This window comes from Leptosomus discolor, chromosome 2 (genome assembly GCF_034619465.1).
Source record: "Leptosomus discolor isolate bLepDis1 chromosome 2, bLepDis1.hap2, whole genome shotgun sequence".
Lineage (NCBI taxonomy): Eukaryota > Metazoa > Chordata > Aves > Leptosomiformes > Leptosomidae > Leptosomus > Leptosomus discolor.
The window spans coordinates 46,826,845-46,887,792 of NC_141392.1; the positions used below are offsets into that span (position 1 = coordinate 46,826,845).

Below are 60,948 nucleotides of genomic sequence, written 5' to 3' on the forward strand. Positions count from 1 at the left end.
ACCATTGCCAACAAATTCAGCATCAGTACCCTATTTATTATCACAAATTATTATAATAAATACTATGTCATAATGCAGATGAGGCACTTGTGCAGGGTGCACGCCTAACTCTGTTGATACCTGCTTTGTTACCACAGTAAAGAATAATCCAGTAGCTGGAGAAAGCCAAGAGTCCTCCCTCAGAGCAACCATCTGTGAGTCAACTTCAGACAAACCCTGGATTCAGTGGCATGAAACACCTCTCTTTCTCAGCACCACTCCGTTAGCTCTGGCTTATGTTGGTTACAGAGTACCTGGGGATGTGTTACTTGGCTCCAACCCTGCATAGACACTTTGGGTGATTTCCCAGTCTCCAGAAATTTCTGACACTGGACTAAGCAGAGCCTGGAAATAACGGTGACACCAGTAGGATCCAACCAGAAAGGCCTTTGGGTAAGTGTGAAAGTCAGACTGGGCAGAAAGCTTGTCAGGGCAGGAAAGACTAAACTTTATGAGATGGTTTAAAATCATGGAATCCTAAAATGGTTTGGGTTGGAAGGGACCTTAAAGATCACCCAGTTCCAACCCCCCTGCCATGGGCAGGGACACCTTCCACCAGACCAGGTTGCTCAAAGCCCCATCCAACCCGGCCTTGGACACTGCCAGGGAGGTGGCAGCCACAGCTTCTCTGGGCAACCTGTGCCAGTGCCGCACCATCCTAATGACGCAGTGAGACCACCCTGGTGGCTCACCCTAATGATGTATCACCTTGGCGCTGCACACCTCTGTCACGCAGATGCCTTGCGAGGGACTGAGCAACGATACAGAGGCAGCACACACAGCCTCTGCACAAAGGCACTCATTGAAGCTATGTGACCTTCATAAAGGTCTCAATAAAGCAGAATAAAGCGGGCTGAGACACTAACAGCAGCACCAGGGTAAAAAACAGAAACCTGTCCAAAACCATCAAGAGGTAAGTACAGATGAGAGTGTGGAGACACCACCCATCATGGCCTTTTTTTTTTTTGTTGTTGTTGTCTTGCAAGTGACAACAACTTGGCATCAACTCCTTCATGGCAAAGAGTTTGGCTTGGAAGAAAGATAATCCCATATGGGGATTTAGCATAGGGGGAAACGGGAATAAAGCTGACTGTCATGGGAAAAGGAATGTGAAAGAGAGCAGATAAGGAGAAATCCTTGCATTCTTCCTTTATTTCATTCCTCTATTTGACTGCAGGTAGAGGGCAAAATAAGATGGCCCCTGCTCTCTCTTGCCAATAACCAATTAGTTATTCAGTCAACACTGGCTTTTGTGTATCAGTACATGCTCTAAAATCAGCACAGCTTGCTGCCTGAACGTACACTAACTCTGTTAATTACTCTGTTAATTAATAACACAGCGGTCCAGAGAAACACCAGGTGCGTAACAGGTTCTCAACATGTTTTTTTGCCAGATGTCGGTTGTTGCCATTTTTGTTAATGCATCTAGTAACAAAATAGGACTGAAGGTGCCATGTTTACCTGAGAACCCCATCCTACAAGGATGTAGCATGGCCAGCTCAAATCACCTGGGGGATTTGATGTAAAAAAAGCAACCTACCACCATATAACGGAAACATTTTGTAATGCATACACACCAATGTTAAACAAGTGATAAAATGCAAAATTTTGAAAGCTTTTATTTTCTTTTTTCCCCCAAGCTTTCATGTTCCACTGTCAGCTTGGCTCTTCCATTTTCAACTTTTTCTTTTCAGAACTGAATTTTTTCAAATCTTCGTTAAGAGAGCCTACAAGCTTGAGACCAGGACTGCAAAAATTAGACACTGCATTCTCGCCAAGTTTAACACCTAAAAAGCTTTTGGGAGCTGTGGAGGTGGAAAGTGAACCCTTTCAACTACCAAAGCTGATTGAGGACATATATAATCTCCCACCACACTTTATAAAAGCAAGCTGAACAAAACTTTATCTAGAAGTCAGCAGTGAAAAAATTAGCTCAAGGATTAACCAGGAATTAAAAACTACAAGTTACCCCACAAAATCCAAAGCCCTTCTTTTGCCTCAACAAGTCTTGATGCTCTGTAGTCAATCCTGCTGAGCGATTACACCTTCACGCGCAATCGTGATTTGACATTTCTCTAGGTCTGAACCAGATAGGATTAATTCCAGTTTGAATCTGCAACCAACACTGAATAAGAAGAAATTGAATTACGCAATTATGAAATACGCTAACAGTATTTCGCAACCCAACTCTGCACACTCCTCCTCTTCCCACATGGCTCCAGAAACACTCCCACTTTTTACCCAGCTCTTGTTCTCTCCGGGCCCTCTCCCTCCTCTTAGTCCTCTCTGTGCTGGCAAAACATTTCTTCATGACCTGGAAGTAAGGTGAAAGCTGTGGGGGAAGGAGCACGCCAGAAAGCATCCCTTTGTGCGGTGTGGCTCTCCATACCCCAGAATACTTTCCTATCCTGTGAAGGAGGCAGCCTCTGATGCTGCTGTTAGGGAGAAGACTCTGCTGCTGTTCTCGTTGCTAGCTGCGAGCTGACGCGGACCTTGCTGCTCGCTCAGGGTTACAGATTGCCTTAGTCAGGCCCCCAGGTGGCAGCCAGGAAGCATCCTTCACTGCTCCAGCCACAGGGGTATACTGAATTTTACCAATACACCTGTAAGTTTCCCCAGTAAGGGCCGTTATCCTTCTCGTATACACCTGGTTCACTGCCAGGGCTGTTCGAACAAGCTCCAGATATCTTAGACATAAACGACACAGCATGAACTTTTCCCTCTGTCAGTTAACAGTTAACTTTATTTTTGCCTCCTCCTAAAATATTTGAGTTCCTTTAGCTTGTGGTAGAATGAAGAGGACATTTTGGAAGGTTACTAACCATTGCCATTTCTAGTGGAAACACAACCTTAAAAACAAAAAAATATTTAGCTGCAGAGGACAAAACTGTTCAGAAACACCAAACAGCACTAAAACTTCAGTTTTGACAGGGATTTCACAGAAAAGCCTTATGAGGTATTGGAACAGTGACCAAACCAAATGGATTAACCATGAACAACCAAGTAGGTGTTGAGTGTCTGTGCCTTGTTTGGCTCAGTCTTATGTGATTTTGTTTCCAAAACCAAACCAACGGAGCCACCAAACCACCATTTGAAACAGTGCTTATTTGGACATCTCTGCAGAGATACACAAGTTGAGTCTGTAACTCTCACCTGGGACAAGACTTCACAAAAACTCATTTTCATTCAAAAGCAGGTAATTTTGAAACCTTAAGGGGTTTTGCTGGACAGGAAAGCTGTTGTGCAGTTCCACTATCCACTAACAATTCATAAAGATACAGAAACAGATGTATGCCCGATAAATGTTTGAGAGTATCTGCTTCAGGTTCAGAGCAAGTAAGGTACTGCTTTTTCCATATTCCTTCCAGATGAAAGTGAAGAGCTATATATTTTAATCCATTAATGAATGGATTAAGTGAATATTTTACTTGTAGACAATAAGCTGATTCTAGAAAGTGAAATGCTTTCTTCAGCACGTACTGACTAATAAAAACAGCCCGTGTAACATTCTTAATAAAAAGACTTATTTTTATTTATGAAATAGTAAATTCTCATATTCTTCCCAAGGCAGAATGCAACATAGAAAATCCTGCAACAACAAATAAGGTAATAAAAATTAGGATATGGTGGGCAGGCAAGAGGCTCTGCATGTCTGTGTTGGCAGCAACATGAATTCTATCTTACGTGTACTGTCCATTTTACTCTGTATCGTAAGTTCATTTGATAACTTTAGAGGATTTAATTTTCTTTATGTCATAGCTTTGCAGAATCAAGGTCCCATCTCTGAATTTTCCAACTTGTCCTGCAGGCCAAATGCTAGGTACGGATTTCTTCCTTTTGGCCTTCCTAAAATAGGAAGAGGAAAAAAAATAATTAATAGAAGCAACAGAAACTCATGAATACACTTTATATGGTGAAAAATGTCACTTACTTATGCAATCAGTGTTTAATATTATAGAATATAAAATTACATCAGGTAATGACCCCAGAACATTTATCACATGCGTAGCCATTCAAAATGTGCAGCACATTACAGAATGATTTACATTTTTAAAAGTTTAGAAACACAAAGACTTTTGGATTGAGAAAGATGAAGACTGCATTTCGGTGAACCTGCTACACTACGATTAAGAATGCCACTTCACCTTCCAAGCCTCTGTATGCCGTAGCTTGTGTTTTGCAGAAATTATTTCTCAGAGCAAATGCTCCAAGTAAGTGGCATATCCTGGGTCCACCCACAGGGATTTCCATCCATCTCACCTCCAGCTGCAGTCTTAGCCATGTCGGGGCAGAACTGACATGATTTTCAGTTAAGCTTTGTAACTAAAGCCTCTGAAACTGCTAGACACAGAGCAACTTTGTGCAGCATCTTGTGACTGAGGAGCTCTGCAGCTGGAGAAGGTCCTTCCACTGGGATCTGCATGACTTCTGGTATGAGACTGTGCATAGTTACATAGGGGAAATACACTGGGGAGGCTATACAAAAGCAAGTTAATTTTAACTGTGTTAAAAATGGCTCACCTCTCCTTCTGTTCTTTCTTCTTCTTCTTAAGAGAATTGCCTTTATGTTCCTGTTTTTAAAGATATGTGTTTTAACGGAAAATGAACAGAGCATCTTGGCCGAACAACCATCTGCACACAAAACACATGGCAGCCTTTGCTTCAAGGAGCAGCAGGCGTTTCCAGCAGGTCGGGAGACCTTTTGACAGACCAAGCAATGCAATGCATTAGGAAGGCTCTGCTGGGTTTGCCCAGAGCCCTTCCTGTCACCTTATAGAAAGCACAGCCCTCTCACAACCAACACGCTGCCCCTGCCACGTGAGCAGGCACAAATCCAGCCGCACAAGGAGTGAGGCTTGCTTCTTGGGCGTGTGACAGACCTTGGGTCAAAAGACGGACCTGCTACCAGGCAGGTGTGCCTAGTTGCCCGACTGAGCGGACCTGTCAACAGGGTTCAACCATGTCTGGTCATGCACTGGATGCACTTTGAGCCACATGACAGAGGAGGAGAAGTAGGTCCCCTGGGAAAGAGGGTGGCAGAAAACAGGCTGATGGAGCGATTACTCGCCCTGCAGCCTGCTCCCACCTACATGAGAAGACTCATGGGGAGGCAGGGAGTAGGCTGGGAGCCAGATGGGCCGTGCTAGAGGATGGATGGAACAGAGACCTCACCCTTGCTTGAAGTAATGAACAAGATCCTAGATGGAATTGTGCTGATATAAAACCAGCTGAAAATCCAGCTCTATGTGGCTGGACAACCTGCAATAAACTTTAATTGAAGGCCATTTTTTTTCCCTCAATAGGCAAGGGAAAAAACAACCAACCCCAACAAACCCAAACTGCTGATTTTGTGTCATCAGCCTATCAGCCTCAAAGGATGAGGCAGCGAAACCCACCGCAAGCCTAACTCTGAGCCCTTCATCCTGCACACAACCAGCTTTTACCGATGAGATCAGTCCTGCCGGAGCCAGGAACCCACTCCACGGGGAGCAGCGGCTGTCAAGCTCAGGCACTCCTCCTACACCTGAGGCATTATCTGTCAGGCTCTTGGGCTAGCTCTTACATGCTGCCTTTTTATATAGAAAATTTCACACAAACCTTTCCCTTATCATCATCCTTCGCCATTTTTTTCTCTTTCATTTTCTCTTGATAAGTCTTGTAGTTCACATGTTCCTTTTTGGGGGGCTGCAATGAAGATCGGGAGGGATACCACTGATTAAATTTTCAAATAGATTCAAAAAATATTCAAACACTTGTATGGACAATGTTTTTCAGGTAGTGGTGGGGAAACATTAGAAATGGGCTGTTTTCTTTTGGGCGAGAGGAAGGGACTTAAGGGATGTAAGGTAGACAAATAGAAATCGTATCCTTCTTGGTGGAGGCAGTAGAGAGGGACGTTTATGCTCTGTATCAGTCCTACAAGGTTTCTACACACACACCGAGTTACAAAGAAAACCCATAACCCTCCCCACTTCCCCAAAAAGACCTACAAAATAATTTTTTTTCTTTTACACTACTGATGGTAACTAAAACTGAAAAGTTTTCTCCACCTTTAAATTGCTGGGAGAGTGAAGCGTTAAAAAGCAAGCCCCTCCCTCCAACAGTTTAGTTTTGAATGGCCTGATTAAAAATTAGTAAATGTCGTTTTCCACCCCAATCATCGTATTTCATCTATACAGCATCTCTGGTAATTATACTAATTTTCCAAACGTCTACAGAAAACAGACAAGACAGAATAGAAAATGGGAAAATACGGATCAAGTGGGAGAAGGGTCAGGGCAGGGGATCTTGTGTCTTAAAAAAGTAGTGCCAACCCCCCCCACCCATTTTTCTTTCGCTTTCCTGCACTGTAACAGCTGTGTGACCGCCCAGCACAAACTAAACAACAATCACCTTGGCTCCCAGCATGATAGCACGCTCCTGTTCCCATATGCGTTGTTCCTGCTTCTTGTAGCCAGTGATTCCAAACTTGTGCACTTCCAGACGAGCCTAGAACATTACAGAAAATGGCAAGCATTTCATAGTTTGTCCAACCTGCTGTAAAATAATGCTTGACAGACCACAACAAAATCATACTCCCAAAGAAACCCTGACTAATACCTGAAATCAGTCTGCTATAAAATAAAACTGAGTTTGGAGCTATACTGCAGAACAGTTAACCACTGTCCATCTGATCTGTGGATGGTGAGGATGGTCAGACTTTCAATTCTCCTCATTTCACATAAAATGACACATGGAAAGGAACTCCTCTGTATAAAAACGAATCATGTTGTGCTGCACAAAGAAGAACAATGAAATCTGCTACCCACAGCACCCAGCATTTACAGAGTGTTCTCATTCCTTGGCTGCAGAGCGCTTAACCAGTGAGAAACATGGGTGGGCAGATGGTGAAGCGGTTTGACTGCACACATATGTATAGTGACACTATACAAGAACACCCTGGCAGAACCAGAGGTGAATTCATAATCCTTTTAAAGTCAGTGGTTAAATCCCCACTGTTCTCAGCGGTACAGAGCTCCACGCAGCATTTCCAGTGAGACATCTCACTGGATCACAGCACGTCCCTGAGCAGAGATCAGGCATGTAAAACAACTTGCAGATCTGTAAACAAATCAGTATCTAAGGCAACCAACGCTAGTTATGCTCATATAAGAGCAGATGAGAATAAAAAGACAAATGGGAAAAAAAGACATCTGCTGTTTAAAAAATAGATGCCAACACACATTTTTTTCCCTCCCACATGAGGTCAGAAATCCAGGATTAACACCGTGGGCCTGAAAGAGCTATGCTAAACATTATGGGTACTCACATAGCTTTACACAGCTAATACACAGTGATCCTCCTCAAATTCTCATTGAAAGACTGGAAAGAAAAGCCACAGAGTTGTTACACACCTCTCTTCACACAGAGCAGTTGACAACAGCCAGCACGCTCCTCCTTTGACATGGCATGCAGCCAAAGTAACCTATTAGGAAAGCTTCGTCTACAAGAGGTAACCTTTTCTGGAAGGGTTGCCCATCAGTTCCACCGTAGCTTTCCCAAGGGTATAAATACACACACTTGCACACTAAAATAGTGAGATTAGATAGGTCCTGCTAACTTACTTTTTCAAAGTTAAATTCTTGTTCCTTTGCATTTTTGTCTTCATCAACTATTTTGGTCTATAAACAAAATAAAACATTTCAAATTAATATAACAAGTAACACCAGTTTAAATGCTGATTGTGATAGTGTTTTGGAAAGCAGTGAAATGTAAAATGAGTTGTAGGGAAGAGTATACAGCTTTCCAACAGTATCATTTTCTAGCTTTATTACCTGGATTTACTAAAAAAGACAGTCTCAACACGCTTTTAATACGTAGATGTTGTAGGCTCTTACTGAAACAACCTTGTACAATTTATAGGGTACCATTATAGCATACCGCATACAGCTTTGTCCTGCATTTTCTTGCCTCGATCATCTGCTAACTCTTACAAAGAGTTTTATAATTCAGAAAGATATTAATAGCTGCAATTAATTTTTATACTTTCAAGAATAAATTATATTTTGTAAGAGAAAAACTGCCGCATGTGAGCTACGCATCTCACATATTTCCATTTCCAAACCCGTACCAAACTGCTGATGCAGGACAGGATACAAACTTTAAGTCATTTTGTTTGAGACAGAGTGCAGCGGTAACAGCACCTGTACCGACAGCCGGTGGCAACACGCAGAACAAGCTTAGTTGTATCAGTGCACGTACCCAGCTTCACTAACGCAAGAGAAACAGCTCCAAAGGATGCACTGTCAGCAAATGGCACACCCCACCTAACGCTGTTTAAAGAAACCACTTGCTCAAAATGAGATCAGTGAAAACATCTTTTCTACTGTGCAATTTACATGGAGACCTTCCATCAGCAGCTCTCAGTTTGGAGGGGAACTCTCCAGGGGGAACAGACCGTATCCTCGGAAGAAAAAGAAGTGCAAAATCCTCAGGGAGAGCTCCACGCCTGCTCACTACAGGCCTGTCCCACATGGGACACTTTAGAGCAGTAACAAATCTCCCAGAGTTATTCTAGACTCCTGATTTTGGTGAGGATGTGCTGCACCACCTCTCTGAGCAGATGCTCTGCCCATTCCCAAGTGTGCTGATGCAGGCAGGCAGCACAGGCAGGGAAACAGCAGTCTGTTCAAGAGCAGCATCTGCTCATCTTCCCCTCTTTGCTCTCAAGGGCACTTTCCCCTCTAAAGAAGCAGGAGTACCACATACGTATTGAAACTGAACCTGAAAGCTTTTAATGCATTTCCTTTTCGCTCTCCAGGGTGTTAAGTCACATTGAATCACAGGTTCAGGTCCCAGGGTTACATCAGGGCTTCCCTCTGCAATCACCCCAAACTTCTCTCAACTCTGCAAAAGCTTCTATATAAAATTGTCCCTTTCAACCACAAACAAACCTAGTTATTTTCAGAGCATTTTACTAAAAAGCCTAACACCAGCCTTTTCAGGCAGAACAACTGAAGTTGGAAAAAGCATAAGAAAATAAATATCTAGGGCAATTTTTAGGGTAAAACATGCCAGAAAAAAACACAAACTAAACCAGAGGACTGAGATCTACTGCTGCTGTGCTTTCCCCCATCAACCACTCAAAATCCGAGAGGCATGTTGCTTGTGAATGGCCAAGTGTTGCTGTGATGCCAGAGAAGAGAAGCTTTGGCACCTCACATCCACATCTACTGACAATAGAGCAGCACACAAAATGCTTCGGCACAGAAGTAGCCATGAGGCTTTGCTTCCTGTTTCATTCACTTCTTGCCATACCAGCAGTCCTACCTACAGATCAATTTGTTTTGTTGGGATACATCTATTTCAAATACAGAATACTTATCCAGAGATCTTCTGAAATTGGAAAAAAAAAAAAAAGTCTTCAAGTCCTGCCCCCACCCTTGCTGGCAGCATTGTCAGAAATCAGCAGAGCTGGATGCCACCAAGCTGAGAACACAGGTCGCCAAAGGGCTCCAGATTTCCAAGCAGCTGTATTAGCAAGAGGGAAGAAACTAGGCACAGGAGGGAGAATTATGGAATGTATCTCACAATTTATGGTGTCAGACTGGGAAGACAAAAAAACCTCACCCAAACCAAACATGCAGAGGGTTTGGTTTGGTTTTAACTGTCATCAGAAAAGGGCATCCCAGTCCAGTACCCGCTCAATATCAAGTCTCCGCTGTGCCTTTAAAAAAAAAAAATAAATATCTGTGCTTTAAAGAACCAGTAAGATACTCGCCGGTATCCGTGCCGAGACCAGGGAGCGCACCTCGTTACACGGCGGCCCCCGCTAGGGGCCAGCAGCACCCCTCCTGCGGGACAAGGCGGGTCTGGGGCAGAGGGGACCCCCCGACAGCCCGCCCACTCACCCACCCACCGTCCGGCCCTACCTGGGCACCGCCGGTGGGTGCTGCCGAGGGGCTGGGCCGCCCCTTCCTCTTCCTCCCGCGAAACACCACGACCTCCACGGCCGGCGGGGTGGCGGGGGGTGGCGGGACGGCGGCGGCCCCCAGCTCGGCCCGCAGCTCCCCGAAGAAGTCGCGGGCTCCGCGCCGCCCGCCCGCCGCCCCGCCGGCACTGCCCGCCGCCGGCTGCGGTCCCGGGCTCTCCTCCTCCCCCGCCGCCGCTGCCCTCTCCTCGCTGTCCTCCGCGGCGCCCCGAGCACCGGGCTCCTCACCTGCGTGCGGAATACACGGCCCGCGTCAGCTGTGCGCGGCCGCCGTCGCTCCGCTTCAGTGTGAACACACTCGGCGCCCGGCCCGGCCTCGCGCCTCGTCTCGCCCCGCACCGCCCGCAGCCCGCGGCACGGCCCCGCTCACCCACCCAGGTCGTAGAGGGCGCCGAGCACTGCCTCCAGCCGGCGGCACGGCTCCCGCGACCCCATGGCTGCTGCGGCGGGCGGAAGGACGTTTGATCCCCGGCGGCTCCCGTCGCCCCCAAGATGGCGCCGCCCATCGCGCGGTCCCCCCGCCCTCCCCCGCGCCTGCCGCAGCGCGCCGGGCAGCCGAGCCGGGGCAGCGCGGGGACATGGGCGCCGCGGGAGGCGGCTGCGGGCGGGAGGCCGCCGCGACGGGGTAGGGCGGGCGAGCGGGGCGCGGGGCGGCGCGGCGGAGCTCGCAGGACCATGGCGGCGGCGGCGGCAGCAGCGGCGCCCGGGCTGGCGCGGCGAGGAGCACCCATGTACTCGGTAGGCAGCGGCGGCGGCGGCTGGGGAGAGCGGGGCGCTGTGCCGCGGGGGAAGGGGGCTGCCGGCCGCAACCTCGCACGGCATCAGTATCATACTGTTCACTCTGAAGCGGAGTGATGGAGCTTGACGCAGGCCTCCCCCCCCCCCCCCCCATTTCCCCCGGTTTGGGGCCCGGGGGAAGCTGGGGCCGCGCTCCGGCGGGAGGTTTCGGGGGCTTCTGGTAGGCGCGAGTGTGCCGCATACAATTCCCCGGCCCTGGCGGCGGCGCGGCTCTGGCGCGGGGGCTGTATTCTGCGGGGCTCGCGAGGGGACGAGGCCTCTCCGGGGCCCCGGCGGGGGCAGGTCGCGGCCAAGCGGGAACCGGACGTTTCCCGTCACCAGTTCACATTGCCCAGTCGCTGCGGGTCCCAAGCCCGCTTCTCCTCCCCGGCTGCTTCCCCAGTGCCTGTCGTGTCCGTCGCGACAGTCAAAGCTCGCGAGCGCAGCTTCTCCCCTCAGAGGTGCTGTGAAACGGCAGCCGCCTTCGGGAAGGCGGGCAGCGGCGGGGGCTCCGCTCTGGAGACGTTTTGTCCTGCGGCCGGGCCTGGCGGAGAGGCTGGCCGGGCGGCGGGTGGCCGGGCCCGGGGCCCTTGGCAGGGCAGCCCCGCGCCCGCCGTGCGGGATGAAACCTGCGCGAATTCAGCGCTAGAGGGTTGCCACGGAGGTGGAGCGGCCGAAGCGGGTTGTGCGCTGTGTTACGTGGTGGAAATGGCTTCATTAACCTTGTTTTTCCCCTGCAGCTCCTATGCTAGCCTCGGGCAAGGAGATTTGGGTGCTGGGTGCTAAGAGGAGGAGGGGACTGGGGAGAGAGGGAAACAGCTCCTGGTGTTGGCAGAGATTCCCAAACTGCTCTTCTGTGTCTCTTTGGCTGTATGCTGGTGTCCCGAGCGCATCATGAGCACTCCCGTTTTGCTGTTGTCAGAAGTTATGTGGAAGCAGAGGAGTACCAGGCTCCCACTGTTTTGCTTTTGTACTTCGCCAGTGTCGCAGCGACGCTGCGCGTAACTGAATTTTCTGGTGCCAAAGGTTTCCAGCAGCGTGTTTTCTAAATGTGCGCTCTACCAGTTGGCAACTGAAGCTGGAGCAACGGCTTGATCGTGATGTGTAAAAGCAGTGTTACTCTTCTGCAGTAGCTGGTAAGGGGTGTGTTTTGGCTCCCTCGGCGCTACTTCAGGACAGGGTGTGAAAATAAGTGTTGCCCTGGAGAGAAACCAGTTGCACCTCAAATCTGGAAACCTCAAATGCGGAGCAGTGACAGAGGTGACTTTTCAACTGTCCGTGGCCTTTGCAAAACTCCGCTCACCAGAGCCATGTGGGGGAACAGCTGTAGCAGCGCAGTGACTGCTGATGTGGCTGATGATGCCCGAGCTGAGCGCTGGGTTTCTTTGTCTGGGTTTTATGCAGTTGCACGTTGCAGGACTTAGACTTCGGTAATTGACATAAACGTTGCTTAAATTTCCTGAGTGGTAACTTGTCTCATACTGATCTAAGTGGGTGCGTACTTGGAGCCAACTAATATTTTCTGATGCTAAACTGAGCTACCTTTTTTGCTATTACAGAGCATCCAGGATTTTTTAAACTGTGTTATTTTTAATCAAGGGCGTTGATACAAGGTGTCAATGGCAACAGATGGCTAATACAAACCATTTCCAGTCTTCTCAACAGTTCTTAGCTTCCTTGGCTCTTGGAAAACATCTACTACTTGAGAGCTGTGGAAGAAAATGATTTAAAACTGTAATGCAAAACTATACAGGAGGGAAAAAAAACAACCATAAAAGTTTTGAATGAATACTGGCCCGGGTTTAATACCTTGTGTAGGATTGTTTTAAAAGTCCCTAGAGAGTTTGTTCTGCAGTTACTGTGGGACAATTCTCTAAACTGCAGTAGTGGAAAGAAAAGTTAGACTACCTACTAAATGCTACTGCAGTAGAAGGATGGTATCCAAATTTAACTACAATGTGTGGGGAAAAGAATATGAGAAGGTCAAACATTGTAGTAGGATTTGTGTTCTCAAATAAAATTAAATTGGCTTTTGATACAGTTGAGGCTTTGGAGGATTTTTTGTGGTTCTTAAGTGGAGGTATTTGAGGGGTTTTGTGTTATTTTGCCAAATTATCTTGTCTTGATGAATGGACAGGAACTAAATGTTTGCTCTCTACTTACTTTAAATGTCAACTGCTTTGATAGTGTTGCTGATGTGGCTGTGGTCAGCTGGCAGTGGAACTTGACTCCTTCTCCCAAGGCTGAAAACCCAGCCGCTGCTGCTGGGCATTCCTGCTGTTCTGCTGTGTGTTTGTTGGCCAGGTGTCTCCCTTGGTGCTAGAAAAGGTCACTGTAAAAGCCCGTGAAACATGTGTTTTGTCCTTCATTGTCTGGTTCTGCAGGGGTGGTGTATAGGGAGAGGAGGCAGAGTGAACGAAAGGGATGCCTGTGCTACCTTTCAAGTGGTGCTGTAGAGCAATACGTAAGCATTTTTAGCATCTTGTAATAAATACACTTGGTCACAACCAATACTTTTATATATTTGTGTTTCACAGAGACTTTCTCCAGTTGCCTTGCTTTTCTGGTGGCTATTGCTGCTGGTTTGAAGTTTACAGAAATGCAGTTTCAGTTTTGGAAAGGCTGAGGAGTCAGTCATATGAACGGTGGTGTGCTAGGACGTAACAGGAGACATCTCCCTCCAGCACAGGGGAAGCCTGCTGACTCAAGGGGAAGAGTTTTGTCAGGGAGATTCCTGATGGATCCACAGTTAGTTCTTGATGTACCGATTGGGTTCCTGCTTAGCAGTGGTGTCGGTTACTCGGGGGCTGCGCTCTCATTTTACCTGTGCATGCACCATATGGCATTTGGATCTTCCCGTGGCTGTAATGGTTTATTTGATTTGTTCCTGTCTGGCTGTGTTTTATCTATCTTATGTCCAAGCCTGGTGAAAGCCAGGACAAATCACCAAGGTCCCAGCTGCAACTTAAAGTATCTGGGATTGGTTTTTTGTGTTGATGATTGTGTTTTTATAATGTCATTCATGGCATTGTATTCATGCAGCTCTGAGAGCTGGAATCAAAGGTGTTTTAGTTAATACCTATTAATCATGGAGAGGCTGGAGGCAAGGCACTTTAGCTTTCAAAGCTCAGGTGTTCTCTCAGCTTCTTCCTGTTGGGCAGAATTAATTAACATGTGGCATAGGGTGATTTGGGGATCTCTGCAGTTGGAAAGACTTGGGGGTTTTTGTTTTGGTTTGGTTTTCCCCTTTTAAGTTTATTTCTTCAGCGTTGTTCCAAGCAGGCAATATTTGTTTGTGCACTCAGAGTGTGGAATGCAAACAAGCTAAAGAAGAAACCCCAAACATTGCAAAAGTATGATATGCCATTATTTTGGTACTGTAGCTGAGCAGACCACTGAATGGCTTGAGACAGTGTCTCATTCTTTACTTGTATGTTCCCAGCAGAAAGAGCTCACGTCAAAGAAAAGAGATGAGTTTGAAGATATCCTGGAGGAAAGACGATTGTCCAGCGACTTGAGATACGCGATGAAATGTTACACTCCTGTGATCTACAAGGGACTTTCACCTTGCAAGCCAAATGCTATTAAAAGTGCTGTTCTCCAGTCAGAGCAAGTTCAGTATGTTATCAAGCAGGTGAGTCTGGACACTGAGCTGTAAGATGAGGCAGACCAAACACAGCCGAGCTTTGTGTGGCAGCAAGGGAAAGAAGATTATGGCTGACCTTGTCAAACACGATAGCTGTAGTGCGAAAGGTGGCCCAATAAATCAGTAACTTGAGAGCCGTACTCTTTTGGCAGGAGAACCAAACACTGATTTACCATGGAGTTCCCGCTAAAGCTGTTGGATACCTCGTTCTTGAGATAGTGTTTTGATTTTGCATATGTGACACTTCACCATCTAACTTATCCAGTGTGCCTGACCTTTTTTTTTCCCTCCTTCTCCTCCACGGTCCTCTCCACAAAGTAGCATTGTGAAAGATGTAAGCACTCTCCTTCTTAGCAGACATTTTTGTACTTTGAGGATGTCTTGTAGGAATTTTATAGGCTAGTGATGTATTTATGAATAAGCCATAAATGCTACTTTCCCTAAAATCAGAGTTAAATTTCACAGAGAATTCTTTGAATTAGAAACACCGTTTAAGATATAACCATATTTTTGTTTTAAGATGAAGGGCAGCCTTTGCTTTGACTATAAAATATTTTATTCATTACAAACTGGCTCATACCTTACGTTGTGTTGAAGAGGCTAAAGTAAGAGTGTGTGTTAGCAGAGTAACTGTTTTCAGTTCCAGGCCAATAGACATGTATAAGGTGTTTTGGTTAGTCCTGAGTGAGTGGCTACCATAAAATTTATCTATTTATTTATTTTTTAATGGTCAATGTTACCTATGATATACCAAAACCTGTTATGACATGACAAACTGAACCATGTCCTACAAAGTGGTCCTGTTGCCATTGTGAATTGCTAAGAGGTATGAAATAAAAAAAAAAAATAATGGATCTTTCAACTTTGGAAACGCTAAAACATTTACTGAACAAAAATATTTTCCAGAGGATTTGGCAGAAAGACGTTTGTGTGATGTTTTCTTCTGAAGTGTTGCTTTTTTGGTGGAAAGTTATTTTGATGGATATTTTCCCGGCTAGCATGAAGTGGTTGAAGGGGGTTAGCAGTCCAACCTAGTTATCAGCTTTGCACTGGGGACTACTGCAAGTATCTTGCTGAGACTGCCTCAGGCAGTGTGCCCAACAGTCTGCTGTTAGCGTGCCTCCTCTCTGGGCAGAGTTTACACAGCTTTACACAGGCATACTTGAATTTGCTCTTGTGCAAATGGCCGAGGCTACTGGTGTTCAGTATGTGAAATTAAGTGCGTTTGTTTGTTTTAGCTTGCTATGTGTGACTGGTCTGTTTTTTTGATTCCTGAGTTTAGGGAGTAAGTGCTTAGCTGTATAATGGGTGTGCACTTAATCCAAGCAGGATCAACTGTGGGCTAAGCCTTTTACTGGTGAATGAGAACAGCATCTCCTTCTCTAGTGAATAACAAGAATATTTGTTTTGCTTCCTAAGGCAGATTGATTTTCTCACGCTCAAGTAGAAGGCCTTTGGCTTCTTTAAGTGGTTGAAATAATCAGTTAGAGCTACGTGTGGAAGTATGCAGGATGAAGGTTAATGCATTTATTAAAACACATTTGGACCAGTAGATGTGATAGAAAGGTGGTGTATGGAGGTAGATTGGAGGAGATGGATTTTCTCATATGTCACAAAATAGAAATAATAGGTAAGCAGTGCTGGCCTCTAAACAGAGCCGTGCTTTTTTGGAGGCTTTTTCTTCAGCCATTCCTCCTTTTTCCTCCTCCGTGTTCAGTAGAAGGCCCGTTCCTTATTCCATAACAGTAAAAGACTAACTTTTCAATTAAGTGTTTCTAGGTTCAAAGTATCAAACAGGAGGGATGACCAGTATTTAAGGCTGTTTTAAGAAAGCTCAAAAGGAAACGTGCATAGCAACAGAAAAAAGATCATTGATATGCAAAATTGGTAGAGGCAGTGCTTTGTATGCATTTCAGCTAGCCATTGCCAAAGTAATAAATTACAAAGAAATTGAAGTGTGTTAGGGCTGAGCTTCTTTAGCCAAGTCTTAAAATCTAACCCAAATACACTTCAAAGATTTGTTGTGAATATCTCTGCAAACATAGGAAAATCACACACAGCTTTCTTCAGACCAATAATGTAGGAAATGTTCTTAAATCTCCTTTGAAGGTGCTACAGGTTAAAACATTCAGATGGTATGTTGGGGGGGGGGGGAATTGTTGCACCCCACCCCCAGCCATTGGCATATCAGGTCATTCTTGATTTTAAACAGCTTTAACTTGGCTTTCCCTTGTTGGCTGACACCCAACAGATTCTGTACGATTAGATGCATGCCTGTCACATAAAATAGTGTTGACTGTTGCAGGAGTTCTGCCATGATTGTTGTAGCACACAGAACGGTGTGCATGGGCAAGGAGAAGGGAACAACATCTGACAGCTATTTTGTTTGTTTTCTTTCTCTTTAGTTAGCAAAAGAGATGGGAGAATCACCTGATATTATTCAAGAAGAAGCCACGGAAATCCTGGATGAGATGGGCCACAGTATGCAATTAGGAGCTGTCAGATTTTTTGCCTTTACTCTGAGCAAAATATTTAAACAGCTTTTCCAGAGAGTTTGTGTGAATGAAGAAGGAATGCAGAGAGTGAGTACTGGTGGGGGAAAAAAAAAGTTACAGTGTTTTCATACCAGTCACTTGGATAAAGACTCTAATCTTTGCTCCAACTAACAAACATGAAAAATACCCTTTGGAAAAAAATACTGCACTTATGTTTATTACTGCATTTCTTAATAAGCGTGGGGGGAAAGACAGATCCTATGTAGTATTTTAGAGGCAAACAGTCAGCAGGACTTTTTGTTGTTTTCCGAATGCTTCCTGTGGTAAGGAATATCACGTGTCAGTGATTCTATTAGACCAGCCACTGAGAGAATTTTTCTGTCTGTTATGATAAATTTAATAATGCGTTTAGCTGAATTAGAGGTGAAAACCTAATGTTGTGTGGCTGAGTGGGTTGGCTGTTCTGCAAAACCGTCATACAGCTAAGAGTGGTGAAACATTGTGCACCTCTGAGGCAAGAGATGCTCTAAGATTGCCTCGATTTCCTGGGGAGCTGTTGTCCCCCAGTTTCATTGCAGGATGCTGCTGTTCTGGAGGGTGCAGTGCGTTTCCTGGAAGACAGCAATGTCAGCCCTGACAGTCCGTAGTGGGTTTCCCATCCCCATCAGAAGGGATTTGAATCATGTCATGAGGTGGCTCTGGCTTTTTAGTCCTGTGATGCTAGTGAACCACAGGTTGCTAGTCTGGAAACTGCTGCTCCAAATTTCCTATGTTTCCATGCTGAAAAAGGTATAAAGTATGCGGACAGAGAAACCACCCTCAAACAAATCAGCTTCTGTTTGCCTTGAGAACTGTGAAGGTCTGTATTGGCAAATTTCAATAGTCAGTCTGTAAATATTGGAACAGTATTGTTTGTGCTGTTTTGTTTTTGGTTTGTTTTTTTTTCTTTTAGTTGCAACATGCCATTCAGGAGCATCCAGTTGTACTGCTGCCCAGTCACCGAAGCTATGTAGACTTTTTGATGCTGTCTTATTTGCTGTATACGTATGACTTGGCTTTGCCTGTCATTGCTGCAGGAATAGGCAAGTATGTTCTTTTAACAATGCTTTCAGGATTGAGAGAATTGGTAGCAAGGGGTCCAGTAGCTGCTACTATAAGTAGTTGTGTTTAACTTCTGATCTAAATATGTCTTGTTAAAACCACCTTAGGTGAGATACTTACAGTGTCTGAAAGCTTCTCATCAGTGCTGAGTCCAATCAAAGGTGAATTTTTTCATAGCGAGTTCACCCAGAAGTACCCCGTCTGTAGGCCCAAGGCTAGGCCAAGGATAGGTGTTGTGAAGAAGACGTCTATGTTGCTTTTTTGGCCTGGGAACAGGCAAAAACTTGCCTAAGAGCTAGCATGTATACGGAACCTTTTCTGATACTTCATACAGTTTTAAGTGCAGTCATAGTGGCCAGGTATGAAGTGCCAGCCACCTCGTGCTTGTTGCTGATGCGACTGATTCTCTTGAAGTGCTGGCAGAACTCTTGTCATGTGAAGTGCTGAGAGCAGAGCTGGCTGGGAAACAAAATTTCACATCAGAGTTCACAACTTTGGACGTACTTACTTCTCAAGCAGATGAAGCCAGTATATTTGCAGGAAACAATTCTTGAAGGCTTTAACGGTATATATCTTCTGAGTTAATGTGCTTTTTGAAAACCTGGACTCTGGCAGCACGTAACTGAGAAACTTGATCTCAGAAGTCTCGAGTATCAACCACGTCTTCTAAGCAGGCAGACAACAACCTCAGGTCTGATGCAGCGCTGTAATGCGCACAGGCAAGCTAGCAAAGATCTGGGAACCTACTGCTCTAGTCTACTTTTCCAATCAAGAAGTTAGGAAGACTAGTAGAAAAGCAGCAAAAAAAAAAAAAAATCAGGAGAAGCTGGGAGAATGTGCTTCCCTAGTGGAAGATGAAATTCTGCTGGTCTTGATATTAGTGGTATCTTGCCTCTGGGTGGTGCATGTTAGATTCTGGTGAATTCAGAAGTGGATATCTCATAGCTGCTTTGATCAAACTGTTGCAGCTGTTTACCTGTCACATATTGTTCAGAATCTGCTCACATGCAGTCATAGGTATCGGGGTAATCCTTTGCTGACTTTTGGATTAGCGCCTTTTTGAATTTTGGGCCTCAAAACAGTATCTTAGGATACTATTAGTTTAGCTTAGAGGGATTTTTTTTTTAGTGATTAACATTTTTTTAAGGTGTTTTGGGTGTTTGGGGGTCAAAGTTCTTGAGAATTAGGGGCTTGAAGCTTGATTATACTGCTGCACGTGTGTATTATTTTGAATTCCTCTGGAGAAAAGACAGTTTTCTATGGTTGTAGTTGTATTTACTGCATATTGTGTTAGAGGGTCACAAGATGCGGTCTACAAACTCGCTCTCAGGGGTACTTGTGCTGAGAGGAGAGATGCTCTCCTGATAGGGGAGAGTGAGCCCCTCTGCTTTGTTAGTTATCGCTTGGCTTCAAGTAGCATATGGATAGATCTGTGGGGATTAGCTCAGGGAAGGTAAACAGTTGCCAGTAACACCAGAGTACGTGCTCATCCAGTACATTAGCGGGAATCTAGCTGGTGCTGGGCTCGTGTTTCTGTTCTCAGGTCTTGGGAGCAAGTCAGATTAGAGGCGCAGAGATGGTGAGGTGGTGTGGGCTTGAGGTATGTGAAAGGATGTGTTTCAGTCCCAGTTTGTGGGGTGGCGGTGTGGGTGGGGAGAGGTGTTGGGCATGCAGCCAGCATCCTGCTGGGGAGGTTGAGTACATGTCAGATGGGTGGAAGTAAGGGAGGGGATACAGTCTGTGTGTGGTGAGAGAGGGAGCGTAGTAGGAGAGTAAGGGAGAAAGATGGGTCTCTGCACATGGGAAGCTCTGACAGCTACTGTTGCTGCCCAGGGTCCTGTAGCCAATTTCTTTTAATCTGTTGGTTTTTTTTTTTCTATCTATCTGTCAATCTATCTATCTATCTATCTCTCTCTCTCGCTCACATATATGTGTGTGTGACATTATATGACATCCTCGAGGCAGTCATTGTCAGTGTTGCAGCTGGAAATGTGAATTTATTTTACTGCGTGAATAGCTGTTCTCAAGTGTTTCATGGGTTGAGGTGGCAAGGAGGTTGAAGTGGCACATGGCCAGCTGCTGTGTAGACTCTAGACCCTAAGAAGTTTGTTAACGTTAAGCGTTTCCTGGTTTTGACAAGTTGACTGTCATTGCTTAAAACTAGAAAACTATAACAAATTGTAGCTGGTTTGGTGTACACCTTCCAAAGTGATGAGTCAGGATCGTAAATGGTATGATGTAGTGTAATTGGTCAGTTTATTTCTGTGTCTTCTAGGATACATTCAGTGGTATCTGATCTTCCTGAAGATGAGTGAGACAATATGCTTCAAAAACTTAGTCTTTATTGTGGTTGAAATCTGGCCATCTATATTATGAAAATAAATTGCTCTAAGTGAATGCTGCTTAAAAAAAAAAAGTTGAAAGCATATTATAATATGCCATTCATGTCTATGTAAGTCTTGCTAGGTGGTCTGAAAGCAAATAAAGGTATTTGCAACAGCAAGGATTGCAGTCCTTGGAAGACAGCTTTATTCTGGTAGTGGAATCGGTTTATTAAAGAAAATGGTTGATTCTGCTGGCTGATACTAATAAGTTTTGCGTATGTGGTTTTGTTTTTTGTTTGATTGTTTTTCAGATTTCCTAGGAATGAAGATAGTTGGTGAGCTGCTGCGAAGGGCAGGTGCTTTTTTTATGCGACGTTCCTTCAGTGGGAACAGACTCTACCGGGCAGTGTTTGCTGAATACGTAAAAACGATGTTAAGGGTAAATAAATCACTGAGCTCTCAAAATGTATGCTTAAGAAACACTCTGTTGGAATGATTCATGTGAAATATGCACGATGTTATAGCTATGTGATTGGAAGTCTTCACTGTGATCTGATTGAATGTGTTTTGCCTCAGAATTGCTGTAGGTGAAGAGCATGCATGTGCTCTGTGGTTATTACAGTTCAGCAGTAGGTGATAAACAAATTGCTGCTCATCAGTTGCTTTGGATTGTGTGCCCGTATCTCATGACAGACACAATATTTTTGTTAATTTAACTATATGGTGTGGCAAACACAATGGATGAATATAGGCTTAGAGATGACTGAAGTTAGACATGAATGGCTTCCATTAAAAAAAGCTTTAAAACTCTTTGTGGGCAGTAAAGAATAAATGTTTTTATTTTTCTGACCAGCTTTTTTTGTTGTTGTTGTTTTACTTTTGAAGAGTGGCTATGCCCCAATTGAATTTTTTCTTGAAGGGACTAGAAGCCGCACCGCCAAGACTCTGACTCCAAAGTTTGGTAGGTTTGTTGAAAACTTGGAACTTCTTATGAGTGTTTTCACTACTGGCTATATGCTTCGTAAGTTCTTCAGACAGGAAGGGGTGTTAAAGTGGTGGGAAGTTGGTGAGGTCTGTCAGAGTGCTGGAAAACACTGTGGCTGGAGTTCCAAGGCCATACAAAGAGCAGCAATACCTGCCTCTGGCACTCTGCTGCTTTCTCTCCTTTTGTCCTGTTGCGTACCGAATTGCATAACTCTTCACCCTTTTCTCTTTGGAAAACAGGCATCCCCTGACCAGCAGAGAAATATTGTGAGCTAACTGTAAAAGTAATGGGGAATCTTTAGAAGGAAGATGTGTGAGTGCAGAGCAGTGCTGCTGAAAAGAGCACAAATAGCTGTCCAAATGCATTTACCTTCTGTTTTAAGGCTTGGGCAATGCCTTGTGCTCATGCTTGCTTGAAGAGAGAACAGGCACAGTGCCCACCTATTAGCAGTTCCTAAAATTTAAAGATACCCTTTTTCAAAGTTACATTGCCGTTGCTTTTCCTTCCTCAAAAAAGACAAACGATTCACTTTTTTTCTTTTCTTTTCTTTTTTTTTTTTTTTCCCCAATTTGCAGGTCTTCTCAGCATTGTGATGGAACCATTTTTCAAACGTGAAGTCTTTGACACATACCTTGTTCCCATCAGCATCAGCTATGAGAGGATATTAGAAGAATCTCTTTATGCATATGAACTCCTAGGAGTCCCAAAGCCCAAAGAATCTACATCTGTATGTAAATTCCTTAAGAACAGAACATAGGTGGATGTATACGCACCCTGTAGCACCAAAAATTGAGTTTTGCTCCTCCCATTTTCGTAGGGGTTGTTAAAAGCCAGAAGAATCCTCAGTGACAATTTTGGTACCATACATATCTACGTTGGCCAGCCGGTATCGCTTAGAACCTTGGCGTCTGGGAGAATCAATCGGTGCCCGTACAATTTGGTTCCCAGGTACCACGTCATTCCATGGTGTATGCACAGGAAATGCATTTGTTTTGTCCTCACCTGTGTAAAATAATTAAGGTGTTCTCTTGTATTTGTTTTCAACTTCTCTCACCTCCCCTCCATCTCAGTATTTAGACCGCTGAACCTGTTTGGTCCAAGCAGGGGCTTATCATGCTTGTGACTGGGTGTTTCTGAAACAGGTCGTTACTTGCGTAGCTTTGTACTGTGTCGAGGAGATGCCATTTTAAAATGTAACGATGATGCACGAGCCAGGCAAAGCTCTGTTTTCTGAGAATTTGGTCGTTTTGCCACTTAAAAATTCTGCCTTTCTCTCCCTTCTTGCTGTATTACTGCAAACTGTTACATGATCGTGTGCCAGGGAGCTGTAGCTATGACTGGACTGGGCAGCTTTTGCAATTTGTTGTATAAAACATAATGATTTTGGATTTTTTTTTTTTAAGATAGCAAGTGTACGGCATCAATACAGAGATCTGTGTTTCAAATACTGTTATGAAGCTGCTGATGTTTCGCTCTGTACTTCTGTTCTACATAGCACATGGGTAGAATCACCCTCCAGATGTTAGGTCCTGTAAAGTAGTTATGGATCTGGGAGCCATACGGAAGAAAGAAGGGTGTGATTTATATTCCAGTTTTTTGGAGCTCTTTACCTTGAGCTGCATTGTTCTTTTCAGGCATCTTCCCCAAAAGCCATCTGAGGATATCCAAGAATTTGTCAGTGACGTAGCTTATAAAATGGAGCTCCTGCAAATAGAAAACATGGTTTTGAGCCCGTGGGTGCTAGTTGCTGCTGTCCTGCTCCAGAATTTGCCAGCCATGGATTTTGAACTTCTAATAGAAAAGACCCTGTGGCTTAAAGGCTTAACACAGACTTTTGGAGGATTCATTGAATGGCCTGGTATGCAGAGAAAGTGTTATTTCTATTCCTTTTGTTGCTTGTGAAGGATAAATTGTATTTCTGTGGAAGCAACGTATGGTGACAACTTCACAGAATGTTTTCTTCAGAGTTGTAAATGGATTTTAGGATATGCTAAAAATGATGCTGAAACCTGGCAGGTTTTGCCTTCGCCTGTAGAAGATAATACTTTGAAAAACAGTTAGGTGGAAGCAGAGCAGATATTTTACTGTTATATCCTGAAGTGTGGAATGAGGGGGAAATTATAAGGTACTTGTATTGGAATACTGAGGTTTGCCTAGTGTCTTATCTTTCTGAACCCTGTGTAAGTCACAGGCAGTTACCTGATCTACAGCAGTGAACTTGGTGTAATTGCTTGATACTGACTATGGTGTAAGTTGTTACTGTGGCAAAGAACTAGCGGAAACAAACGGGTGAGAGAAAATCAAAATTGTAAGTTGTCTATTTGTTTTTAAATTTCACTTTATACCCAGAAACAGTGATGAATTCTGGGGAGAAGGCTTTTTTCATGGTTTTATTTATACATTTATACACATACACACACATGCGCACACACACTTTTTTTAATATATAATGTAAATGTATATATGTTTGCTGCTGAAAGGTTGATTCTCCCTTTGAATTTCCTGAACAATTGCTTTAATCTTCTGCCTGTGAGCCAAAGTGACGCAGGTAATTCATTTTAGAGCCTCGGGACATAAGTGGTAAAGCTAACAAAGAAAAATGGTGTGTAATGCAACTACATTTACCTTTTCGCTGTAGGTAGACTTAAACCATGAATCTTTGCTTTTGTAGTCATGTGTGTAATCAAGGGTCCCTCTCACTACTGCAATGAAGAAATAGGAGCGGGCTATGGTTAGAACAGAACTCCATCATTTCTGGAGGAAAACCACTTCTGCTTTCAGGAGTCTGCACTGCAGTGAATGCAGACAAGGTCTGCTTCTGACAGACTGTTAAAAGGAAGAATTTCTTGGCAATATTTAAACATCATTTAGAATCTTACTGCAGTGTAAACTGAAAAACGTACCACATTTGGGTTTGCTTATTTATTTTGTTTTCTTAGCAACATTGAATAAGCTTTTGCTTTAGCAGAGTTGGGATGTAGTCAGGGCATAGCAAGTAGGTGTGGTAATGAAATAGAGGAATGACAACTACTGAGCAGGTTTTGTTGGAGGGTTCTGGCCCCACTCTAGGCATGGGTTGCACAGAAACAGAGTTGGTTGGTTTATTTTGGATTGTTAATAATTTGAAAGAATAAATACATTTTAAAGGCTAATTTGGTGATGTCACCAAGTCAGCAACTACATGCACCCTGGCCATTCTTCTGTCTGCAAACCGCTAGCTGTTTCTGCCTTTGTCGTGATGGTTGGTTGTTACAGGCAGAACATTTGCTTAGCTGTTAGGAAATTTATATTAAAAACAGGTACTGCAAAATTACTTGCTCAGACTTCTGCTTCATACTGCATTGAGAGGTTGGGAGCTTTAGGAAAACCGGAATTTGTTTTACTTTTGTAAAGCAATTATTTTGTAAAGTAGGCTGAAGGAGCAAGTAAGATGCAAGGAGATTCTACATGAAATCTATGTTAAGGGGAAAGAATATGGAATTTATTCATGTATTTTTTTCTGTCAGAGGCTATATTGATTTGATATGCTTGTGGTGCTGTGAACGTGTAAAGTGTATTTAGTTCAATAAGAAGGGTTTTTTGCTTCTTTCCTTGCTTGTCAAAGAGTTCACATTTGATGCAGGGAATGTTTTGGTAGTGTTTAAAGTGTAAGGTATTCTAAAAAGGTGAGTGTATTTTCAAGACTGGAGGTGCTGCTCTTTGAATGAAGTTTGTGGTGTGTCTCACTGACCAAAAAAGCTTGACCAAAGCCCACAGGTTTGTGAAACTCATGCCTGCCTTCAAAGAACTTTGTTGCTTAAAAAAAAAAACAAACAACAAAACCAACCAAACAAAAAAAAACCCACAAGCTTTCTTGCTTTAGGTATTTTAAAAGGATTGTTTTACAAAACAAGAGTAGATTTGAGTTTAAGTACAGCCTGGTTTCTCTTTGAGCAGGTATATTATGAAACGATATGTTAGGATTTCTTGAAACTTAATTTGGGGTGAGGCTTCCTTGTATATGAGAGTTAAGGAAAAACACTATAAAGACTTGTGTGTCTGATTCAAAACTTGCAGTGTCAGAAATGACTGAGCAGAAGTGTGTTCTCCGTTTCCTTACTGAGGCTTGTACCCATCAAACAGATCTATCCTCTTTTGTTTGGAGGCTCAGAATGCGTGTGCCAGGGACAAAGGAAGTATTTGTCATAGTTAGCGAGTGGAAGAATTTAAAGTGCTTTAATTACAGAAATGTCTGAAATTTGTTCTTTCCATCTCATACTATGCCTAGGCTGCCAGGTCCTGGTATGGATTACTGTAGAACATCTCTTTAACTGGATATTTGGCGTCATAATTGGTCTTCAGTGATAAAACTTCATGAAATACTGGTGCATTTTAGGCTGTTCCTGTTTGCATCTTCCTGAGTGTTGTGTTTTCCTGATAGATAACCTGTGTGCCAAAAAAGCGGTTGTGTCTGGCCTCACCCTGCATTCCAACATTGCTCGACTTGTCGATGGCCACGTGGTCCTAAATGACAAAGGAGAGGAAGATGGAGCCGTAGGGGAAATAGTCTTTAAGCATGCTCTGGCCGTCCTCATGTGTGCCACCTACAGAAACCAGCTGCTGAACGTGTTTGTGCGTCCATCTCTGGTGGCAGTTGCCTTGCAGATGACACGCAGCTTCAGGAAAGGTACGTTCAGGTAGCTCTGAGAGTCTGCTGGCTTCGCTCCTTGCGCTGCCCGCTGCAAGAGGAGCACAAGGTTCCTGCGCCGGCTAGTGGGAGCTATCGGAGACCGTCATTCCCTGGATAAGGCCCCATGGCATGAGGTGGATGTGTTGGGAGGGGACAGGGGTATTTTGCTTGCCTTTTTTGTTTGTTTACCCTTTGATACTTTTGAAAGTACGTATATGCTGCTGAACAGGCAGGGTTAAGGTGAGCTGATTGCAGTTCCTAAGTATCTTATTTGTTGGCATTTAGCAGACCAGCGTTTTAGGTTACAAATTACCCGGAGCTCACACTTGCATACAGTGCAGCCAGTTCTCCGTCTTTCTTCTCTTCCCGCTACTGTTTCTGAAGTCTTTCAGTGTTTTCCAATACTTAGCTCTTAAAGTAGCTTTTCAGAATACATACCTTATACATCAGATGTGCAGCGTCTGATTATGTGGTATTTAATGCATGTTCTGAGAGGCTACAGCCCCCTGCACTTTCCTTTTGGTAACAATTGAATCAAGTGCTTTGAGTACTTGCTGTTCTGTTGTGGTGGTTTCTGCTCTATATGTGTGTATGCTTTTAATGTTGGGTCCAAATTTTATTTCAAGTAAGTACTCTTTCTAACATAAGGAGTAAATGGCTTTTCACCTGCGTGCTTTAAACTATGTTTTTAAACAACAGTACTTTACAATTGTTTTTTCAGAGGAAGTCTATAGCTGCTTCAGCTTCTTGAGAGACGTTTTTTCTGATGAGTTCATCTTCTTTCCTGGCATTTCATTGAAGGTAAAAACATCCTTTATACAAAAATACTGATAGTCAGTAATGCAGCCAACTAAAATAGTATCTGGTTTCAGGGCTCTGCCGAGCAAGTGTTCGGTGATAAACACCTAGAGTGATATCAACTTGATCTGTAAGTGGGAGGGAGAACTTAAAAGGGGATTATTTCGTTAGTTGCAAAACATTGTCTGAATCCACAAGGTTGCATATGCCATCTCCCCCCCCCCCTTCCAGTAAAACCTAAAAATTCTGAAATTACCCAATTCTGAGCTATTAAAATGAACTGTAGCAGAAGTTTGGCTTTTGTGCATAAAGCTACCAGTCTTCCAGCACAGATACAAAAATATATGTAAAGCAGTATTGCAAATGAAGTGTAAATACTGTCCTCTTACTCTGTGGTTGTGAAAGAGACCTTAGGCTGTGGAAAAGAAAAAAAAGCGTTAATGTAGATTTGATTGAGTTCTGTCACGGAGTGGATGTGTTCTGTCAGCGCAGAAACAAAATGGGAATTCTCACTGAGGGTACACCAGGACAATTTTTCCCTCTTGAAGACTGTGTAGCAGAGGGGCACCGCTGCTCTTTCAGAAGGTTAAACTATAGTTGTTATACCAATTAATGATCAACCATTGTACGCCCTTGTTATCTTTAATGAATAGAGTATGCAATTCTAAATTTAAGTACCTATTGTCCTCTGGTTTACTATGCTTCTTCGAGTGCAGCTATGATCAGTTTTTTGTGTAGGTCCATGCGTGTGGTCTGTGACGGCAGGGCTAGCAGAGGGCTGTGCCAACACCCAGGGCATCATCTGTTAGAGTACGCCTCTGTACCCACCTCTCCTCGATTGCACAGCACGGTGGTATCTACTCTGTGGTGTTTATACAATGGCCAGTGTTCCTCTTATACCTTGAACTCTGAAGGTTTTGATGTTCCTGTGCATTAGTAAACCTTTTTTTTAATATTTTGGTGGTTCATGGTTGAGCCCTTTTAGCTTTTTATTACCGGCATTTATCTCATGTGGATTCAGACAGTACATTGTGAGCACTATGAGGGAAGTGCTTATAGTGAAGCCTGATTTGAATTTCTGCAGCCAAAGTCTGCTGCAGGGTTGAGGCGATGCAGCCTGTGAAAGCTTTTGAAGTGAGAATTTTCCTAATGGCGTAACAGTGTCCCTCTTTGAGCCTTATGGAAGCTTTATTTGCATCCTATTTGCTTGAAAAGAGTTTCCCCTCGTTTCACCCCCCCAGGTCCCATACAGCCGTTGCTCGGACAAAGCTGGTATTGTTCCTGCAGGCTGCCTTGTTACAGGGCTCGGTGTGTCCGCGTGCTCTCCTAACACAGCTGGGCACAGGCAAGCTGTGAGAGCTGCGGGCACCGCTTTGCTCTCTGCAGGACTTGCTGTGTCAGTTTGTACTCACCCTGCTGGGCAGGAGCTGGCTCTAGTCCCGCCAGCTTGAAAGGCAGGTGAGCACAAGTTCATTAGTAAAAAAACTGGTTCAGCGTCCTACCCAATATAAACTGGTAAGCCCACGTGTAGTTTTTATTTGGATTTAAAACTGATTAAATGTGGTTTTTTTATCAATGCTGAGGCCAAATATCTGATGGTGATATTTGTGATCTTTCCTGAATTAGAAAAAGAGATAAGTAAACTTTTCGTAAGAATATTCAAGACCTGCGAATGTATTAAAATCTCAGATTTTTATATAGAAGAGAATTGGGCCTTTTTTTTAAAGGCCGATTGGCAACGTTATGCTTAGTTTTCATTATTGGCAACTCTTGCCTCTTGCAGCTTTTTTTAAGTATCAAAACCAAGCAGGGAACGGGAAGGTGACTGGCTATGACTGACTGTACTGCAGTCAAATGAAAAGGTTGTTACAACGTTAAAGGATCTCTTAGCAACCCACCCGTCTGCTCATCCATGTGTCTGTCATGTCTGTGTCCCATCCGCTCGTGTTCTCTGTGTGTCCGTACCCCCTTCCTCTTCCACCGATATTGGCAGTAAAATGGTTTTGTCATTGACATTTCCACAATTTGCAACTTTTGGCCATTGTATTGTCTGTTTTGTAGAGAGCAGCTCAGTGAACTGTGTTACCTTTTATCGCAAACAGCGGACATGAGATAAAGGCAAACCCTGACTTTAAAAATAAATAAATAAATAAAACACCTCAACCAGACAACCTGACCCTGTTCTGACAAAATCCTGAGGGAGCTCAGGCTGGCTGTTACAAACCAGCTGCAGCTGCTTTCTTTGCTCCTAGGCCTGTTGCGCGTTGAGATACCACTGTGTTCCCACTGCCTTTTTATAAGGGTATTTCTGGTATGTAGGAAAATTTTCGTTCGAGTCTCTTGAGAACTGAGTTCAGAAGTGGGAGTGATGTCCTGCGCTGTGTTTTTTATTGTTGATCTTGTGGGGAAAGGTAGTGGCACTTACTATAGATGTTACAATTTCAGTTATGCTTCTCTCTCCTAGGATTTTGAGGAAGGATGTTTTCTGCTCACAAAATGTGATGCCATTCAAACAAGTCAACAGGAAATCTACCCTACCGACAAAGGAAGTGTTATAGTGTCTTTCTTGTCAGCTATGTTCAGACCTTTTGTGGAAGGTTATCAGGTATGTTGTTCTTCAGAAAATTATGGGTTTTTTCTCCTGTGTTTTCTGGGGAAACAAGGAGAACTGTGATACTTCTGCAGCATAAACAGTGACTCTTTTCATGGCTGGGGAGCGCAAGAGTTGAGAAATAGCAGTAATCAATACCTTAAACACCACCCTCTCCCCAGGATCCTGGTTTTAGCTTTTGGCTCAGACTTTTCCAATTGACTAAAGCAGTAACTACCTTGTAAAAACCCATTGTAGGTTTATAAGCTTCACAGGGAGTGTGCTGCTACCAGGTTCATTGCTCTTTCTTAACGAGGAGCTCTTGCTTAATTCCTTTGATGTGGGCTGTCCTTCCAGGTGCGGAAATGAGTTTGCATCTCATATCTGATATCTTTTCTGGGAGTCATTAATTGCATCCATATCTCTTTAAATTCTTTTGGTTTTCCAAGGTTTAATAAGACAAACACTTAGATTCCTCTAATAAGCGTTGTGTACAAAACTGGGAGGCTGAAATCTTAGGTGTGTCAGCATAAGATTGGTGGGACTGTAGATGTTTGAACCTAGTGGAATCCGTTAATGATCCAATGTATGACTTGGGCTGAACTGTACTGATTTGCCCAGGTTTTCCCATCTGTAAAGCAGGTATTGCTTTAAAGAAATTATACTGGTTTTGATTGTGAGAACAGGAATGTTAAATCAATGTCTAAGGTAACTATTATAGTAATAATGAATCTCATTTTAATATTAGGATTCTCATGCCTGTTAAGCAGTAATAAAAATCTCAGATGCTCTGTGTAATGATACCTTTTGAGTTCCTCTCCTACACTTTTCAAAGTGTAACAGTATTACTTACTTACGAGGACACATCTGTTTGTAATTCGTAACAAGCTGACAATCAAAAGTAAAGAAGTACTAATTTTTTTTTAAATGTTAGTTAATTTTCAGATACCTCTCAAAGGAAACAAAAGAAGCCTTTACCGAGAAGCAGTTTATACCTGGAGTCCGCAACTTTGTTTTTCAACTTCTTGAGAAGGGTGTGTACACCCATTATGCAATATGATTTTACAAGTGTAGCCCGTTAATGGGCAGTGATAAAAATTTTAATTGTGTTTCTGCTTTCTCTGCAGGGAATACACAGTGTTATGAAGCACTGTCTTCTGACATGCAGAAAAATGCCTTAGCCGCTCTTGTGCAACTAGGTGCAGTGAAGAAGAAGAAAATGTAAGTGACGTTGGCTTTTTGGTGTGCAGAAGTCAGTGTGTGGTCTTATGCCAGTTCTTAACGACTGAGCTATTAGTATGAAGCAGAACGTCAGAACCCCGGCTGCCGGAGCACCGGTCAACTGGAGGTTGATTGGATTTGCTTGAGTCGTGGCGAAGACCCAGGTAGTTCCTTTCTGTACACGTTGGAGAAGCAGAGTGGCACTCCCTCGTAGTGAAAACGCTCCTGTGGGACCCAACAACAAAATTCCTTAACTCACTCGTAGGCTGCTTCTGTCTCCCTTTACCTTTTGGTTTTCAAAGTTTCTTCCAAGGCTTTGATAAGCAGAGAGAACAGCCCTGCCTATTTTTAGGAGATTTAGTCTGTGTGTTAAAATAAGCCTCCTCAGGCAATGTAGACAATAATCAGACATACTACTAATTTTTTAGAGGTTTCAGTGCTGACAATCTCAAAGCAATTTAACTGAAAGCTGAGTCATTAAAGTCTTTTAACGCAGTTTGTCATTTATAGGCCTAAGATTAAAAAAACAGCTATTGTTATATAAAAATATGGTAAAACATGCATTTCCTGTTATCAAATTAATTTGTATTGTGGTGCTTCTTACTGTATTTAAAAGTATAACCATGGAAGTCCCTGATACTACAAGTTCCCATGTTATCGTGAGTGTTTCACAGGATGTCGTTGGCAGCTGGTGACCCTGAGCTATTTTTTCTTATGTCTTGTTCAGGAGATGAATTGGTTAACGTTTGTAGTGCTCTTGGAAAGTGCACAAACTACTGTGGTTGTTACATCCCCTGCCATGTCACTGTGCTAAAGGGATGTCTCTAGCTAAATGCCCCTTTCAAGTAGAGGGAATAAATAGTTGAGTGCAACAGAATTTGACATCAGCTGAGGATTTGGTTCAGTTTCAAAGAGTCTTGAAAATAACATGATTGAAAGGAGACAAACGTTCTCGTCCTGCAGTTGTCCCTCATAAAAATCAAGGGAAGAGAGAGACATGGGGACTGTGAACAAGAGGAAGGATAAAGAAACTGTAACTGTCCTTGAGTACAATCTGCTTAGGAGTCTGCCATGTCCTTAATATGTATGCTGGTAGGATGGAAAATATGATGTAATTACAAAAATTTTTACTTCATATTATTTGTACAGAAATGACTGGAATAAGAAATATTCATTGAAAAAACAGGGATTTTCTTTTAACTGTAGGTCCAATGGATTCACTTACAGTGTAAATCAAGAAGCTGTTAATAAAATCCTGGACATGTTTGGTAAGTGTTCTCGAAGTAGTTTGAAGAGAGTTTCTCAAACTATAAATTACTTTGGACAATGCACATACGTTAGATGTAGTTTTTTTCCCTAGTAGTTCCTTAGATTTATCTGTAAAAAAAATCCTAATGATATTTATTACAATACTTTTTCTGGTGTCATTGACTGCAGCTTTGAATTGCCCTTCATTTGAAATACTGTACAACCCAATGAGCAAAGAAAATAAAGCAAAAAGTAGTTTAACGGAATGGTATTTACAGCATTTTGGTGATGTCGGTTTGTTTTTTCTTTCTTTCCGTTAGACGCTAGGATACCTGTACAGAAACCTGTGGCTGCGCGACTCTGAGTGGTTCCTGACGTGGTGGCTGGATGCGATCCCCTGCTGCGCACAGGGCCCACGGCCCAGCCGGAGTGGGACGGGGCGGCATGTTCCCCCCTTGGAGGCGGAGGGGTGTCCGTCAGCGGGCAGCTCTCCGTTACCCCTCACCGACCGGCGCTGTCGAGGGTTGGAGTCCTATTTGTATCCTCGCCGTGTTCTGTTTTTTAAACCAGATTAAACATTGTCTTTTTTTTTTTTTTGATAAATATTTAAAGAGACATGCACAGTAACAGCTACTGAAATACATTTTTCTAGACTTATAACAAGGAATGTGATTGGCTTCAAATATTTAATGGATGTGAAAACGTAACAGGGAATTAAAAGACTTGCTATTAAAGTTAATATTTAGAAAAATATATCGCTGGCTGGCTAAAGGTAAGGTGAGGTCCTCATGAAATCAAATCTTGAGCAATAACCAGAAATGCTAATTGTGTTGGGTTTCGTTTTTTTTAGGTGACTTGGCATTACTTTCATTACTTCACGAATGTTATATTTCAAAATGGAATTAAAGCGGCATCGCTAACGTGTCGGTTGTCTCCCTGCGGTGCCGGTTCGGGCGGCACAGCTCGGCCCTCGCCTCCCACCATCGCCGCCCACCCCTCCCGCCTCTGCTCCTGTGGGGAACGGGGGCGGCGCCAAAGCGCGGGAACAGCGCGTGGGAAGGTTGGCCGTTGGGGGCGGCGCCAGGCGGCCGTTGGGGGCGGCGCCAGGCGGCCGTTGGGGGCGGCGCCAGGCGGCCGTTGGGGGCGGCGCCAGGCGGCCGTTGGGGGCGGCGCCAGGCGGCCGTTGGGGGCGGCGCCAGGCGGCCGTTGGGGGCGGCGCCAGGCGGCCGTTGGGGGCGGCGCCAGGCGGCCGTTGGGGGCGGCGCCAGGCGGCCGTTGGGGGCGGCGCCAGGCGGCCGTTGGGGGCGGCGCCAGGCGGCCGTTGGGGGCGGCCGCTTCCGGCAGCAGCATGGCGCCCGGCACGGAGCTGGGCTTCGCAGCGGCGGCGGGTCCGGGGGGCGCCTGGCGGCTGCGCAGCGCCTACTTCCCCAGCAAGGTCGGGGGGCGGCCGGCGTGGCTGGGCGAGATCGGACTGCCGGGCCCCGCCGCCCTGCGCTGCGGCCGCTGCCAGCAGCCCTGCGCCTTCCTGCTCCAGCTGTACGCGCCGCTGCCTGACCGCCCCGACGCCTTCCACCGCACCCTCTTCGTCTTCGCTTGCCGCGGCGCCGCCTGCTACCGCCTACCGGGCCCGCGGGGGCCTCTTTGCGGTGAGGCGGGGGGGGGGGAGGGGTAGTGAGCGAGGAGGGGGCGAGGCCCACCGGCCGCCGCCCCGCTGACTGCCGCCTCTCGCCCACAGTGTTCCGGAACCAGCTGCCGCGGCGGAACGACACCTACCCCGAGGAGCCGCCCCCCGAGGAGCCGCCCCCGGGCCCTGCCACCGCGCCCCCCACCCGGCTCCGCGGCGGTGCCGCTCTCTGCCGCGTCTGCGGCTGCCTGGGGCCCCGCGTGTGCGGGCGCTGCCGCCGCGCCGCCTACTGCGGCCCCGAGCACCAGGCGCTGGACTGGCGGCGGGGGCACCGGCCGTCCTGCGGGCAGCGCCGCGCCGGAGGTGGGTCTGGGGCGGGGGCCGCGCTGCGGGCTTGCCGTGGGCTCCGCCGCTTCTGAGCTGTGCCGGCACACGCTCCGATCGCAGGGTGCTCGCCCAGAAACGTCGCCGTTACGAGCCGGCAGCCCCTTGCTCGTTAGCGGGGTAAGGGCCCGCAGAGGAGAGAGGAAAGAAGGTCGCGCCTTTTGCGGTTTAGGATTCGTAAGGAAACGATCAGTCGTTCTTTCAGATGCACTTCTTTCCCTTAGATGTTTACTTAAGGTGCATAAGAAAGTGGGATCTTTGTTGTTGCTGGAAGGCTAACAAATTTAAGGCGTACCTTTGGTCTCCTTCAAAGACCTCTTTCAGCCTTATAAAAAGCTGAAAGGATGCAGACTAACTTTTTTCCCTTAGCAGGCTGCTTTTAAGATGGTGTCTTCATAAATTGTAAAGGAACATAGAAAGCTGATGCCTTCAGTAAATGAAAAGAATGGTTTCCATGAGTCTGCTCTTGTAGAGACCCTTTTCTTACACCATCCCCTCTCCTGCTTTGGTCTCCTTCATACGCTTGTTTCTCTGCTGGTTGTTCAAGGAACAAGTACGGAGTATTTAAAGTATTTTTTAGTCTTCAGAAGTAGCACATTAATGATGGGGCAATGAAACCTGGTGTGTGCAGTGCATCTCCCGTCGTACAGTGCGGGATGCTGGTCCTGGAAATTTTGTAGGAAGTGGAAATAAGCAGAACATAAGTTGGTTTGTGCAAACCAAGTTATGGGTCAGATGTGAAACATTTAACTGAAACAGCAGAAGCCCGAAACATGCACTAGGATGTAGTTAGTGCTGCCGTTACAGAAGGTCTGCTTGATGCGTTTGTGGACGTGTTGCCGACTCGATATGCAATGGAAAAGTAAGAAGAATGGCGTGGCCTCGGGGCAGCTGCTGCACGCGTGGCTCGTATGTGTGCCGGTTGGAACGAGATACGCACAGAGCTGTCCAACTGCGGGTTTTGGTTTTTACACTGCAGCTGCCAGCGCTGCTTGGTCTGTCTTCCCCGTCTCTTGGATTTACAGAGATTCAAAGCAACGTGTCACCTATTGTAGTTTTCTGCTGTCCTTAATAGAAAAAGTTTCTTAGCTTTAAATCAGGTCTAGCAGTGATGTGAATTGTTCTTGCTCTTGTAGTGAGGTGGGGGTTGGTCTCTTCCCCCAAGTAACAACGACAGGATGAGAGGAAATGGCCTCAAGCTGCACCAGGGGAGGTTTACATTGGACATTAGGAAAAATTTGTTTACTGAAAGAGTGCTCAGACACTGGAACAGGCTGCCCAGGGAAGTGGTGGAGTCACCGTACCTGGAGGTGTTCAAAAAACGTGTTGATGTGGCACTTTGGGACATGGTTTAGTGGGCATGGGGGTGTTGGGTTGACCATTGGATTTGATGATCTCAGAGGTCTCTTCCAACCTAATGATTCTATGGTTGTGCTGTAGTTTTGCTGTGTAGCTTTTGGGGAGAAGGACGTGAAGTATGAGGTAACATTGTGACATGGTATCTGTTTTCTGTTTTCTAGATGACTCGGCAGATGAAATTCCAGAGCATAACGAATTCCTTTTTCCAGAATATGAAATTCTGATAGAACCTGAAGATCCAGAATTTCCTGCTGACAGCAGTGTAGATCCCAATGATGAAGAAGGAGCTGCAGATACGTCGAAGGACCTGAAAGAACAACAGGAGCTCAGAGCTACAGGCAGTGCAGGTAGGAAATAAGAAGGTGGCTGGCTGCAATTCTTCCTAATAAAGCTTGTATTGCATCTTTAAAATATAAAATACTGTGATTTTTAAGTGTTCATTGTAAACTACTGGTGACAAAAGGCTAAATCTACAGTCCTGTGCACGGTGATGTAAGTTTCTTGTAGACATCCCGTAACATAAGTTGCTTTTAGGGGAGAGACTTACTAAGCCCCAACCCCAGGAGCTGTTGGAGCGGCTGTTGCTGCAGTGAAGCTGCAGGTAGCTGGGAGTGACACTGTGTCCCCGGGAGCTTCCTGCAGGTAAGAGACAACTCTAGTGAGAAAAACAGGGCCCCGAGCACCTGCTGCTGGACGCTGTTGGAATAGGTGGTCTTGGCTTGACGTGGTCCAATGTGGCTTAATTTATGGAAAACGCTTAACGAAATCTCCCTGTCTGTGCTAAAGAAAACTGTTCTGAAGCTCTTCTAATTGACCTGGAAATAAGCAGTGGAAGTGCAGGCCCCTTCGTACCCACCCCCCCCAATTCACGAGGTGTTTGCAGCTCACCACACTGACTTTGCACGCAGCCAGGGCGGAGAGTTCGTGGTGTTCCAGGGGGAGGCTGCTGGGTTCCCCGCCGTCCCTTACTGTGCTCCAAAGCTGTCCTGAGGCTGCTCAGTGCTCCACATTGATGTGAACGTCCTCTTCAGTGCTAGGAGCTGAAGTCTGGCACGTGCCGGGCATGGGTGGCCTTTTCCAGATGTCACATGCTGAAGGGTCAGCAGTCTTGGCGATACTCGTTGGGAGCCATAAACTTCGGAGGACTGACTCTTTCCCTTTCCAGCATGCCAGTACTGACATCTGTGTTTAAAATGCAACTGAAACTACTAAACGGATCGGTGTGTGACTGAATCTTGGTATGTCACAAAAAGAAAAAAACAACAGTCTTTGATAAAACTGATTGACACCAAGAATGACTCTTGAGAGCAAAATGCACTTTTACAGGTGCAATGTTTTTAATTTTTGGCTGTCTTGCATTAGCCTGTAACCTTTGAGGGTTTTTTTTCTTGTTTAGGTGAAGCACTTCAGTCCTTAGATGAAGAGACGTTGGAAGCAATGGCAAAACATGAGACTGAAGAAGACAAGATCTTCCAAATGTTTAAAGAACGAGTAGCTGCCGAGCCAGAGCAGGTCAGAAGATGGGGCAGCCTTAGAACTTAAAAGTTCTGGCACAGCATCCTGCTGCACCTGCAAAATGTTTCACTGCCTTTTGTACCTACGGTTAGAAATGGTGATGGGGATGCCTCCTCATCCTCTACACACCTTCAGCAGTGTACCGCAGTCTTCCTTACGTGCAGAACTGGAGTCATGCTGAAGTAGTAATTTAGGACCTGCTCCTCTGTCTGAGACAGAAATTGGTCAGGTTGAGAAGGCAGAGCGGTGCCGAAGCCGACACGGTGCGGGGAGGACCTGCTATCCTGTGAAGTGGTTCTAACCAAAGAGAGGTGGTGAACCATTGCAGTCTTCTTCCCCAGCCTTTGGCTGTGTTGGCTACCCTTCTCAGCAGAACCAAAACCACAGAGGAGCTCTGGCACTGTCACCAGCTGCATGGGGGGTTAGTCTGGCTTTTTATGAGGTTGAAGAAATTAGTGATGGTTTATAAAATTTCAACTATTTAAACCAGAAATCTCCCCCTATGCTATTTCTTGCTAACTCAAGAGGCTGACAAAAGCCACATTGTCAAACAAAAACATGGTTCCTGGTTCCACTGAGAGGAAACACGGGCCTAGAGCCATAAAAGTGGTGGAGGAAGAAGAAATCCTCTCCATGTTTTACCTGGTCGCTGAGGGGTTAAGGGGCACAACCAGAAAGTAGGAGACTGAGTCTGTCCCCTCCTCTGTGCTTGGGGTAGGTGCATGACTGATTGGCATAAGCCTCCTCTTGATAACGCCTGATTTGCTGTGTAAATACTTAAGACAGTAACAGAACCACAAAGGATAAGAATGTCTGAAAATACCTCCTCCTTGGGTATCAGGGCAGTCCTCTTGCATTCGGGTGCAGAACTGCAAACAGAAAGAGCTGGGTTGCATTCCTGACTTTTCTGTACACCTCCGTGTGCTAACTACCAGTCTGCCCTTCCTCCGTCTCGGGACTATAAAATCCATCATCTAGCGTTTCTGGGTCCCTTAATTAGAGAAATACAAATCACTGAAAAAACGCTGTATGAATCTTTGCATGATTCAAATAGTTAAGAAAATTTACGTAAAGAACCTGTCTTATTTAGAATACTGCATTTGCAACTGATACAGACTTTGCCACAGGTATAGATTTTGCCATGGGTGTTACTTAAAGACACTGCCCTTTTTCTTTACTGTCTTACAGCTTTGTCTATGTCAGTAAATACCAATTTTATACCAAGGTCTTGTCTGCTCAAGACAATCTTGAGAACTTAAACTTTTGTTCTATTTCAGATTATTAGATACTGCAGGGGAGGAGAAGGCCCAATCTGGGTATCGGGTGAAAATATTCCTGAAGAAAAAGATATCCCAAATTGTTTATGTGGTGCCAAAAGGATTTTTGAGTTCCAGGTATGTAAGTTCATTTAAAGAAAATATAAGTAATGTAGTTCAGGCTTAACAGGATGTAATGGCATAGGTGTTGGCTTGTAATTAGAGGAAGGTGGTTGAAGCTGCTACAAACAAACTATGCTAAACTGTACAGAGCCCTCACTTACTGTTCTAACTGCTTTTTCCTGTAACACTTTCACATATGGAAGGTAGGTTCCCGTCTGATAATTTGCACCATCCATAAAATGGTGCACTTGTGACTATGGAACCACCTCTTACGTAGTAGGAGTCTGGTACTGTATATTTAAAAAAAAAAAAAGCCTTCATGATGTGAACTGGACACGTGTCTGGCTGGAGGTATCAGGCTGTAGAGTTTTGAACGCTAGGAGGGTACGTATGGTGAATACACTTCATGTCGTGCAAAGGCAAAACATAGCAATGAAGGTAATTTCAAATGGAAGGAGGCTTACAAATCTGGCAGTGCTTAGTCAAACCAACCGTCTGTCGATACAGTAAGTAGGGCCATGCCTTTGGTTCCCTGGGCCTCTCCTACAGGGCTCTGGGAATTCCAGATTTATTTTATTTGACCTGCTGTGTTACTTAGTGGCTTTGATGGGGATTTTGGTGTCAGAGGACATAAACGAAGGTGGGAGGAGACGAAGGGAGAGCGTAGAGAGCTGTGGCCCGCCTCTAAACCTTTGTTTTTCCTTGAAGATTATGCCACAGCTCCTGAACCACCTTCAGGTTGACAGCCTGGGAGAGAGCGTTGACTGGGGAACACTGGTGGTGTACACTTGTGCTGACAACTGCGGTGAGGGAAATGAATACCTGGAAGAGTTCATATGGAAACAGGACTTCTCTGCAGGCTCTATTTAACTTCCATCGAGTTACTAAGTCGAGTCACCTCAGTAGAGTACTTGCCTTGGTTCAGTGCATCTCTGCACTTGGCAAACAGGGAGTTGAAGTAAAGTCACTGGTAACTGTGTATCTTGTAACGGTGACAGAACTACTAAAAGTAGACCTTGACAGCCTCTCTCTCATGCTCCATAGGAGCTTTTACTTCAACTTGGTAATGAAGCCAGGTGCATTTGTTCAGTGAATTTCACTTCAAATCTCAATTCTGAATGTTTAAATAAAGATGAAATATTTTTGGATTGGTGAACTTCAAGAACTTGGATTGTTGTCTGTCAGGATTTCCTTTTGCTACTCAAAAATTAACATTAATTCACAGCGAAAAGCAGACTACTGTCAGATCACTCGAGGGCTTCTGCTCAGGAGGGCTACAGAGGTCATAGCTAAGACAAAGCTGTGTAGCTGTTCGCTGTGGAACTTAAATCTGCTTCTCTATCTCAAAAGGTACACTGCATCTCACTTGTCAGTTGTTACATCTTCCGACTGAGTGGTTATTCAAGATAAAATGCACAAAAATTAAGGCTGTTTTATTATTATATTTTTATTAACTGAGTTAAATTATTTCTGCATGGGACTGTCTGGTGCAGAAGCAGTTTAAGCAAAGCCAGCCATACCAGAACGTGTTTGTCTTGTTACTTCCTGCCTGTAGTGTGAGATTTTCAAGCTGAATTGTACCTTGTCTGCCACCTTTGGTGAAGTTTAAAAATAAGTGCCCTCTGCTGGGATTCTTCTGCTGTTTGACAGCCATGTAGCCAAGACAAGAGAAAAGTGAAGCCACAATGCAGAACTGACTGGGGTAGTTGCTTAACTACTTCTGTGGCTATCGCTACCTTGGCAGAAAAGATAAGGCTTTTTTTGGGGTGTATGTCTCAGTATAGAATTTACTTCAGTTACATATTCCCTTATCCTGCTCAAACCATTCACGTCCACTTACCAGTGATTCTGAAGATGATTTTATGAAAGCCCTAGGCCCACTGTTGGGTTTTTTGTATCAATTTAGATACTGGAAATATGCAAATGAGCAGGCAGGGAAGGCTTTACATGTAAACTGTTTTGTCATCACAGAACTTAATTCCTAAAAGGGTAGTTTTAAGCCATAGTATGTGTCACAGAAGAACAAACTATCTTAAGTACAGATAGTTTAGTACACCTTGACTGATTTTATTGAGAACCATCCCCCAGTTACTCAAGGCTCCAAGCTTTCCTGCAGAGTTAAGAGCGTTGCAGACAGTTGGTAATAGTTCAAGGTCCTGCGAAAGCACGGCCAGCCACACAGTTATGTTCAAGAGCACTCGGGACTGTTCGCTAGCTCATGGCACAGAGTGGTGTGGCACCGAAGGCAAGGCCGTGGTTGGGTATGTTGAACTTATCCTGGCAAAGCCATGTTATGAAACAGCAGCTTTCTGGTAAGATCCAATTGTTAAAAGGTCTGGAGAAGCACCCGTGGATGCCACTACGGGGCGGGGGGGGGTGGTGGTGGTAGAGAAGACTGAGGATTAAGGTCACTCAGGATTTCCAAACAGAGCAGCAGCAAAGCCAGCCAAAATTCCACTTTGGAATGAAACACCAACTCGGTAAATACAGAGACCATGGTTACATTTGGGTTAGTTTTAGATAAAAGCTGTTTGAAAAATGTGCAAGTCAGAGAAAGGAGGTTACTATTACTGGAAATGTACTGGAGAAAAAAAAGTTTATTTTTAGTTCTCAGCCCATTAAGCTTCAAGCACAGTTCAGAGGGAAGATTATGTACATACTGACTCTAGTCGGAAGGGCTTAGACATTTTACAGGAACACTAATATAGTGAGACTGTCATAGTTGGTAAAATACAAAAGTAGTAATTTAAAGAAATTCTAGACGCTAAGCGGGGATCTTTTGTTCCAATTCAGTCAAGTGCAGCTATTTAAGACTTGCATAAATCCCATCTGTTGAACATAAGGCAACGCATACTTGAACGCAAAGCTTCTTTAACAGGTCATCTCTTTTGCTTTAACGTACTAGAAATATTCAAGCTAGACGTTGCCAAGGATATGACTGCTGGTAAGCCAGCCAGAGCATTGTTAAGATTCTCTCAAAATGAGAAGTCATATTAGTGCATGTGCTATTGAAAAATCCAGATTAAATTTTAAAAAAAGGTTTTCAATGTATTTCACTTTACCAGCTGGGTAATTTTAAAATTCATTAAGACAGTTCCCATTAATTGTATAAACAGGGTTTATTGTACATGTGGAGCTGAAGGAAGAAAGAGAAGGAAGGTATATATTATATATATATATGTACAGTGAGCCATTTTCATTAATAAATTTATTCTGTCTTGCTTAATACTGGAAAGAGGGAATGTGTCTGGCACTAAAGAAATTTAAAATTGAAAAAATTTAAAAGCCTAAGTTTGGAAAATTATAAAAACCATGGTCTTATGGAAGGAAGTTAAAACATATATACATGGCAATTTAAGTGGTTTATACACTGAGTGACACAGTTGCATTTGTCTTTTAAACCAACTTATGGATTTTCTATTCATAGAACTGGCATTAAAACTATTTAAAAGCTAGAATATAAATAAAACTTGGAGGGACTGCTCCAGGAGCAGCCCAGTAAAGCAACTCACAGTAACTCAGTAGACGTAATCAAGAATACAGCTCCCCTTGAGCATCAGGGAAGTAGGCACTAACTGGGAAATAGTCCAAGTCCTGGTGTTGCAGTTTCACTCGAGGTCCATCTCTTGTTACTGCTGTGCCATATGCAATACCTTTTAAAATACACCCCCAATTTCTCTCTAAGATGTAGAAACTGTTATGTTGTCTTTCTGAATCCCTTTAAAATAGGATAGATGTTTTCAAACGCTTCATAGATTTCTGCTCGTACTTTAGCACCTTGGAAAAGAGGGAATTATGTTAGTTTGTACCTTTCACCAAATACTTAATTTTAGCTTTTAAAATGTTTATTTGAATGTAACTCTTATGTAAAACCTATGCACATCCATAAATCCCTATTTTTACTATTTTTTTTTAAAGACACATTTCATATAGAGCGTACATTACCAGCCTTCTCACTGTTCACTCTGTTAACTGGTAAAACTTCCATTAGCATCTTCGTGCTTATCTATACTTGCAAATGGGATTTTTCTACACACAGTTTCTGCAGGACACCCAACTACGGCCCCACAGGATGTTTCTGCAGAAAGGCCAAACTGGTGGAGCTCTTTTAGGGAGCGTGAACACCTGGGGGAGCAAGGTCTGGTATGGGGACCACTGCAGGGACCTGCCACTTGCCACATGGCAGGGCCATGCTCCTCCTTTTGTCTGCGAGCCTTGGGGGTTTTCTTCTCCACAGTAAGACTCAGCACAAGGGGAAAAGGACAAGTGTAGGTGGAGTGCCTGAGGTTGAGGAGGTACTAGAGCTCAGGCATCTCCCCTTCGTTGGCTGCTGTACCAAAGGAGAATGGCAGCAGCCTCCAGCCAAGCTGCCAAAGAGCAGTGAGCTCAGTTACATGTAACCAACACACAGAAACAGACTTTCTGATTTTGCCAGAAACATTACCTGTTGTCTTACAGCTTTTTGGGCACCTGCACACTTGATTTGGATTTGGATTTGTGATCATCACTTATACGGGTTCAGCCAAATGTGTGGTTTGTTTTGTGCATTCTCATCCACAGAGTACCATACTATCTGTTCTTTCTCAGTGCTGTCTCCTCTAAAGGAAAGTACCTGGCAGCTTACACACCTCTGGTATCATTGTGTGTTCTCTGTAATACAGCCTAAATCTAACGTATTGGAGTAAGGTACTGTCGTCACTTACCAGTTAAAACCACTTTTCCAGAAACAAAAATAAGCAGAACAATTCTTGGCTTGATCATTCTGTAGATTAAGCCAGGAAACAATTCTGGCTCGTAGCTGTAAGAGACAAGAGTGACAGTGTTTAAACGTGTTTGCAGACATGCGTTCCAGTCTTTTATCTGCAGGACTGCAGGAATGGGCAGAGCAGATGCAGGCTTCACTGAAATTTGGAGAGAGTAGCAGGGATGATCATTTTGATGGGTTCATACTGGGCAACCTCAGTTACACCCGAGGCAGAGCAGCAGTGGGAACAAAGATGCAGATTCCCCTCTGGTGCAAGGGAATAATCTAAACAGGTGTCACACTCTAAGCTAGGCAATGTGCAGCAAGAATGAAACATAGGCAAGTCTTTTTTACCTGCTGAACTGCTGGTGTGTGAGTACCAGTCCTTCTAATCTGATGGGAAATTTCACATCACAGCTGCCCACCATGTTCTGAATTTTAAAATCCAAAAATTTTGCAGGAAAACCCAGTTTTTGAACAACTCTTGCATACTTCCTTGCTGCCAGTCTGGATTGCTCCTCGCTGAAGTGAGAAAATGATACCCATATTATTTCCTCAGTTAAGTATTCCTTGAAGCAAATTGAATTAAACCACAAATATGTAACCAGGGCGGGGGGGGGGGGGGGCGCAAAGATCTGTGTTGAGGGGGAGGGGAAGGTCGCATGCAAAAATTTTATATCAAAAATTAACAACTAGCACTGGTTTGCATGCTAATTTGATCCTGAACACCATTAATGTTGTACTAGCTGTTCATGAGGCAGAAAACAGTAAATTATAAATCCACGTATTTCACACTCTTAAAATATTGACCTGAGTCCCTCTAATGGGATGTAAAAAATGTTACTTAAAGTTTTCAGCATAGAACAATTTTGAATTACTACTGCTAGAAAATGCGTATTTCTACAAAAACCTGTAATCTGCCAATCCACTGCTTGATTCAGCCCAGGCATTCAAACTGGGGTTTAACACAACTGCACGGCCTTACACGCTGTTGCAGAACTCAGTTGGCTTCAGGTTTGTAACAGCTGGGGATCTGGTTGCTCCCAGTGCAGAGCAAGACAACTTGAACTCCAAATGTCACCAGGCAGAGAAAGCGTTTCCTCTACAGCTCTTTTCATTCAGCTCTGCTCATTAGCTTACTCCTTCTAGATTCCTAACAGACGTCTTCAGAGGAAAATTCCTCTCCTGCCCACTGGAGTTAAGCTTATGTTTAGTTTTCAATTCTTATGCTTCAATGATCACGTTAAGGACAGATCAGACTACAAGGACCAGAGACTTGGAGCTCTTGCCCTGTGATGAATGAAACTATTCAGATACAAAAATCACTCGTCCTCTGCCACCGCCCCTACAGTTTAAGCAGTTCCAGTGCATAGTCATTAAAATTTTTAAATTATTAGGAGAGGGAAAAAAAAAAAAAAAAGAAAAAAAGAGATAACTGCAAAGCCAAAAAAGTGAATGTAGTAACCTCTGCAAACCACTTTATCAGACTGTATGAAACAGCTTCAGAAACAGAAGTACCATTTCCCCTTTTGTAGGGAAGTCCCTTCAGTCGTGAAAAGACACTTTGTGTAGAGATGTATATAAGTCTATTCAAAATCACTGGGAAGCAAGCCTAGTTGTTCCTGTACAACTCTACTGTATACAGTAGCTGTGTATATATATATATATACACAAGTAACAGTACTTCTAAAGCATCACGGTACAAGAGAAAAGACAGCCTGAATTAGTTCGCCTGTAATGCCTAACCATACCTTTTTGCTCCTGTGCACACCATTTTCCCAGAGCTGAATATCAGTGCAGTAGTACGTGGTTCTCTTATTCTCATAATAACAGCAGCAAAACGCTGAAATGTGAGCGTTGAGAGTATTAGTGATATATTGCTGTAATCATTACATTAAAACCAAATTTACATAATGTAAATAGCAAGTTACACTGTATTGCAAAGAAATACTAAGTTCAAACAAACTTATGGATTATTCGAAATTTACTTGAAATGCTTAAATCCTAAGTAGCTTCAAACATGCACACTGAGAGGTAGAGTCACCCAGGAAGGATATTTACCATTGCATTCCTGTTTTACTAAGCTCATTGCTCATGACCGTATATGCAACACAAATAATGCCAACGTTTGCAACAGAGCAATAGAGGCAATCTTGAAAATAAATAAAAAATAATTTCCTCCACATGTCTTGAAATTTAATCTGTTATAAGCAGGATGGAAATTTTATGATCTGTTTTGTTTCTGTGTCCTAAAGAACTGGATGGTGTTAGCATACCAGCAAACGGAACAGCTGGAGATCAAAGTTCTGTGTAAACAGAAGTTGCCTCAACCTCCACAACAGAGAGCAGCAGCCTGGTTACCTCTAGCTTTTTATTCTAAGTACTGTAACATCGCTCTGCCTGCATTCCCAGATAGTCTTAAAACTCCTTGAAGCAAGAGATACTGGAAACTGATGTGGGCGCACACACACACGTAAACCCCTGTTTGCCTGTTTTATATTTAACTTGGACCAGCTCACCATGCAGTCCCATGAATTGTCCTGCTGACATAACCAAGGCGGTAGCGTGGGTTACTTAACAGCACATTTGTCAAATTACGGCTTAAATAATACAGCCAAGCAACATCAGTCTTTGATAAGATGAATGTACTGACTAAACGTCAGGAGCGTGTTACATAACCCTTCTCTCTCTCTGCTGTGGAAACCAGCATTTCGTATCGATTATTCTAGCCTACGGGTTTTACACAGCCACCTACACCTACCTCAAGAGTTACCACAGCATGCCCAAGTTTTTGCTGCACTCATATCTTACTCACGTGCAATTACGTAACAGCACCACTGATATAAACTTACAGTAACAGTTATTTATCACATATGCCTGCTTTAGTCTTTGACAGCAGAGTTTACGTAAACTGCAGCAAAATCCCCAATACTAGAACAAGATTGTATTAATAATAAAACCCCAGGAAAACTGAAGCCTTCCCAAGGCAAGTCAATTCAACTACACAACACCTAAACTTTTATTAGAAATAGCATCCAACTACTGTGGCTGCAAAGGTAACACTTCCAAGAGGAGCCACCCAGAAGAAAAATGAAGCAACATTGTTTTCTTGATTCAGCACTCCAGGTCCTCTGCTGTTGTTCAAAGTTTCCTGAGCTAAAAAGATCCTGTGGTTGAACAGGTTGCTGTTTAGAAACAGCAGGCAACTTAGAAGTCAACATGCAAAAAAAAAATCCATTTCATTTTGCTGTTCCACCAAACCTAGCCATCAGGAGCAAGGAGATGGCAGGAGCACTGGGAGGCCACATGAAGAAACAGAGCTCAGAGGGGAAGTGAGAAACTACCAAATGAACTGCGTATGACCACAAGAAATCCAGGGGAGCAGCCAGGCGGAGGAAGCCATGGCCTACAGGGAACAGCCGTGGCTCTAGCAGGAGCCCAGGAGTTGAATTCTTTCCTTTCTCCTTGCTGGGAGACAGTGAACAAGACTTCATCATCAGACATATCACAGTAATATGAAAAAGGAACTTTCCGAGCACTACAAACAAGCATGCCCTTATGAATGGCAGCAGAGCCCAGCTTTACAATGAAAAACCTGGCCTGAGTATTACACTGGTGGTTAGGTTCTACCTAAACGTGCTGTGTTCTTTCTAAATCTACCAAATTACAACCCGATATAAAACACAGCTACATCAGTGTGAAAATGCTTTTTACTAATTTGACAGAACGTTCTAAGCTTGTTAAGATTTCTTTTTTAACTGTAGTATAAAACTGAATCTATAGCAGGAAGGTTTTTCAATCTGTTACAGCAAGCTACACCTACCACCTGTGCCTTTAACATACCTGTTATAGGATGAGCTCTAATACATTTCTCTTACCTTGGGATTATATTCAGCATTTCGGGCACGAAGCGCAATAGTTTTTAGGTCAAGTTTGCAACCAAGATTCACCGTGGACACAATATTCCTGCAGACAGTTCAGAGGAATACATTAAAAAGACAATAAAGAATTAATGTGTCACCTTCATTTTTAATCAAGCTTGATTAATTTAATTTTTTAAATTTGTTGTTGTTGTTGTTTCTCCAAGTGAGTTTGAATGACATCTTTCCTACTGACAGGAGCACTGAGCAGTGTTTTGGCTCAGGAACCTCCTTTAGTAGGGCAGTAGCTCCTAAGGCATGATTGCTGATTCCTCCTTATCTGTCAGCTATTATGAAAAGTGCCTCATGAGAAGAATCTCAGTTTGGCAGGAAAAAAATCGTGATGCTGAGAGACCCCACCACAATCAGGGAAGCTGCTGGTAACAGGAGAAAATGAGGTAGTAATAGTACCACCTGAAATTTTCCTTGGTATGCCCTTTGAGGAGAAGAGGTGCAGGACTAAGTAGGAATGACCAGGACGTAAACCCTGGCGATAGGACAGCAGGTCTCTAGAAAGTTTAAGAGAAGTTACTGGATACAAAATTTCTTGTTTTCCGGCAAAACCCTGAAATCTAAAGGTCCTCAATGGGGAAAAAAAACCCAAATACAAGGAATCACTCTTTTCATGCAAAATTCACATTATCAACCATTTCTCTTTGGGCCTTCCATAAATTGCTGTCTCTTTAAAACTAAAGTTCAGTGAAAATACTTTCATACCTAAACCCAGAACTAGTTCTAGGTTGGTTTATTTTTTTTCCCCTTATTACAAACTCAGTCTTGAACTAGAAAAGGAAACATGGAATATTAAGTACAAGTCAGCTGTACCTCCTAGACTAGCAACTCGTTTCTTCCCCTCTACCCTTCTAATTCCCTTCCAGCTGTGATAGTTCCTGTATTCTGCTCTAACATCTCACTAACAAAGTTCTAAGTGCAGTGAAGGGGAGCTATTTGCTTTTCTGTGAACAGGTCACAAGTATCCACAAAATTACAAATGAGACTATGTTTCCAGGCAGGTATACATATTTTGAAATACCAGATTATCAACCCAGACTACTTTATAGCTAAAGCATGATGAACTCCTAAAGTGCATTCAGTTAAAAGTTACAATGGTGCTAAATGAAGACATATGGAACATCCTCCATCAGTGTGCTTAAAAGATGTAAGGCTGACAAATCACTAAGAAACTGTTTATATTACTCAGTGGTCTACTAACGAACCTAAGCTAAAAATAAAAGCAAAAATTACTCATACTGGTAGTGGAGCCCCATAAATTCACAGGACCTCCCCTCCCACCAAAATGCAGCACTCAATTCCTGATGGGGCTCCTGTGGCAAGCCTTTAAAGGGCTAGCTGAGAAAGGACGTGTTGCGCTAACACATGGGACACTCACTGTAGCTGTGGCACTATCCCAGAGCTCTCAGATGCCGGTGTTGCAGGAGTAATTGGAGTCATTGGAGTCATTGGAGAGGGGTACAGAGGTGTGGTTCCTGGTAAAGGGGCTGTGGTAAGAGTCTGTGAGTGGAAGAGCTGGGGAGTTTGACCAGATGTTCCCTGTGTCGCTTGCTGTGATGTAGATTGCTGTGCTGCTTGTTGCTGCTGCTGCTGCCGCTGCTGCTCCTCTAGGATGGACAGACTGTTGGTGCTCTGGACAGGCTGCGGTGTCAGTCCTGTGCCATATGGCATCATCGGGCTAAAAATTGGAATTCCTGGAGTCATTGCACCCTACAGAAGAAAACATGAAACACAAACCACAGATCCTGTTGACTCCATTTTGGTTTTAAGAGGAAAAGTTTTCAGGAGGAATCTAAAAATAAATCAACCTGAGTTGATCATACCAAACTTGAGGCATGCAGTACTAACCTGCTAAAAACAGAAAGCCATTGGAAATGCAGTTGTTCTACAGAATAAACTGCTACCTCTAGGGCTCTGTCAGTTCTAGCATGCTTCATCCCCAGCCAGTGACGCTGGCACAGTTCTCACAGTACCTTGCAATCATGTCTCAAATTTGACCCACAATTTGACTTGCAACTGTCTGAACAAAGACTGTGCCCATCGTACCAAACGCATCCACAGCATGGCAACAGTCCATTATGTATGTTATTTAAAGGGCAACCACCAAAATCAAATTAGGATTTCCAACTTGTCAGTCACGAATCAGCTTAAAGGAACCCCACATATCTTCATGTTTCTTATATGTCTGGAAATACAAATAGATGGTTTTAAAATACTGCTTTATACTAGTATTACTCAATACCTAACAGAATTTTTTAGGTCTGCGAATAGAAAACTTGAAGTTACATGCAAGAAACAGAAAACACTTTCACAAAAAAATTCGTATCATAGTTGCATATTAAATCGTTTGTTTTTACCTGAGGGGAGGCTAAGCCTTGAGCATAGGGTGGCAAGCTGTTGTTCTGATCCATGATTCCAGTTATTTCTTTGGTGCAGCCAGAAGTATTTTCTTCAATTAATTTAAATTAACTTCAAATCCTAGAGGGTTTTTAACCCTTTAAAACATTCCAGCAAAGTAGCTTTTTAAGCCAAGCTGAAAGTGTTAGGAAAACATCAGCTCTGGAGAAATGTCTGTTATGAGTCTAAAATACTAATCAGAGCCTGAAAAGAGAAAAATTAGTATCTTGAGAATAATATCTAAACACAAAACCAAAAGCAAACCTATCAGCTGCTGAGTTGCATAAGAGACACCTGTGTGCAAACACATATAAGAACATTCACACGCACGCATAATCCATAAAAATAACCTTTTTCAGGCACACTCCATAGAAGCTTTGCAGTGTGCTTCTGCTGAAGTCCCTGGCAGGTAACCTGACTCACATGAGCAGGCCTCTGTCTACCCGAACCCTCCTGCACAAACAACTCAAACTGTTAATGCTCTTTCTACTACAAGCTTTGCTTTAGCTGGAAAAGCTCCCATTTTTTTAGAATTCAATTCCCCTGACTACTAACCAACAAGCTTACTGACACATTGCTTGCGAGTCTCTTCCTGGCAATTTTAAGGCCTGGGCTTCCAAAAGTATCTTTTCTTCTATGGGAAAAGCACTGCTGGTCAAATCAGAATTAGGAAATGCTCTTCCATCCAATTTCATAAAATAAAGCGCTAACAGATTTCAAACAACAATGACATGCACTTTATAAGAAAAAAGAAATATGTTAAAGCCAACTTCAGGTACACAAGTGAAATGTACAGATTTTTAAATTTTTTTTTTTTAACTCTGTTGTTGTGTTATGGAAATAAGCAACACAAGTGGTGAATTTAAATTTTACACCTTGATATCAAACATTTTTTCAATTGATTTACAGTTTCCTTAACTAGATAACTATTGTCCAGAAATACTCAAGGTCATTTTTAGGCCAGAGACCCCAAAATTTAAAGAAAGCCTATTCAGCCTTTTTTTTTTTTTTAAGGTATGAGAGCTAAGAATTAATACATTAATATTTATACTGCAGCTGAAAAGACTTCCTCGGGCCACCCCAAGATATTATCATCTTTACCCTCACTAAAGGTATAAAATAGAGCACCCAGGTTTTACAACCCAGAGACAGGGGTAAATTAGAAGCCTAAACATTACTCTAGAAGAAATAAAATCAACTCCTCGACAGCCCAGATCTTTAGTAGGAAGTCTAGATACCGGGCATGCCAGAACTCGCAGTTAGGACACCACCTACCCAGAGGACCATCTTGTAACCATCTAACCGCGGCCTGCTCGCACCTCACACTACAAACGCTGGAGAAGTTTTTGTCGAGGGAACAGAGTCCGGAGGCCAAGAGACGCCCCGGAGAAGGCCCCGACCCACCCCCGAGCTCCCTTTCAGGCTCTCTCCCCTCACACACAGCACCGCTCGCGAAAAGCCAGTTTCAGCATGAGGCCCCCCACCCGCCCCCAGACCTCCGGCAGGGCCGCGCCACCGCCATGGCCCCCTCCCGCCCGCCCGAGCACAGGGAAGGCGGTGACCGCTGGAGTCCCGCTGCTGCCCGAGGCCGTCCCGCCCCCGGCACCAACGGCCGCCGCTCGCCCCCGAGGTACGAATTGCGGGGGGGGGCGGGGCAGCCGCCCCCTCCCCGCCGCGGGAGCCCCTCTCCGCTTCCCCCACGGCTCAGGCCGGCCCAGAGGGCCCCGGTCCTGCGGCGGTGCCGGCGGCAAGGTGTGGAGCGAGCTCGGCCCCCGCCCTCCAGGCCCGGCCCGGCCCGCGCCATCACGGCCCCCTGGCGCTGGCACCCACCGTCCCCTTACCGGGCAGCGGGGCGCGCAAGGGCCCCGTGGAAGAGCGGAGGGGAAAGGCGGGCGCGGCGCGGACGGTACCTGCCGCTCCCGGTGCCACCGCCACCTCGCCGCCGCCTCACAGCGCCCGCGGGAGCCAAGCTGCGCCCCGCGCCACCGGCGCGTCCAGAGGACGTCACTTCCGCCGAGCGCCCGCCCCGCCTCCCCCCGCCGCCATCTTCAGTGAGGGCGAGGGGAGGTTGGCGCAGGGGCTGCTGCGGGCCCCTCGTGGCTCACGGCGCGGAGCCGGCCAGCGCTTTGCCCCGGCGGGCAATGGCCGCGGCTCCCTGGCAGCGCTCGGCGTTGGCACGCGGGAGTCCCGCGCCAGGCCTGGCCACAAGCTCCCGCGCTGGAAGGTTCCCCATTTTTTAGCTGTGCGAATCGCCGCCCCTCGCTTGTTGCCACGGAGAGCGAAACGCCCTGCGGCGCCGCCGCCCCGTGGTTCTCGCTGCGATGCGTGCGCAGCCCCTACGGGGACTTCAGCAACGGCAGCTCTCCTTCCCGAGCCAGGGGGGCACCCTTCCCCTCTAGAGTACCGCACGCCTCCCCTTGCATCTCCCTTCTACCCCGGCCCTTCCCGCTTGTTTCTGACCGTGCCGCGGCGCCCGGCGCCGCACCCCGTAATCCGCCTCACGGACCTCGTGTGCTCCCTGACCCTTTATCTTCAGCGTTCCCCTCCGGGCGCTGCCCCCTTTCCCAGAGCAGGCGCCGCCCTGCTCTCCGCCTGCCCCAGCACAAGGGCTCCCTGATCACCTCACCGCAGCCACTATCAGCCCGCTTGCTGCCACGACCAGGCAAGCACTCAGAAGGCAGGGGCTGACAGCGCTCGGACCGGGAAGGAACCGGTGCCGGTGCTGCGCGCCGTGCCCGGGGGGACCCGCCAAGCCCGGGCTGGGGAAGGCCCGGCGGGGAGCGCAGGGGACCTAGAGGTCGCAGGGCACGCGCCAGCGCCGCTCCCAACGGCCGCCGACGCCCACCCGCCCGCGCGCGCGGCACTCGATGTCCTCCAGAGCAGACGAGAGGAGGCCGCTGCTGCCCTCCTAGAGCGGAGAACCGCTACTTCCGGTTCCGGTGCCGCCATTTTGCCGTGAGACAGCAGCGAGATACGGCGCCGGGATGTTGTCCACTGCTGCTTACGCGGACTCCAGGCCTGAGATGGGCTACGAGCTCGGCGCGCCCGTACAGCACCGCTTCTCGCCCTACACCTTTAACGGAGGGTGAGGAGTCGCAGGGGGGGACTGGGGCGGGCCCAGGCATCCTCTTCCCGGGGGAAGGGCCCCTGAGGAAATTGGCGGTAGGGCTGGGTCTTCCTCATGCCTCCCCCGGGCACTCTGTGAGGGTTTGTCTGCCCTTGCGAGGGCCTCTTGGAAGAGAAGAGGGGCAGCACGGGGGAGAGCTGGGCTTGGCCTTGCCGGGTGTCCCGGGAGTCTTTGGAGCTCTTCGGGGTCTTCTTGCACGTCGGTGTGGCTTGTGGCACACTCGGGCTGCCTGAACATTTACAGGTCAAAATAGGCTCCTTTTGCTTCCTGCAGGGTTGTTTCATTATAGTGCCTCAGGAAACCGATGTAATGGTCATATTACAAGCTTTTAAAGCTGTAATTGGGTTGAAAACTACCTTGTCATAACTGTTAAAGGTAGGTGATGTTTTGCAGACACTTGCTCTGACTTGGTGACAGGATCTGTCCAGGATAGTGTTATTTAGGGTTTTTTTTATAATGCCAAACTGCTTTTTAAAGGACATCTATTTGTCATTTAATGGTAGCACACATGTGGCAATCATAAAACTAGTTATTTGGAAGTAAATAACAGCATAATATCAGATTGAAAAAATAATACCGATGCTTAGTAGTTGGCTGGAGTGTTTTTTTCTTGGAGAGCCAAACTGGTTTAGAAGGGTGAATCTTTCATTAGCAAGCATCTAAAATTGTTAGTCCATTGGGTCTGGTTCTTGCATTGTACAGAAACTCTGTTTTACCGGGTTTCCATGCAGTTTTTGGTCAAAATAGAGAATCCTGTACATATGTTTTCTTCAGTGTCTCTAGTATGTTCTTCCTCCAATCCTGAGTCACATGTAGGGATATGCATGATGGGGAACATAGTAAGTGATATAAGATGCTTGACAAAACATGAGTCTCAATATAGAGCTAGTCTGTTCCTCTGTTGCCTAAGAAAATACTTGTGCTAAAAGTCATGATTATATGAATATTCTTCTTTAAGGACTGTGTTGGCGATTGCTGGAGAAGACTTTTCCATTGTTGCCTCTGACACACGACTTAGCGAGGGTTATGCAATTCACTGCCGGGAGAGTCCAAAATGCTACAAACTGTAAGTCCAGATCTTGTAAGAATTGAAACAGGTGAAAGATCTTTTGTATTGCTGAGCATGTCACCTGCCTGGAATGATCAATCACTTTCTTTAAGCAGAATTCTCAGAAAAAAAGGATAGTAACGAAATTGATTGTTGAGTCGTGGTGACCCTTGCTGTAACACAAGGTGATACATGCTGTTGTAAAACCAGCCAGGTTTCTTGTTGCCTGCTCTTGAAGTTAGCTGATAACAGAATATTTTTAGCATGATACAAGGCTTGATGTAAGCTAGGTGGGTTTTTTGACTGGATAATCTTTTGTCTTAACTGTAGCAAAACTTAATCCTGGGGTAACTCGTTCTTATTCATCAGGACACCTGATGTTGGTACACAAGTGTGCCCGCTGGCGCCAGTTGTGCTGTGTCTCTCCAGTTAGCCATCTGGCACTTCATAGAGGTGTTTGTTTTAGGAGAGGTAAACCTGTCAGTAGTTCCGCTGTTGAACTTTTTATGCTCATTTTATGCTTATCTCAGCTCACCTAGATAGCGTCCCCTTGGTTTAAAAATACGTATTGTTTACATTCTTTTGACTGTAGCAGGTGCTTACCTAGTAGCTGCCATCAGCTATGTAAACGATTTTTTTTGTTTTATGTTTTTTGTTTTACTGATGACACAAGAGCATATAAACTTACGTTTCTCTTGGCTGACTCCTTACTATATCTTTGACTTGCTGATAGTGTCTGAAAGAAAATTACTGTCATACAACCTGCAAACTGCACATGGTGGCTTTGTGTAATTGTAGTGACAGGCTGAGAGGAGATTTCAGCTTAAACTGAATGACTGCTTTGTGTTGGTCTGTAAGTACCTCTCACCAGTCTCCTAGGATTTAAGTTTCAAATGTGTGTTCTTATAGTTCGTATTGGTGAAACGTTTTGAAACTGAGCACAGAGCTGGCCGCCTGCAGTGTGTCCGCAGCGAGGTACCTTCTGTTGTGCCGGCACAGAAAGCCACCGACAGCACTGATGATACATAACCTTGGTACAATCTGGCAGTCCTCTGGCCAGGTGGGGTAAAACTGAGCTGAGTTGCAGGTTGTAACAGGCTCCCTGTCTCAAAACAGATCCTCTAGCAAGGCTGAATGCTAACAGCTAGAGTTAGGGGTGCCTGAAGAAATAAAGAATTTGGTTTTGACAGCCTTGCTGTGAAAGTCAGGGGATTGAAGAAGAGATCTACAAGGTCCTGCTCCTAATGAGTCCTCTCCGAGACATAGGTTGCGGTTACCTTTTATACACAAAACATCTGTTCCTATTATTTTAGACAACTGTTTTTGATAGCGTTAGAGAAACTGAAAATATATTTTCGTAATAAGCTACTGTGTAAGAAAGTGGTGTAGTTCATAGTAAATCTGAAATCACCGTAAAATTTTATCTTTTACAGAACAGAACAAACGGTCATTGGATGCAGTGGTTTCCATGGTGACTGCCTCACCCTTACTAAAATTATTGAAGCAAGATTAAAGGTGGTTAATGTCTTCTTGGATAAACTTAAACTTATCTTAGATAAATATAAACGTACATTCTTAGTATCATATTTGAGACCAATAATATGGTATGTTTTAAATATAATTTTTACTGTTTTTCTTCAAGTGTCTCTGTCATAACTGTATTGCTAGTGAAAGATCAGGCAGGGGAAATGGATGCTGTGTCTTACTAACTGTAACATCACAAACTTAAAGACTGGAAGAGCTGGAGAAAGGATAGTGTTAACGAGGCAACATCTATTATTTGCAAAACTTTGGAGAAATGTTAATTTTTGGCTTGTAAGGCGGCTTTCCTTTTAGATCAGTGTGTTTTCAGTAATCGTGCTAGTTAATAATCTTGCTTAGCATTAGTTTCCTCTGTAGTGAGGTTGCAGAAAATGTAATTCTGGTTGAGTATAAAATGTAGTGTTTGGCTTTCTTCTTGGTCATGCTGTGCCACTTGCAGATGTACAAGCATTCCAATAACAAGACCATGACTACTGGGGCTATCGCAGCAATGCTGTCTACGATTCTGTATTCTCGACGTTTCTTTCCTTACTACGTTTACAACATAATTGGTGGACTTGATGAAGAAGGTAAGACTGAACAAAAAAAGGGGAAAAAAAAGAGAGGCTAAATTTCTGTGGATGAATAGCTATCCTTTTGCGTCTCGGCTGTACTGATGGAATAACAAAGCTTGTGTTCCTATTCCTAACGCCCGCCTTTAGGCGTTGTGGCACATACACAGCTCAAATGCATACTGTGCATCTGACTTGTTTCTTGGTTTCTGCTGTTAACTTGTTCTTCCATTTCTGAAGGTCTGAAAGTCTAAAAATTATGTTACAATTGTGTGATTACAAGTGAAATCTGCTAACATTGCTTACCTCTCATATTTTACTCTAGACTGGAACACTTTATAACCGCTTTGCTGGATTTCTTAATTGTCCCTTTAAAGGAGATGTTAGCAGTAAAAGGATATATATTTTATTCAGGTCTGTGAGTGTGGTAGAAGTTACTTAAATATGAAGATTTACTCCAGAGACAGGTTTCTATAAATGTATTTTAAATTGTTAAGTAACCTCAAATGAAAATCATGATTTCCACATGGAAGCTGTAATTTAACATATGACCCTTCCAGGACTTACTGGGCTCTTGTCCAGTGATTTGGTTGAGTTGCTAAAATACTGAGTTCTCTGGCTTTGAGCAGGAGCTCAGAGGTGGTCTTAGTCGTGAAATCATAGAATGGTTTTGGCTGGAAGGGACCTTAAAGATCACCTAGTTTCCCCCCCCCCCGCCCCCACCATGGGCAGGGACACCTTCCACCAGACCAGGTTGCTCAAAGCCCCATCCAACCCAGCCTTGGACACTGCCAGGGAGGGGGAAGCCGCAGCTTCTCTGGGCAACCTCTTCCAGTATATCATCACCCTCGCAGTGAGGAATTTTTTCCTGATATCTAGCCTAAATCTACCCTTTTTCAGTTTGAAACTGTTACCCTCATACTGTCACTACCCTCCCTGATACAGAGTCCCTCCCCACCTTTCCTGCAGGCCCCCTTTAAGCACTGGAAGGCCTCTGTAAGGTCTCCCTGGAGCCTTCTCTGGGCTGAACAACCCCATCTTTGGATAATTTCAGCCATTCCCTGCAGTTTGTTGTTACCATTAGGTTATGCTGCTTTTCCAGTCTTGCTGAGACATGTCTACAATATGTGGAGACTGGAAAGGGATTAGTCTGCCTTGTGTAATGGTAAATCTCGGATTATGAGGGTGCTGTAGCATTTGGTAAGAATCAGAGTGCAGGTTTGCATGCATGGGCTTAATTTGGGTGCATCAAGATTAATTTGTTTTGATTTAGTGTTACTTTGTGGATCTCTGCTAGCTTCCCCAGGGCTGTTCAGCTACCTGTGCTGTGCTACCAAGGGTGTGGGCCAGTTCCTTAAATCGGGTGCAGCCTGTCTGAGCAGAAAGGCTGAGCTAGGCCAGGTGCTGCGTTTTGACTGCACGTCCTCATGAAATGCTGATGCTTCAGAGATACAGTGTGTCTGTGTCTCTGATGTTGGTGCAAGCTGGCCTGACTCCAGAGGGAAGTGTGTAAGAGACCAGAGCATCATCCCTGGTTCCGGGAAGGTGATGCAGAGGCGTTCCAGCATGTTCTCGAGGTAATTCAAGAACTGTGTCGTTCAAGAACGGTGGCTGAATGCCTCCTTGTGCTTGCTGTAGAGCCAGCAGAGCCCTTTGTGCAGCACTGCACTCTAGCACGTTCTTCTGCTTTGATTATTCTGCATCAGCACCTTTTCTGTGGTAAGTACTGTAGAGAGCATCTGTTAGAGTTTAAATAATGAAAATAACCTTCAATATAGTGCCAGGTCATAACCATAGCGAGCCTCCTGTACAAAGCATCGCCTGAACATACTGCAGTGCTGTTTGGTAGAGTTTGCTGGGGTCTGCAGTACCCCAGAGACTGCTTATGGGAAGAGCCAGTTTTTGATGTCAGCGCTTATCAGCATGGAGAATCTTTCTGGAGTGTGATTACAAATTTTTTTTTTTTTTTTTTCTCCCCTCCACCTCAGGGAAGGGAGCAGTATATAGCTTTGATCCGGTGGGCTCATATCAGAGAGATTCTTTCAAAGCAGGTGGATCAGCAAGTGCCATGCTGCAACCCTTGCTTGATAACCAGGTAAAAAAAGTTCTCTATTTTTTCTTTCAATTTTTTTTTTTGGTTATCTCAGTAAACTTTGTGATATTCGGATTAATGTAGCTTTATTTCTGGGGAATATTACTTTTGAGAGAAGTTTTAAATATATTACAGGTAGGATTGTTAATCCACACGTTTATGAATTGTGTGGCTTTACCTTTTCGGGAGGAATCAAAGTTTTGCTTTAGAGTCTGTTCAGGTTTTTAATGTGCTACAAGCGGTGGACTGCCTGTTTAAAATACAGGTAAATGTTTTAATTGGGGAATTATATTTCCTATAGAAGCTGTTTGGATTTTTTTCTGTTTCTTTTTTTTTCCCTAGCTGATAACATAAATATGCCTGTTAGCATGAAACAATACTAAATTAAGAAGATAGAATTAGTAGATGTATATAACACGTTTTATCACTTAACATACACTTGTCTAAAAGTCTTAAGTTTTGTACAACTCCGACACCATTTTCTAAGAATGTTCCTACATAGAACTGCTGTAAACTTACTCAGTTAAATCTGTCTAAAAGTATTTGAGTATGTTTGTATCTAATTGAAGCTGTTAATTGTTAAGGGAGACAAGTTTATCAGTTAAAATACAATATTTAGTCAGACTGGTTGTGCTCTGTTGCAGACTGTTATTTTTGAATTCGAGGTACCTTGAAGAATATTTGCTTTTAAGAAATGTTCCTAACTACAAATGACCAGAGAAGACCCTGTGTGCACTTCTGATACTACTAACTCAGGGGGAAGTTTTTGAAGGATTAGATTAGTTCAGCTCTGAATTTTCATTGTGATCTTGTTTACACTGAATGAGTGGAGGAGATCTGCTGGCCGTGTACTGGGTCTGCTTCTAGTTACTTCTGGAAGAGCGTCAGAATTGGCAAAAGTTCCGATCAGGCGGCTGTGAACTGGGTGGAGGAGTACTTTTGCCAGCTTTGGGTTTCTAAAACAAATCAACCGTTTCTTCTTTTAAGTTGTCTAAATCTGCTCATTCTAGTGCAGGGACTGAAACAGCTTTCGTGCTAGATGGATCATACTTCCTCTAAAATGCATTTTCATCTTTTCTAGATTGGCTTCAAGAACATGCAAAATGTGGAACATGTACCTCTGACCCTGGAAAAGGCTTTGCAGCTGGTTAAAGATGTCTTTATTTCTGCTGCTGAGAGGGATGTGTACACAGGGGATGCACTTAAGATTTGCATTGTCACGAAAGATGGAATTAAAGAGGAAACTGTCCAATTACGAAAAGACTAATTCAGTTCACTTACAACCACGTAATCTATGGTGTACAATTTACCTGTATCGTGAGGGCATTTGCCTTATTAAATTTTTTCAAGAAGTTCGACTACTGTGATGCTGAGTATTTTCTGTCTTTGTTAGAAGTGATAGTGTGTTTTAGAAACCATGGTAAGGAAGCGGCTAAGAGTTACCAGTCAGTTTCGTTCATCTCATCTTAATCTGTTGATCAGTGTAATTCCAATGCCAGTTTAATCCCCTTCTCACAATACCTTATACTACAGTATTGGGGAGTTTAAACTTCTTAAAATTTAGGTTCACTGCCTTTTCTGATAATGCTTTCAGTTCAGCCTTGGTTTAGTGAGAAAAGCATTTGTTCTGTTTGTGCTGCCTTCTCTGCACTTCATAGCCTGCTTTGCCTGTCTCCTTTATCTCTCTGATGTGCTATCCTGACGGTTGACCTCTCTGTACATATTTACAGAGACTAACAACATGAGTCACCTGAAAGCAATTTCTCTGTGTAAGAGGGAAGAATGTTAAGTGGAATCTTTCAGAGTTTAGTTCTGGGCTCTGTATCTGGGCTCACTTCTACGTGTTTCTGTTGGGCTAATGCCCAACGTCTGAAGCATCCTCCTTTTCTGCCTGCTGGTGGAAAATAACTTAGTGTGGAAATTCCTGAATGCCTTTTAGTGCCTGGGGGCTTTGTTAGCCTTACTACTGCTTTTGATTCTTGGGAAACTGCAGCAGATGTAGACTGCGATGTGCTGTATCACACTCCTGGAAACTGGCTTGAGTACTAGGACCTTTTGAAAAGCAGAGCTGCATCACCAAGGGCAAAATAATCTCTTGCGCAGGAACCCTTTCGCTGTCTGTTGCTATTTAGGAAGAGGCGTGTAAAATACCTCAGGTAGTCTGAGGCTTCCCGGACGGTTTAAATAGTGGGTAGCAGTTTGAACCTCAGCAGTCAAACAGCCCGTGCGTTTAAACTGGCTGAATGTGTTCAGGGAATCCGGTGAGTGGGAACTTGGAACAGCATCCGTTTCCCAAAGTGTTCACGGAAACACTTGGCCGCTGGGTGCCACTGTTGGGCAGAGTAAGGAGGGAACACCTCACCCCCGAGTGAGGCAGTAAGAAAGGTGCACAGCGTCTGAGCCTGAATAATGCTGGGGCCGAAGTCATTTGCTCACACAAGTCCTGAGACGTTCAGGTAACGGGACGTTTGACGTGATTTGCAAAAGTCGTCTTAGGCGGGTGAGGTTGGCTGGATAAATGGCTGCGTGGCCGTGTCCTGTTCTGTACTGAGCAACCTGCGCGCGCCGCAGTCGTTCTGAGAACAGAAAGCTTCTGTCTGAAGTACTAATCAGCAATACCAAATTAAATACATGCTCTCTTACCTCTCTACAATTCAATTAAAACACTTTAAGCTCTGCTGTCTGTGGTACCAAATTTGTGTTGAGTTGCTCGAGTGTTTCACTATAGATTGTTACAGCTTTATGCAGAGTTGGGTGAAGTCTAGTGAAACTAAATGATGTTTAAGTTGCAAAGAAAAGCACCTGAGGGTAACAAGTTGACATGCCTCCCTTTGGGACAGGTCTGTTTGCAATATGCAAGATCTGAACAGCGAAGAGAAGGGCAATAAACAAGGGGAACTCTCTAGTTTGTACCTGCATTAATTTGATGTTCTTGCAGGATGCCAAATGTGTAGCAGAGTTGCAGTGATTCACTTGAAAAAAAAAAAAAATTATAGTTTGGATGCTTTTATATTTAAGGGTAAATGCATGTTCAACAGATTTTAGGAATGACTTATTTTAGCGTGAGGCATTTAGGCTTCTTTCTAAGTTGTTTTAGGAGAAGTATGCGGTGATGAGAGCGTTCAGGGCTCGTTTGCAATCCTAGAAGAGATACAACAGCAGGCACCCGGGATGCAAGCTTTCCTGCCGCTGCGTGTCAGTGCGCTCCTGTCCCGTTGGAGCCTTTGTGCAGGTGGCGTTGCCGTTTTGTATCCTTTCCAGTTTTCCATTTCCCTGCAGAGTGCAGCTGGCTGAAGAACCAGCAGGGGATGGAAGCTCTTCCACAGGCCCATTGGACTGAAAATACCAAATTTCTTTTACAGAAGAAGGTAGCGCTGCACTCCCTCGCTCT

The 60,948-nt window shown here is 44.5% G+C and overlaps 5 protein-coding genes across 5 annotated transcripts; 3 read left to right on the forward strand and 2 right to left on the reverse strand.

Annotated features, from left to right (window-relative positions):
* Window positions 1-3,541: 3,541 nt before the first annotated feature.
* On the reverse strand, window positions 3,542-10,444 carry FSAF1 (40S small subunit processome assembly factor 1). Its single transcript, XM_086461025.1, has 8 exons — window positions 10,384-10,444; window positions 9,951-10,237; window positions 7,644-7,700; window positions 6,433-6,528; window positions 5,638-5,724; window positions 4,939-4,941; window positions 4,561-4,610; window positions 3,542-3,885 (listed from the first exon to the last, which is right to left on the reverse strand). The coding sequence occupies exons 1-8, from the start codon at window positions 10,442-10,444 to the stop codon at window positions 3,756-3,758; spliced, it is 771 nt and encodes a 256-aa protein (XP_086317151.1). The 3' UTR covers window positions 3,542-3,755.
* Window positions 10,445-10,501: 57 nt separating this feature from the next.
* GNPAT (glyceronephosphate O-acyltransferase) lies at window positions 10,502-32,790 on the forward strand. Its single transcript, XM_086461026.1, has 16 exons — window positions 10,502-10,747; window positions 14,229-14,420; window positions 16,838-17,014; window positions 17,880-18,009; window positions 20,664-20,791; window positions 21,238-21,313; window positions 21,913-22,064; window positions 22,155-22,285; window positions 22,972-23,195; window positions 25,758-26,003; window positions 26,728-26,807; window positions 29,269-29,409; window positions 30,329-30,428; window positions 30,522-30,615; window positions 31,822-31,883; window positions 32,184-32,790. Exons 1-16 carry the CDS (start codon window positions 10,502-10,504, stop codon window positions 32,225-32,227), a joined length of 2,223 nt encoding a protein of 740 aa, XP_086317152.1. The 3' UTR covers window positions 32,228-32,790.
* A 415-nt stretch (window positions 32,791-33,205) lies between these two features.
* Window positions 33,206-39,272, forward strand: PDCD2 (programmed cell death 2). Its single transcript, XM_086482367.1, has 6 exons — window positions 33,206-33,509; window positions 33,599-33,850; window positions 35,392-35,577; window positions 36,627-36,742; window positions 38,023-38,139; window positions 38,833-39,272. The coding sequence occupies exons 1-6, from the start codon at window positions 33,212-33,214 to the stop codon at window positions 38,992-38,994; spliced, it is 1,131 nt and encodes a 376-aa protein (XP_086338493.1). The 5' UTR covers window positions 33,206-33,211; the 3' UTR covers window positions 38,995-39,272.
* Window positions 39,273-40,703: 1,431 nt separating this feature from the next.
* TBP (TATA-box binding protein) lies at window positions 40,704-49,346 on the reverse strand. The gene is made up of 7 exons (XM_086482366.1): window positions 49,158-49,346; window positions 48,179-48,510; window positions 46,747-46,834; window positions 44,620-44,711; window positions 43,223-43,390; window positions 42,828-42,922; window positions 40,704-41,901 (listed from the first exon to the last, which is right to left on the reverse strand). Exons 1-7 carry the CDS (start codon window positions 49,209-49,211, stop codon window positions 41,822-41,824), a joined length of 909 nt encoding a protein of 302 aa, XP_086338492.1. The 5' UTR covers window positions 49,212-49,346; the 3' UTR covers window positions 40,704-41,821.
* A 2,800-nt stretch (window positions 49,347-52,146) lies between these two features.
* Window positions 52,147-58,915, forward strand: PSMB1 (proteasome 20S subunit beta 1). The gene is made up of 6 exons (XM_009954094.2): window positions 52,147-52,282; window positions 53,283-53,390; window positions 54,806-54,887; window positions 55,354-55,483; window positions 57,454-57,560; window positions 58,639-58,915. The coding sequence occupies exons 1-6, from the start codon at window positions 52,182-52,184 to the stop codon at window positions 58,822-58,824; spliced, it is 714 nt and encodes a 237-aa protein (XP_009952396.1). The 5' UTR covers window positions 52,147-52,181; the 3' UTR covers window positions 58,825-58,915.
* Window positions 58,916-60,948: the final 2,033 nt, after the last annotated feature.

Excerpts from the sequence above, each read along its gene's own strand:
- FSAF1 (XM_086461025.1), bottom strand. The coding sequence starts at position 10,444 with ATGGGGTCGCGGGAGCCGTGCCGCCGGCTGGAGGCAGTGCTCGGCGCC. Across the intron at positions 7,701-9,950 it reads CACCCACCGGCGGTGCCCAG|ACCAAAATAGTTGATGAAGA; the intron begins GTAGGGCCGGAC and ends TTTTGTTTATAG. Across the intron at positions 3,886-4,560 it reads AAGAAAGAACAGAAGGAGAG|GAAGGCCAAAAGGAAGAAAT; the intron begins GTGAGCCATTTT and ends TTCCTATTTTAG.
- PDCD2 (XM_086482367.1), top strand. The coding sequence starts at position 33,212 with ATGGCGCCCGGCACGGAGCTGGGCTTCGCAGCGGCGGCGGGTCCGGGG. Across the intron at positions 33,510-33,598 it reads CCCGCGGGGGCCTCTTTGCG|TGTTCCGGAACCAGCTGCCG; the intron begins GTGAGGCGGGGG and ends TCTCGCCCACAG. Across the intron at positions 35,578-36,626 it reads CAGAGCTACAGGCAGTGCAG|GTGAAGCACTTCAGTCCTTA; the intron begins GTAGGAAATAAG and ends TTTCTTGTTTAG.
- GNPAT (XM_086461026.1), top strand. The coding sequence starts at position 10,502 with ATGGCGCCGCCCATCGCGCGGTCCCCCCGCCCTCCCCCGCGCCTGCCG. Across the intron at positions 17,015-17,879 it reads ATGAAGAAGGAATGCAGAGA|TTGCAACATGCCATTCAGGA; the intron begins GTGAGTACTGGT and ends TTTTTCTTTTAG. Across the intron at positions 31,884-32,183 it reads TAAAATCCTGGACATGTTTG|ACGCTAGGATACCTGTACAG; the intron begins GTAAGTGTTCTC and ends TCTTTCCGTTAG.
- PSMB1 (XM_009954094.2), top strand. The coding sequence starts at position 52,182 with ATGTTGTCCACTGCTGCTTACGCGGACTCCAGGCCTGAGATGGGCTAC. Across the intron at positions 53,391-54,805 it reads AGTCCAAAATGCTACAAACT|AACAGAACAAACGGTCATTG; the intron begins GTAAGTCCAGAT and ends TATCTTTTACAG. Across the intron at positions 57,561-58,638 it reads AACCCTTGCTTGATAACCAG|ATTGGCTTCAAGAACATGCA; the intron begins GTAAAAAAAGTT and ends CATCTTTTCTAG.
- TBP (XM_086482366.1), bottom strand. The coding sequence starts at position 49,211 with ATGGATCAGAACAACAGCTTGCCACCCTATGCTCAAGGCTTAGCCTCC. Across the intron at positions 43,391-44,619 it reads GTGTGCACAGGAGCAAAAAG|CGAGGAGCAATCCAGACTGG; the intron begins GTATGGTTAGGC and ends TTCTCACTTCAG. Across the intron at positions 41,902-42,827 it reads TGGAAAAGTGGTTTTAACTG|GTGCTAAAGTACGAGCAGAA; the intron begins GTAAGTGACGAC and ends CTCTTTTCCAAG.